The sequence below is a fragment of the Equus caballus genome, chromosome 1 (genome assembly GCF_041296265.1).
Source record: "Equus caballus isolate H_3958 breed thoroughbred chromosome 1, TB-T2T, whole genome shotgun sequence".
Classification (NCBI taxonomy): domain Eukaryota; kingdom Metazoa; phylum Chordata; class Mammalia; order Perissodactyla; family Equidae; genus Equus; species Equus caballus.
This window is the reverse complement of record NC_091684.1, coordinates 178,197,614-178,269,702: the sequence shown is the minus strand read 5'-3', so window position 1 is coordinate 178,269,702 and position 72,089 is coordinate 178,197,614.

Here is a 72,089-nt window from a genome sequence, read left to right as displayed (position 1 = left end):
GTTTGTGCTTCCATTTACTTGAGGTTGGCTTGCGCTTGTATTTTTAGGATTACTCTTAATTTATGTTTGTTTTTGGTTTTTGCAGCAATCTTTTTCAGCCTCGTGTCCTGTGGTAAGAGTTGATTTTGTCAGAATGAGATAATATGATATGGAAACCCACTTGCTAAGTACTGTGATGTTTGGGATAAGTTGAAAGTAAATAAAAACGTCCATAAAATGACGTCAGTCCCTCCATGTTGTAGAATGCTCACTCTTCCTGTAAGATTCCTTTACCAATCTGACATGGTATTTGAACATCTGATGTGCAGATCAAGAAAGGGTACAGAATAAATTTGTGTTTTACCTAAAAGTAGAGCTCAAGTTTTTCCTAACTTGTGGGTAAAAAATAGAATAATCTAGTATTCTCCTCCTACACCCCAGGGAATCATCATAGGAAGTTGGGGGGCTCACATGTCTGCTTTTGAGGTTATTACCCTAGAGAATGCCAGAATGAAGCGTGGAAGGAGAGATGTGGAAAAAAATATAAAATAGAAGCAAGCAAATGTGGTGCAAAGGTCTTATTCTTTTGATGATTCTTATTGAATCGATTGAGTTTTTGTTTTTTAATTTCTACTTGTACAACTCTTATTTTGGTCCACACCTTCTATCTGAAGTGCTACAAGGTAGAATTGTAATTTCAGGTTATTTTAATTTTCTTATTTGTATTTACTTATATTTTCAAAATGTTACACTGTGACATGCATTGTGAGGTATAAACAATGAAAATCTAATTACAGTTGACAAAAATTCAGAAATATAACTTTTGTGACACTATATTAAATTAAAATGTAAAGAACCTAATTAAACACAGAAAAGATATTTTAAAAATGTTTTGTATTTCTTTTCCAAAGATCTAGAAAAATATGTTAATTTTGGACTTATACTTTCATATTTTACATATTGAAAATCTTCAGAGTAGCATGAGAGAATCTGAATCCTGTCTGAAATTTTAAATATGCAATAAGCTTTTGATAATTTTTATTTTATATATACATATTATATTACATATAGCCCTTTATATATGATGTGTCTAACATATGTTAATGTTATATATATAGTTTGTGAATTATATATCCCTTTTCAATTTCATTTTTCTTTATCTTGTTGTTTATTTTTGTCATTTCTTCAATCATAAACATCTTAGCCAGAACCCAGGTAGAGGAAATAAAAAGATACAACTCATCAATTTAATTCTATCTTACCCAGCAGCTACAATAGCAATAATGAAAATTAATATTTATGTTTGACTTTTCGTTTAAATGTTTTCACATTTATCTTTTCATTTAATTCTTCCAAAATTCCGAGGTAGACATTAATATTATTAGCAGTAGCATGTCCCCATTTTATTGATGAAAAAATTAATGGCAAAGTGGCTTGTTCAATGGCATTATGCCATATATTTTAATAGGCAACTGGCTTTTTCCAATTCAACATCATCCTGCTGTGAGGAGTCAATTCATTCATTTACACTCCTGTTTAGTATTCCATCCCATGAATAAGCTACATTGCGTTGCCTAATTGAGGGCAACTTTGGTGTTCACACTTTTTTTCTGTCACAAACATTACTACGGTAAGCATCCTTTATATGTCTCCTTCTGCACACATTTGAGAGACTTTTAAAGTTGGTATCTAAGAAGAGTAATGGCTGGGTCTTAAGGCATGTTTATCATCAACCTTCCAGGGAACTCTAAATTGCTCACCAAAAAGGTGGTACCACTTTACACTCTCACCAGAATTTCCATATTCTAATGTCCTTATTTTCATGGTATTAACAGGCTATTCACTTTTTGCCAAGCTAATGGATACGGAATAGTGTTTGTTGTTTAATTTTTATGTCCTTGATTATTAGTGAAGTTGAGAGTGCTAAAATATTTTACCAACAAGTCATGTTTACTTTCTGCGTTTCCTTATAACTTTTGTCCATTTTTTTCTATTGAGTTACTTATCTTTTTCTTATTGATTCATGAAGGCTTTTACAGATTCTGGATTATGATCTGTTTTTAGATGTAAGAGTTATAATTGGTGTCTGTTTTTTAAATTTCATTTATTTTGTCTTACAAAAGTTTTTAATTTAAAAGTAATATTTATCAATCTTTTCTTCTACAAACCTTAGTTTTTATACTTTGTTTAGAAAATCTCTCCTCTCTCTTTAAATTTTTGCACAGTAATCTTTAAGTCTTAATGTCTCATTTGAAGTACCTTCTACTTTCTTCCTGAGGATGAGATCTCACTTAACACCAAGGATTTAAAAATTTAAAAACAAATGATTGCAAAGAAGTCAATTGGAAAAGGCTACGCACTATGTGATTTCAAAGATATGACATTCTGGAAAAGCCAAAACTATGGAGACAGTAAAAACATCAGTAGTTGCCAGGGGCTTAGGGCAAGGGAGGGACGGATGAATAGATGGAGCACAGAGTATTTTTAGGCAGTGAAACTATTCCCTATGATGCTGTAATGGTGGATGCTTGACACTATACATTTGTCAAAACTCATGGAATGTACGAACACAATGAATCCTAATGTAAACTGTGGACTTTAGTTATTAAAAATGTATCAATATCTGCTCATCAATGACAACAAATGCACTAAAATGATAATACTAATGCAAGCTGTTAACACTAGGGGAAAAGAAATTGGGGTTACAGGGGGTACATGGGAATTCTCTGTACCTAAAACTGCTCTCAAAATATTCTATTAAAAATAAGAATTCTATTAATTTAAAGGATGCATGCTCTGACAGTGAACTTGTTTTCACATATGAAAGAAATTGGAATCCTTAAGGAAGCTTTAGAGGAGAACTTATTTGCAATTCAGAGATAAATTATGTGGTGAGTAAGGTGTCCAGACCAGTATCGGTTTAAGCCTGTTGTCCCAGTGTAATTGCTAATAGTATCCTCTATCACTCTCAAAAAGTGTCCCATTTAGACAACAAATTATATGACCATTCTGCTGGTAGCTCTACAGGTTTGACTGTCAAATATGGGATACACAGATTTCCTTGTGATGAAAACAAGTCAAGGGTGGTTTATAGGTGTTTTCCCAGGTTTCCTCATTCTCAGTATAAAAAGCAGCTTGGTTTTCAGCACTGTAATTACCTCTGGCTCTGGGCTCAGAAATGACAGTTATAATTAATAACTGGGGGAAAAAATCATAGTTTATGCCAGGAGACAAGAGTGGTGTCAGTAGAGGTGTATGTCAGAAAGCAACAGATCTTATTCACTGGGAAAAGGAATTGAAATATTTCTTCTTGATATGAAGCATGGAGATAAGTTTACCATTCTCGATTCTTCTGCTCTGCCGTTTACCTCGCTCTGCTAGCTCCTTTTCAGGAATAAGTGCAACTGGGCTTCAGGACCAACTCTGCTAAGTGGTCTGAGGTAAGCCACTTAATCTTTTTGGGTCTCAGTTTCCTCATCTGGAAAATGAAATGCTTGAGTCAGATAATCTTCTTTTTCTTTTAGTTCTAAAATTGGATGATTAGATGTTCTACAGTTTTTAGATATGCCACTAGAAGATAAGTGGGACATAAGGCTAGAAAAATAAAGGAGGCAAAAAAGTGGAGGGTTCTAGGAAGTTCACACTTGGCATTGGCATGTCCCATGTGAAAGAGTAGCTGGCATTGACCTAACACTCCCACTGAGAATAACTAGAAATCAGATAAAATGCAATAAACAGCTGTTTGAAAGCATTAGTGAGAAGCAGCTGATACTTGAGGTGCTGTGATCACAGAGAGGAGGGAACCAGTATCCCATGCTTTGCTTATCCCTTATTTGATTCCGATTTCTAGCTAGGTGTGCGGTTGAGAATCTAGAGAGCTCTTGCTAAGAGAGAAAGCAGCCTGCAAAGCTTTAGCAACCATGTGGGCTGGAGAGACAAAACCTGGATTTCAGGGCTGTCAAAGCAGCCAGGACTTGAGGGTCCAAGTTCCTGGAGTGAAGAGAAGCGCAAGAAAGTAAGACTGACCCTTAGCGTTTTCCCCTTTTAGGAACATGCTAAGTTCTTAAGCCGCTCGGGGTTAGAATTTAAGAAGCTAAGCAAAAATGTGCTGAAAAACTGTTGTTGGCAGTCTCCATCTCAAGGAGAGAAAAAAATAGGATTCAGCACATGTCGAAGAGGCGGGGCCTAGTACATAGCCCGGGCTGTCAGTCAGGAGCCCGGGAGGGCCCTGCTGCGGGACTGTGAGGGCAGGGGGAGCAAATATAGATGGAAGCTTACTAAAACCAAATCCAGTCTCTACTCAGCTCAGTCCTGGATAAGGTGAAAGCATTCTGTTTTTACTCTAGCTGAGTGGGGAAGACGACAAACAATATCTTACGACTTTACTCATTTTCATGCACAATGTATAATATTCACTTTAAAAGATGGGTGCACACATACACACAAAAAAACAGGTCCAGGTCAGTAATGAAGAATGGACTTTTCCATCTGTAGCACTAGCATAATTGGTTAGACATGAAAAAAGAAAGAAATGGACTTCAGACTTATGCAAAAATGAATTTCAAGTGGATTAAAGACCTAAATATAAAGTGACAAAACTATTAAATTTTAAAAAGAAAACAGAAGAGAATAATTTTAATATCTTAGGCAAAGAAGGAGTTCTAAAGCAAGACATAAAAATGTCAGAACCCGAAGGGGGAAAAAAAGGATTAATTTGACTCGAATAAAACCAGGGACTTGTGTTTATCCAAAGATACCTTAAAGAAAGTGCTGGTAAAATTTGAAAACAATCAGAACTCTCAGGCATCGTTGGTGGCAAGGTAAGTCAGTATAGCCATGTTGGAAAGCAGTTTGCATATCAGGGAAAGAAACCCAGCTACTACACTTTCTTGATACGCCCTGGAGAAAATGATACATGTGAGCCCCGGATGTAGTATAAGAATGTTTGTAGCAGCACAGTTTGTAAAAGTAAAAGCAAACAAACAAATGCTGGAAATAACCCAAATATCACTCAGGAATAGAATGAATGAATTCTTTATGGCCGCATTCCACTGAATGCTAGCAACTTGTGTTAAGGAGAAAACTGCACCTCTTGCAAGAACATAGATAAACCTCAGGCACACAGGATTGAGGGGAACAAAGCAAGTCATGGCAGGATACACAGGATGTGATTCTATTTGTATGGAATGCAAAGCTTGAGATGATTTCTCAGAAATTATTGAGATAGAAAAAAATAGTGGCAGAAGCAATGCAGAAGTATGAGTTGGATCTTCAAAATATCAAAACCAAACCCAAAACTAGATAATACTGTCTAATTTAATCAAGAAACAAAGAAGAAACACAAATATATGCACAAATAGAAAATGCATGTTTTATATTGCTTCTCTAATGAATCACCACAAAGGAGTTTGGAACAACACAAATTTATTATCTCACAATTCCGTAGGTCAGAAGTTCAGGTAGGCTCAGCTGGTCATCTGGTTCCTCTGCTCCAGGACACCCAGGATGAAGTCAAGGCGTCAACAACCTGGGTTGTCAATCAGAGGCCCTGGGGAAGCACCTGCTTCCCAGCTCATTTCAGTATTGGCAGAATTCAGCTGCTTGCGGTTCAAGGGCTAAGGTTACTGTTTCCTTGCTGGCTGTCAGTGGGGAGCCTCTCCCAACTCCTTACGGTTTCTTGCATTCCTTGTCAACATGCCCCTCCAACTTCAAACCAGCAACAGTGTCTCAATGCTTCCAATCTCTCTCACATTCCTCCTGCCACGCTTTCTGACTCCAATCGGAGAAAGTTCTCTGCTTTTAAGGATTCACATGCTTTCATTGTGTCCATCAGGATAATCCAGGAAAATTCTCCTTCTCAAGGTCTGTAGCCTTAACCACATCTGCAAAGTCCCTTTTGTCGTGTCATGTAACATATTCACAAATTCTGTAGATTAGGGCATGGGCATCTTTGGGGGTAGGGAGCATCAAAACAGAGCACTAATCTGCCCACTATAAAATTGAGGAAGAGACAACAACTACTGATGCAGAAAAACATCAATTATGAAGCACAAGTCTATGCAAATAACTGTGAAAACCTACTGAAATGGATGATTTTCTAAGAACATATAATTTACTAAGTTTTACATGAGAAGAGGCAGAAAAAAAATTTATCCATGGAAAGGAACTAAGAATATCCAATTTCTCACAAAAGTACCAGTCCAAGTGGTTCCAGAGTTGATTTTTTTAAACTTTCAAAACATAGATTGTTTCAGCGTTATCTACATGATTCCAGAAAGTGGAGGAAAGGGTGTGCCAGGTATTATTTGTTGGAATCCAGCCTCTTATCTGACCATCTGTGTTCTCCTTTGTGTTTCAAGGGTCTGGAAGCAGGGCTTTTGCTAGCGGGGTTCTGGTTAGTTCTGCCAGTTGGAGGCGCCAATGCAAGATTAGGAAGGGAAAGAAACGGAGTGGCCAAGTTCTCCTTCTGGCAGTGGTGATGGGTCCAGGGCTGGAGTGAACAGGCTCCTGAGCGGTGGTGATGGACAGTCCAGAGGCAACAGTGGCCACAGCAAATGCATGGCTATTTCTCCTGCAGTGGCTGTAGCTGCTTCCTATAGGTCCTGATTTGGGTGAAAGAAAGTTCTCTTTTGCTCTTCCAGTCCTTCCAAACATTTTGAGATCTAATTTCCTATCTTAACTCCCTCTATGCTTGAAATGCCCTGAGAGATTTCTGTGGTTGGAACCTGAGAGATACAGAAAGTAATCTTTTGAGTTATTTTTATAAAGCCTGCTCAAACTGGTCACATAATTTGACAAACACAGCATAACAAGAAAATGACTAACTGGTTTTATTAATGAATGTGAATGAAAAACTTCTAAATAAAATATTAAAATAGAAACAGAATTTAAAGAATAAATTTATAAATTATAAATCATGAGTAACTGGGGCTCATCTCAAAATCATTTTTCGTATGAATATGTCAAAGAAGGACAAGGGAATAAAAAAACAAGTGTAAGTTTTCTAAAGAAGGAGACAGATTTGTTTCTTGTGGTAATGTACTTACATAGCCCCAAAGCCTCATCTGAAAAGCTATTAGAAACAATATGAATATTTAATAAACTGACTGGTTACAAAATTAATTTATAAAATAATTAGCTTTTATTTCAAAAACAACTAATATTAAAGAACATATCATAGTTACAAAAGCAAGGAGAAAAAACAGAAAAAAGCTTTTGAAAATGTGCAAACCTGCAGAAGAAAACTTTAGAACGCCGATGAGGGGCATAAAAAAACCTGAAGATATGAAAAAATGTATCTTCTTGTTTGTTTAGAAAGCTCAACGTTGCAAAGATATTAATTCTTTGTAAATTAATCTGCTAAAACCATATGTTCTCATCAAAATATCAAAGTGTTAAATTTATTTTTCATTTTTTGAATCTGACAAAATGATTCTAAAATATAAATTTGAGTGAGTACTGAGAGAGAAAAGAAAAGTAATGTGGGCGGTCTAACTGTATCCGAAAATAAAATGTACCATGAATGTTACAGTAATTAAAACAGTATGGCACTGATGCGGGAACAGACCAGCTGACAATAAAGCAGAGCAGGAAGTCCAAAATAGACTCGAGGCCCTGTGAGAATTTGGTATATGATGCAGTTGACATTTCAAATCTTCACAAATATGTATTTCTTAATAAACAGTAATAGGATAATTAGCTAGTTGTATAACACAAGTTTAAATAAACCTAGATTCCACCCTCTCTCATTATATCAAAATAAATTCTGCATTAGTAAAAAATGTACAAGTGAAAATTGTAAATATTAGAAGTGTACATGAGTGAATTAGGTTTTGTTCTTTGAGTAGAGAAAGCTTTTCTAAGAATAGACCCAGAAACCATACAGGAAAACAACTGATGTATTTTGAACATAAGTATTAAAAATTTTCTGTTAGGTAGGATAGACGGATGGATGGATGGATAGATAGAGTCAAAAGTCAAATTTTGTTTCACTGAGCAAAAAAAGGCTTGCAAAATGTATGTCAAGCAAAAGAATTGAATCCCTAAATATACAGACCAGCACATCAAAATCAAGGTGAAAAGATTAACAAACAACCCAATAGAAAAATGGTCAAAAGATATAAACAAATAATCAAAGAGAAAGAAATACAAATGCCTAAAAACCTTTGAAATATAATCCTAACATTCTTCAAAATTAATGAAACACAGTTTAAAATAATGAAACAGTCTCTCATTAATCACGAGGAAAAATTAAACTAGTCTATCCTTCCATTGTTGGCAAAATAGAATACAATAATTGATACACTTTGTGTAAGTATGAAATGGTTCAATCTTTTTGGAAGTAAGTAGGCAATTCCTACACAAGTTTTAAATTCTTATATCCCATGAAGAAAGACTGTGCCTGGGGATTTCCCCTGCAGACTTCATTGATATAATTAACACGCATTTATTGAACACTTAGCCCGTGCCATTCTCTGTGTTAAACACCAGGATACACCAGTGATCAAGAAAGTCTTTGCCTGTAAGATACCAGCAATCTAAAAAGTGGCAATGCTTAATGACTGAAGAAAAAAAACCTGGATGGTGGGAGAATCTTTGTGTGTTGGTAATCCGCATAACATGATACCATGAAATTATTAAAGAGAATGAGATAAATGTAGATGTACTTTGTGGGAAAAGTTCACGAACTATCATGAAGCAGGAAAACAAGTCACAGAAAGTATGCATAGTAGGGTTCCCCCCCAAACTTATAAAGATGCACACACACATTCACGCTCAGATACCTATAAAATAACAAAACATCTGGAAGAATACACACCTCAATCAAGAGGTCACCTGTGGGAAGTCGCATGGGAAAGGAGCGGGATGTCAGACTATTTCTCTTAATTTCATAAAATTCCAATGGTTTCTTTTTTCCCATAACCATATATTAATTTTTTGATAATTAAAAAATCCATCACAAGTCTTTTTAGAATGAGTTCTCTCAAAGGGTCTTCTGTATTTATTTCTGCAGCATGTTGAGATCTGTTGGTGAGCTCTGACTTCTCAGCTCCCCCTGTGGGAATGGATTCCAGCCTAATTACACAATGCAGCCAGCAGGGACGGTACAGGCAACTTCATTGGGAGCACCCAGCGCACTCCTTAATTGTCTGGCTGTCCATCTCAGCTGGAAGTGACTTCATTCTTGAAGTTGAGCACTTTCTGGCATCGTTGACTAAGCCTCCTCTCACCTTTGTGGAGTCCTCACTTGAGAAGTCATCTTTGCTGTCGTTTACTATTTGAAGGTGCCAATGGGAGGGCTGTCGTTTATTTTGTAATCCAAAAGTAATCATAAGGTGATTATTTTAATATTCTCTCCTTTATATTCAGTGCCTGGGCCACAGTGGAAAAACTCTGTGGGCTTGACACTTCATTTTGCAAATAAACCTTTTCTGGCTTCATTGATGGTCCCAAGGCAGCAGGGCCGCGGGCATCTCAGAATAAAACATCTTTCTTACACAGAAGAGGTTCACAATTCTGTAAAGGTTTTGCCATGGCATTTAAGTAGCCTGATATTCTATGATGCAGTCATACCTGCAAATATGATGGATTATATTTTAGGCACAATGATTGTTTCAGGGGGAAAAAACCTCCACAGATGAATTGATACCCGGCTCCATGCTGGGTCTTATGCATTAATCATGAAGTATCATGCTTATGCAAATGCGTAGAAGCCCAATTAGGCAGAGAGCACAGAGCCCTGGGAATAATGTTATGGGCGATTGGGCCTTTGAAATACACTCCTTGGCCAAATTTTCAAAAGCAAAGCAGATTTGAGATGCCTTTTTACTCTTGAAAACAGGTGTACAATTGTCTTCTTAGTGCTTATTTCATGCCTTCAACCTTAAAATAAAGCTTTCTCCCAGTTGGCATGATTTTCTCTCATTGCTCAACGGGAGCTGGGGAAATTCTGAATCACTGACAAGAAAAGAAAATGTTCATTCAAAATCTAGACGTGCTGAGAATATTGAGGATACATCAATATTGGGGGTTTTTTTGCCACACATTTTGAATGTTTCATATATTCAGTTTTCCTCTGGCAAACTCTGCCATCTCTTATATTTTGTGCGATTAATCAAAATATTCTGCTTTCTATTTTGCAAATCCTCTGCACACAAGGCAAATATTGTGAAGAGAAAACACAAAATTCTGGAAGACAAGCTCTCACTTTTATGTATTACTTCCCATTTTCAAACTTTATTTTGTTAACTTGAAACTGCTGATGTCTTACCCCTGGCTCTTATTCTCATAAGATATGTGTTGGAACTGTTCCAAAATTTAGAGAGGATGCAGTGGTGGGTGAGAATGAGGATGAATAACAAGAAAGATTAGAGAAGTGTGCTATCCCCTATTTAAACTACTCTAAGGTGGTCACTTTGAATGTGATTATGTCTACACTGCTAATTACTCAGCTTAGGCAGATAAATTGGCAAATCAAGTGTTGCTACCCAAGGAAAGTTCATAGGTTAGGAAAAAAACCCAAAAGATTTCTTGCAGTCTTATATATTGTAATTCTTACCTCTATCTAGTTTAGCAAAAGCTTCGGGCACATATTGAAACATTTTCTTATTCAACTGGAAACCAGCTATGTTCTTAAAACCTCATTTCCTTCATCAAAAATATCTAGGAAACTGCTTATTGATAGGTCATTTACTGTATAATGCTTCCAACAGAGCACTCACTGATGGCTAGGGCTGGGGTGGAGGATTGGTGGGGAATGGACAGAGGAGGGGAAGAATGGATGGAGAAGGGGTGGAAAGCAGAGAGAAGACTAGAGGGTCAAGAGAAAGAGAGAGAAAGGGAGACTTTATGGTGTTTGGCAGTCAAAGTTAATGTCTGGAAAACTCTCCTTAGGAAGGAGAAAAGACTTCTTGACTTTTAAAAATGGTGTTAATCCACTGCTCTGTTTTTCCAAATGCCCCTGGCTATGTGAGTAGCACTTCCAATTAGATCTGGTTGAAAAGTTGGTACAGAAATCTGAAGCCCTCCAAATGTGATTTATTACGTTAGGCTATTCAACAAAAGATTGGTTTCTCTTAGCCCAAACCATATTATGGCCTTGGTAAGTTAGTCCAGTCGATCTTTTTTTGATGTAGCTTCTTCATTCTGGCCACGAATCATCCTTTTTTTCTTCTCTCTCTGTCTCTGTCTCTCTCTCTCTTTCTCTGACTATCTCTCCCTTTCTCTTTCTCACATGCACACATTCACAACTTTAATAGTTAGAAAAAAATTTTTAAGTAGCAAGTGTTCCTCACTCTATGAAGACCATAGGAAAAAATTTCTCTGTGTAATCATTTCAATGGAGAAATTCATTTCTAAATACATTTTTTAAAAGCCAGAACCATCAAGTGGGCTTTGTAGGACAAGCACCATATTTCCTACAACTTTCGAGTAGTTATGAAAAGAGAGCTGCACCCACTTACCCAAAGCAGAACCCACTATACAATGCGGTCCTCCCCTGATCTTCAAACTTGCAAAGTATTCCCCTCCCCCAAACCAGAAACCCACAAAGAGAATGATCAAAGGATGAGAGCAAGGTCATGGTCCATCTTCCCAGGAAAACATCTGATTTCCATTGTGCATAGGTTTATTTAGGTGTTTTCTGTTTCCATAGCAAAGAATGAAACAGCAACTAGAGAAATAAGGTGATAGAAAATGATGATGTCAAGTCGAAATTTGTCGAGCAGAAGTTAACAAAACTTGATGATACTCCAGAGTTTTCTTCTCTACAAGCGAGGTTATGAAAAGGACTTTTGTGTCAACGTTTTGCTTCTTCGCTTGCTTTTTGTTTTTGATTTTTGTGTTTACTCTGCAAGACAAGTATCTCTTCCAAATGTGGTTGGGAACAAAGTGACGGAGTGATGCTTGGAGCTGAGAGACAAGTAAAATCATAGCCTTAAGGATTTATACGAAGATCTGGTGAAATGGGACCATTTCAGACAGGAGAGCCTTTGGCAGGAGAAGGTGGTGACCAGTCCCTACAGAGATGCAGAGAAAGAAGAAAAGACAGACTTAAATTTCCTAGGGCACTCCACCACCCCTCACTAGCCACCTCTTACATCAAATACATCCTCTAACTCTGTGGGGGGTTCTCAGGAAAAATATCTTGGCATGACTCTGCCAGTTAGTTGCCAGCAAATTTGCTCCATCCCTAACAGAACCTTGTCCTCTCTCAGGTAGCTGTGGTAAGCTGTTCTGCATTTACTGTCTACACTACTGTTCCTCACTCTATTTAGCCTTTACTTCTAATTAGAACAAATAGCAGCAGTTCTCAAAGTGTGGTCTGGGGACTCTTGGGAGAAACCCAAGCCCCTTTCAGGAGGTCCTGGAGGTCAAAACTATGTTTTTGTAATGTTATTTGTCTTTTCTACTCTTATTCTCTCACAAGTATGCAGTAGAGCTTTCCAAAGCAGCATGAAGTGTGATATCAGAACAGATTGAAGGCAGAAACAGATATGAGATTCCAGCTATCTTTCATTAATAGATATTAAAAAAATTTGCAGGGGCCGGCCAGGTGGCAAGTCTGTGCCCTCCACTTCAGCAGCCTGGGGTTCACCACTCCTCAAGCCACACTGTGGCAGCATCCCACATAAATAGAGGAAGATTGGCACAGACGTCAGCTCAGGGCCAGTCTTCCTCACCAAAAAAAAAAAATAATAATAATTGCAAAATGTTACAACAATGCTTATTCTTGCTAATTTTTTTTTTTTTTTGAGGAAGATTAGCCCTGAGCTAACTGCTGCCAATCCTCTTCTTTTCACTGAGGAAGACTGGCCCAGAGCTAACATCTGTGCCCATCTTCTTCTACATAACGTGGGATGCCTACCACAGCATGGCATACCAAGTGGTGCCATGTTGGCACCTGGGATCCGAAGCGGCGAACCCCGGGCTGCTGAAGCGAAACGTGCACACTTAACCACTGCACCACCAGGCTGGCCCCTCTAATTTTTTTATTTTGGAAAATATAATGATGTTTCATTAAAATACGTTGTTCATGTTAACATATGATGAGTTTATTGTTATTTTAAATTATTAATAAATAAATGTTCTTAAATTTTCTGGGTTTTAATTTCTAATATGATAAGTACTGGTAGATATAACCAACATAAAAAAAAGGCCTTTGGGATCCTGCAAAGTTTAAGAATGTTAAAAGATCCTGGGACCAAAACATTTGAGAATTCTTGGGCTACAAAGTGAGCAGAGCAGAGCTGAAGTAGGAAGTAACGTCTTGATCTTTGGTGCCAGAAAGTTCTTACAGATTAAGTACAGGTGGGCCTTGCTTTACAATGTGTTAACATTAGAATTCACAAGGAAGATAAAGTATGTGGTGAAATTCCAATTATAAAAAGATATTGAAGAGATTCTTTCAAGTGCACTGCACTTTAAGAATATTTAAATCGGAACTAGTTTTCAAAACCATAAGTGCATTTTCAACTTCTAAGGACACACATAGCGCAGCCTGTGAATACCCTGGCCTTAAGTGTAGGTGGATTTGTTGTAACACTCTTTAGATATGGAAAAATAAAAGTAATTTAATTGGATTTTAAAGGCAACGAAGCTAAGAAATATATATTTGGCCTTTTTTACAAAAAACTCAAAATCTAGAATAAGAGATAGGGAAAGTAAAAATGTGACCGGCTCCAGAAGAAAGAGATTAATATCCTTTTCAGAACCAATTGATTTTAGCATGAGTTTTTTTAAGGTAGAAATAAGAAGAGCAAAGAATCATCCTAGGAGAAAATAGATTATCCTGCCAGATTTGCGGCACAGTGTGGCTATTTGAGGTATTATTAAAAGAAATTAGAGCAAGGAAATTTGATTAAAGTTGGTTTGGGGGGAATCAAGGGAATTAAGGATTGCAAAGTAGAAGCCCAGAGTTGAGTCTGGGGACCTGCAAAGAGAGCCGTTCAACTTGGAATTAACGAATGGGTTTAGAGTCCAGCAAGGAAAGGCTGAACTTAAACTACACAAGAGCCAAGGACGCAACTTGTCCTAGGAGAAAGGTAAAAGAAATGGCTAATGAGCAAGTTCACAAGTTGCACCTAGTTAGTCACAAGAGCATGTGCTGGCAGTGTGTGCAGGGGGTAAGGGGGGGTTGTGTGCGCATATGTGTGTGTGGTGTTGGTGCCCAGATGTTCAGATCCTGCAGCACGTGACCCTGATGACAGGGAGCTTGCAATATTGATGGACCCTGTAGGCGGCCCCTCCTGAGGAGGAAGTGCGGGGGACCACAGGCATGCGGTTTTTTAATAAGTCTCTCCTTCGCAGGAGAAATGCCTACACACTTCTCTGATCTCCGGAGTGCATTTCCTGCCCACAGAGTGGCGACAGTCTTCTCTAAGAGTCCTGTTGTTGACAGCTACTTAAAGTGCCACGTTTTCAGCAAGGGCTCCTATTCTGACATTTTATTTTCAGCCCTTTGGATGAATTGACATTTGACTGGCTCTCAAGTTTAGCACGAGGAGATGACTTTTGCTTCTCTGCAGTTATAAGACTTGCTGAACTCATTTTTATCAATTTTTTCTGAATATCATCATCTTCAGCCGAAGAAAGGACAAGGAAGATCTTTCTTTAAATGAGAGCTCTTTATAAAGTCGACATTAGCTGAATACAAAAGGTTAGAATGGAAAATTTGGGCCACCTTCGTCGTAGATGTGGCCATAGCCTCTACTTAAAATTTTCATTTAATTTGTTTCATTTAATATATGTCACCTCTATGTGTGGCTAAATTGGAGCTACTAAAATCAAAGCCACCTAATGGTATGGAAACTATTTAAATGGTTAAACCACATGATGGAAAAGAAAAAGCACCAGTCTTTCTGCTCAAACACTGCAGGGTTCCAAGAAATTACGAGAAATGATTTTCTACAATATAGTATCTAATCTGTCTATAATTCCTAGGTTATCCAAGGATCTTAGTCACTTACAGCTCATACATACAAATGCATACACAAAAACTCACATTCTGCTAAATGTGGTTTAAGAAATATAGGAAAAAAATTTATGTGGAAAATATACATTAAAATAGAATTTAAACTGAGAAGCTTGGCCTGATAGAACACTTAAGTTAGGAAGCAAGCTGCCAAAATGTACAACCAGAATTAAAGAGGAGGGGAGGATGAGAGAAGTAAGCTTCCGTGGGAAAACAAGGTAAGATTGAAAAAGCTTAAGAGAAAAAAAACCACACACACACAGGACATAGGGCCTGTTCTTACTAGTCGTATAAAAATGTTTGAAGGAAATTTCAGGTTTCTTTGGATATTCCAGAGCCACAAGAAGCTCATTTCTGGTAAGGAGAGCTAACAACACCCTAGACACCTACAGTTAGTGGTCAGATACACCTTGCAGAAGATTTCCTCACAAGAAGAAAGTCAATCTGGTGATTGGCCTCTGGCAAAAGATACTTAAAATCATCTTAGTTTTCTTTCCAACTTTAGAGCCATGAACATAAGGGACCCAGGGTAGCTTTCTTTGCTTGGGATTCCATATCTACTTCCTTTTACTTAAGCAGCTGCGCTAGGTTCAAAGTTTGCTCCAGATTCTTGGGCATGTTCTGAGATTAGGGTCAGAACTATGTTAGAAATGAATAACACCCCAGAAAACTTTTCTGAATGAGAAATAATCTTAAGAATATTTTTAAAATGTTTAGCCAAGAGAGAAGACCCTAGGAAAGTGATAAAATAAATGATAACATTATTCAATTAAAGTGTAAAACTCATATTCTAACAAAACGAAAGGCCTTCTTTCACAGCTTAGGTGGTGATCGTTATTGTCTGGACACTAGCTTTCTGTAGGGTCCCAGATAGGAACCAACTCCAGATCTTCTAAATCAGAAGATCTTAAAATGTTTTGTGACATGGACTGCTTGGACCATGTGGTGAAGCCTCTGGACTCCTTAGAATAATGTTTTTACAAAGGCAATCAATTATATTGAATAGGAAGTCCTAGCTTCAGAATATATTCATATTATATCCATATATAGGGATATAATATACATATCCAGCATCTATATCCATATTGTACCCGTTTTATATTTATATTCTAAAGCTGGGGCCAACAGAATCTCCTGATGAACTAGATTTGACCTGGGAGAGGGAAAGTTAAAAAACGACTCCAAGCTTTTTGGGCAGAGCAAATGAGAGGCTAGAATGTCCATGAACATATCTTTACTGGACACTTAGAGAGATGCAGGGGAAGCAACAGTGGCCTATTGCCTTTGATAATTTTTCCTCATCATTAAGCATTCACTAAGCATGTGATGGTCATTGGGTTTTCTTTCTTTCTCTAGATGGAATTTATGATGATCCCTGATGAGAAAGGAAACTAATGAAAAATGGCCATTTAAAAGCTCATCCTGCAATGCAATGTGATCTACTTGTTCTACTACGCTTTCCTTTATTGGCCATTAATTGAGTTATTAAATATTTTTCATGCTGTAATGATATCAGTTCCTTACATGGCTGCCACTCATGGTCAGACATTCCCTGTGAGGGACTGCTCATGGCCAGCACAGGTGTAATGCTTGATAAAGTGTAAAGAATGCAAAGAAGCCACTGAAGAAAGCATCATAAGCACTCACTGTGAGCTCAGCAAATTCAGGCTATCACTGACGTCAATAGTACTCCTTTATTTAGAACACATTGTATTTGGCTTTTATTTCTGAGTATATCTGATTATTGTTTTATGTGTTATTCTTGGGAGTAGTTAATTAAATGTCCAAGGTCAACTCTCATCAAGGAACTGAGAAGTGTCGCTGGACAGCCCTCCCCATACATAGCCAGCTAGCACAGAAGACCAGTTAATGAATGGCCCTGCTCAGTTCACAGTGATAGGACACTGGGTCCAGCATGTGGCTGGGGCTTCGATTCCTGAGTCTAATTGTCTTAGCTGCTGGAAGAAAAGGAGATGGGGAGCTCACTGTGTGTGCCTTGAAATGTTCCTTGCTTTACCTTTGAAACTGCTCGTTTTATGGTCCAAACTGTTTTAGAAAACTCTGTGCTCTGTAACTATTTAGAGCTGTCAATAAGGAAAGAAAGGAATAGGGAGATCAGAGATGAAGTTTAAACTATGAGGAGAATGATGCCAATTTACACTGTGCTGGGATTTTTTTGAATGTTTTCACTTTCCTTCAGTTTGGCGACTTGGGTTTCAGATTTTGAAGTAGATAAATTCTTAGAGCATCTCCCTGTTTTTCTGACAATAAACGGAAATCTTTCCTAGACTAACATGTGTGCCAGAGAAGGTAAAGTCATAAAAACTATGTGTGTTCAGCAAGGGGTATTGTGGACTTGGAAGTGGGAGAGAAGAGGAAATTGTTGGGATGGAGAAAAGGGGTGAGGAGATAGAAGACAAGAACTAAAGGGGCAAAGAATTTGGTTCCTTCTCCTTTATCTGTACAGTTCTAAACGCATTGAAACCCAAATTAAGAAAACCACAGAGAAAATGAGTTCTTGCTTTACCAAGTACAATGTGTAATTCACTCTTACAGTTAAGGATATATAACACCTACAGCCAGTGCTAGGCAAAAGTAGAACGTAATTGAAGTTCTTTTAAAAATCTTTCCATTCCTCTCTCATTGGTCTTTAGCCTCCCTTTGGGTGCAATCATAATGCATAGACTGACACTCAGCTTGAGCATCCTGGAAATTTCCATGTGCATGTGCTAAATCTTCTCCAACCCTCCCTTAAAATATACTTGTCCAGTGTCCCAGACTTTGAGTCCAAAATATGACTAGTTAATTACATATTGCTTAAAAATCTCTAAAACATGTGGTTATCTTTTAACTAGATAATTCTCTAAATAATAGATAATTTCTAGCTAATAGCTAAGCTCTTAAGTCATTCTAGATAGTATTTTAATTTTAACAAGATACTCTTATGTCTTACTCAAAAGAAATAACATGGCCATTTTAGATATTGTAAGAGAATGGGAAGAAAGATGTGTTTTGATATGATGATCTTTTCAGTTCCCTTTAAATCTGAACTTTAGGTGACTACCTGTTCGGGCCCATGATACCATATAGGCAAACAGTGCAAAGACCATTGTCCATAGTCATATAGACGTAGGCTATAATGTAATCTTCTAGATTTTCCATCATCAAAATGATAAAATGATTGGTAAATACCCTTGATGAAGAAAGTAAAAAGAATTTGAAATTATTTATGCTGGGAGGAATTTAGTTAACATTTTTAGGAACTGTATGTGAAATGATAGATTCCTTAATTATTCTATTTCATAGAATTAAAAGAAACAGGCTCTAATTGTAGTAGAAGAAACTTATTTAAGACCCAAGGAAATTTGCTACCTTCTGGAGCCTCAAATTTAAAGGCTCAGCAACTTTTACCTCTGTGGATCCTCATGACCAGATTGGATAACTCTCTTGATTGGGTGGTGTGCTTATCAACCAGATGGCATATTTCAATTTCCATTGAGTGGGATCTGGAACTTGCAGAGTTTCCCAGCATTGTCCTCTTCTAACACAAGCCAGAGGCAGCAAAAATGGTGGTTCTTTCTTTGTTGTGAGCTCTCTCAAGGAATATCAAGAATTGACTGAAATCTCTGCCTAATGGCAAGGAGAAATTCTCAAGCTGCTCTTTTGCAAATATTTCAAATTATTTGTCTAAGAGTAAATTAGACCTGACATGTTAATTGGTTTAGGGAGCCATGCATGATGTTTGCTCATTTGTGACTAATTTCTAATATGTTAGTATTTTTGAAAAAGAATAGATCAAATTGAAGAAAACTGGGTCTGGAGCTCAATCATCCTGCAACTTCTGTTATCAGAGAGACTACAGACACGAATGTGAGTCTGAGTAGTACATAGTGGCTCATTCCAGGTCTGGCTGATGACTCATATGACCTCAAACACATAATTTCACTTCACCTTTCCTGGGGTTTTTCCTCCAGTAAAATAGATCTAATAATACCCCATCACAGCCTCCCAGGGAAATTGTCAGAGTTAATGAGATCATAAAAATAGTGGGAAATAGTTGTTGAAAAGACCTCAGGGCCTTGTATTCATACTCCCTCTTGCTGTGTGGAAACATCTGACCCATTCAAATCCATTCCTTCAATGACTGTGGAACTAAACTTAATCTCTGAGGATGGAGAAGCCGCACCCTCCTCCCACTCAGGTCCTCCTCTGCTATCCTGACTCAATGATTGCATCATTTATCACAGCACTGAACCTAAATTTCCTTCTTAGTTACAGATAGACACCATCGTTCTGTGCCTTTTTCAGTAAACATGGCGAAGAGCAGCATGCTTGCAAAACCCACAGAATCATTGGGAAAGAGTACATCTTGCCATCATGCGCGTTTTGTTTTTTTTCTTCCCTTCGCCTTCTTTTCCTTAGGATTGGTTTCTGGTAAATGATAGAATGGAGCTGGACACATCAATGGCAGAGTCTCATAAGGAACACAATTCCTTCTTCATTTGAGTCACTATCAGTGATAAACAGAGACATTTGGTAGCTTTATAAGCTTTTTGCGGCCAGTTGTATATTTGTAAAAAATATTTTTAACATAGAGCTACAAATAGACTAGAAATTGCCATGTAGTTAAGCAAGCTCTTGGCATTTAGGAACTACTTTGAGAGGTTTACCAACTCAGGTCATGATATATATATATAAAATGATATATAGTGATTTTTATCTGTGAAAGATCAAAGGTAAATAGTGTGTTATCCTTATCAATAGTTCCATTCTGTGGTCCAGTGAGGGAGCTATGGAGAAAGTGTTTTCTTTAAATTTCTAAATTATGGCTGGAGAAACTGAGGCATAGACCAGAACCACAAAAAAATGGGCTATGGAACATGTAGAATGAGAGACATTAGGTGCTTGTGCTGGTTGGAGGGATACATTGTATACTCACTTTTAGGAAGAGAAGTGAGAGATATTTCAAAATTCATCTTTAGTTGAATTGAATTGTTCTTGGTCATTGGTGTTCTATTTCGCATAATCTAATGAATTCTTGCTGCTTGGCTCTGCACCCTGGGGTGATTTTAGATAAGTAAATATGGAAAGCGTTTTCATTTGCACCCTGATGTTGACTCATTGAGTGATCTTGTAGCCTAGCTTCCATCTTTTCAGGCAGGATTAGTTCACTCTCTTTCTTTACAAATGCCACACACACACACTCTGATTATTGTATACCTATCTTACCAAATTCTAATTGTATTTCTGCCAAAAATGTTATGTTTCCTGAAAGACTGAATGAATATATTTTTAGAAAGCTGCCATTTAAAATTACACAGATAAGTAACTATAGAAATATAGTTTATTATTTCCTCCTATTTAGCATTTTAGAAACTATAGCTTTGAAAATTCTAATAGCCATTTGATTTTAGTGTCCACTTTTACAAAATTCTGCTTCCCCTTCAAAATAGCATTTTTAGAAAACAACTATCAAAGCTCGCCATATCTAAATAGATAACTTTAAATATCCAGATGGGTCACTTGCATGGTGGCATCTGCTTTTCTAACTTTGCACCCTTTCCTTCAAGAAGCTTTCGCTCCTCATACAGCAGGCTGGTATCTCCAGTAGACAGACCTTGTTTTGACTTGTCCTGACATGGTGCTTTGGCCCTTGAACTAGGAAGGGAAATAGAACAGAAAATAAAACAAAAACAAGACTAATGCAATCCTTTTCTTCTTCTTTCCCTACCCAAAAGAATAAATTTCTAAATGGGCTTTATGTCCATAAATTTCTAGGGAAAGAAGAGAAGGAGTAGATTTGTGTTTTTTTTTTTTAAAGGGCAAGATGGGAAAAAATGAGTGATGAGTGAGGGAAGTCTTCTAAGGACCAAGTGTATATAAATGCTACTCTATTGTATTTCAACTCAAGCCATCTTTTTAATATCAAATTATCATATTTCCAGAAAGAAAACAAAGACGTGGAATGATTTCCACTTTCTACAAAGTGTGGAAGGGTGAAGCGAGTTTACAATAGAGGATGGTGGTGGATTATGAAGCATTAAGGTTGAATGGACAATATGGCAGATGCCCAAGAGCATGCAGAAAGCAAGGATAAAAAAGCCCCAAGTCAGCATGAGGGAAATGACCAAAGCCACTTCAAAGTATTCACTAGTTAAAGGTGAGCATCAAAGCAAGTGTGGTATCCAGTGAACAGTAGACAATAGGTCATCCTGTCTCCTGTTCCATCATCAGGGACCAGATTATGCTATCCATGCACTCTTGGGGACCTGTGACACCAGAGTTCTCCTCCACCCTTTTCTAGCATTATTAAGACTCACTGGCCACACACCGTATCATGCTCAATTAGTATCTTGGGAAAAAAGGCAGGGAATGAGGAAGATATCTGTGAAATTGAGATTTTTTTTTTATTGTTCAAGAAAGACAACACTATCTAAGAGGAATACTTTGATTACGGCATCAAAATAATCTTAAACTTCTATTAAATGTATATTTTCTCCTGCTAACCAGAGGGTGTTATCTTGAAGGAAGCTACAGATACAATCAAGGCAATATATTTTCTCTGCATGGCTAACTTAACATATTAAATTTTGTAACAGTGCTATAGGTGGTGGAGATTATTTGAAAAGGAGAAATTCTCCTACTGCAACCGAACTCAATGGATTCATCTCTTGGTGAGTGTGGAGCCAAAAAGCACAACCAAGACAGATATGGGTGAAGAAAAGGTTTATTATTTGCACAAGCAATGGAGAACATCGGAGATAAATCCCAAAGCCATGGCTCCCTGAGCTCAGTGCCTGTGGAGACTTTGTATAAAAGGGGGTGGAAGATTGGGGTTTATTTGCATAACAGCTGTGTTCCTTTAAGGCATTTGCATAGCATGTATACATGTTATTACATACATCACATGATCTAAAACTGCCTGTTTGGACCCTCCCAGAGGAGGAGAATTTAAGGTGTTAATGAGTTAAGGTAACTTTAGGACCCGGTTTTGGAACAATTTGCTGGGGTCTTTCTGCAAATGTGTGGTTTCTCTGCAAAACAGCAACATTTGCAAAATGGGGACAGCAACCTCTGCAAAACAGAATAGTTTCTTTTAGTCTGAAAAACACTTGACAGAATATGTTAGTTGTTAACCAGATCCTCAGTAACCCTTTCTTTGCCTGGTTCCCTGGTCCCACTGTTACTTACCAGGTCTCAATTTACTGATGCACTCATTTTCTTTCCAATCACTCTGGAAAACTATTCTTGCTTTGAGAAGGATGCTATCCTGGGTGGTAGAGATGGTAGGAGCCTGCACACATTCTGTTCTAATAGTGAAAATTTTGAAATTTTTCTACACTATTTCCAATCTGTTTAGTTCTCCATCTTTGCACATGAGGGTTACCTGGAAAGCTTTAAAAACATACCCCTCTACAGCCCTGATCGATTAAATCACAGGGTCCCCAGGCAGTTCTAATATTTAGCCAGGGTTGAGAACCATTGGTCTAGTCCATTAGGAAGGATCCTGTGAGCCACATATGCAGCCCATTTCTAAATCTGGGATAGTTTCAGTACCATTAGCACCACTGAATGGCTGTCAACTTTGGCCTGCACACTTAAGATTGACTTTCAAAAGGGTAAATGGTTTTCAATTCTTTAACATCTACTTAAAGTTTTCCTTGCTGTGCTAATGATTTGGTGCCCATATAAAGCACTGGAGTTTTCTACGTTCTCATGCATGGCTATGAATTCCCACCTCCCACTTGGTAAGGCAATTTCACTTTAGGTAAATGAAGAAAACCTGGGGAAACGTCTGTCTCTGACCCACGGTTCTTCCAATCAGTAGAGATAGCATCTTCTTAGGCCCAACTGATAAAGGAGGACTGATGATTTTAGGGGTTAATCGTAACTGGTAATAGGTATTTATTTCTATACATGGTGAGCCATTTATAAAATGATGAACCCAGTGTTCAGACCATCAGGGAAACAATTAGGATTCTTACCCAGGACTCTCTGATCAGAAGGATTTATCTAGGCTCTGAGGCTACCTTCCACTCAAAGAAACTCGCCTTCAAATCCTTAGGCACTTTGACCTACTAATTTGGATTTAACACTATGTTGCTAGCACTAAGTTCCTTTTTTTTAGAACTGTGAACTTTCTCCTAAAGTGTTAGTTTTGAAATCGAGATTCACCCACTGATGAAACTTAGAAACTTTGGATTTGTTTAACTTTGACATACTCTTAAGAACACTCTGGCCACCCCCTCGTGTATTCAAATAGCTTTGCCTGAAAAGCTGAACCAACAAATCTTTAACAGTTACAAGAGTAATGTGTATGGAGAGGCAGTTACTGGCTAAAAATTGGGTTCAAGATCATTTTCAATAGAGCTGATTCGAACAAAACCAGAGAAGTGTCATAAAAATATAATTTCACACACAAGGAGCACATTCAGAGGCTGATGTTGCAATATTAACGTACACTCTCCCCCTTCCTATTTCTCATCAAAATTCTTAGCCATAGAAACTAAAATGAGGAACCGTTATTGTACTCTAAAGCTTGGATGAGGCTTTGAGGAGACGTGGCTTAGAAAAGACAACAGCTTCATATAGTCAAAATATTAAACCTTGTCTCCTGTCATTGGGCTTCAGAATTATAAATTACTAAGTGTCCAGGAAATCTAGTGAGACATATATGAAAAAACTCTGAAGAAAATTTTTTAGAAACAATCTTAATATCAGAGAAAAATCTTAGAGTTGTATATATTTAGCAAAAAAATAACATGCCAAAAAACCCCCAACCCTATAAACTTTTCCATATATATTGGATTTATTATATTTTCTCCAAAGCAATTTGAAAGGCACCGAATTATGTTCCCTTTCAGCTTCCAAAAAAATAAAAACACCATAAGTAATAAAAGCAGAAAAGTTGACTCTGAAATTCATTTTTGTATAGATTTATAGGAAAACTGCTTTGATGTCTTTTCCATTCCCTTGCCAGTTTAAAAAAAAAAGAAAGAAAGAAAGAAAGAAAAGGGAATGCCTATTAAGTTTAACATAAAAAAATCCACTTTTCAAACCTCATTTATCTTTGATGAGCCCCGGGCAGAGGGCCATAATAACACTATGCACATTGTAAGAATTCTATAACCATTCAGAGTCTCTCCCCTTTCTTTTATAATCAGCTGAGTGTTGTTATTGGTCCTCCCTTTAAGGAAGTTAGCAAGGCTGGGCTGACACTTCAGGCAGCGCAGGTTGCTGCACACAAAAGGGAGCTGAAAGTGGATTTCAACATGTCTCAATAAGGAAATCCTCATTTCACTCTCAACAGGTATGAATTTAGGAAGCTTTCTTTGGTATGTTAGGAGCTAATGTCTTAATTAAGTGGGACTTCTCAGGGGTCCAGGTGATCCTACTGGTGTTACGTAGACCCTGCCAATGCCCCTGGCGATTGATGGGGAAATGGATCCCTTGGCCCTTTCTGAAAGCTCAGTGTATGGAATTGCTCAGACCTCACAGATGTAAGTCCTGGCTGAATCCTGGCTCTGATTGTTTCCTCTAGGCATCGTGAAAGCACAAACAGGGAGGGCTCAAGTTAATATGTTAGAGTGTATTTATGTCTCAAACCAAGCGGAAAACTCAACGTGAGTGGAGCTGGCACATGGAACTTTTATTCTCTCTCTATTTCTCTTTCTAGCCATTGGAATGAGAATATTTTCATGAACTGAAAATTCTGGTAATGGGAGAGCTAATCAAAATATTTCTGGAAGACAGTTTTTTTTATGACAGTTTAAAAAGTGTAAAAAAGCAAAGAAGTAATCCATTTTCTAGGAGCAAAATGTCAGATCTGTTTGGTGAAACTAGGTTTGATTGAGCCTGAATCCTAATTTTATATTTAATCATTGTATTTACTGGAGGAAGTTCAGGTTAAGACAATGTAGGTTATTATTTCTGTTTACCCCCTTAAGGCATTTTAAAAAGAAATTATATGCTTGTAAGTCTGGCTTATAGACTTGCAGATGATGCTGGGGAAAAAACTTGGATAGAGGAGAATTACCATGAATGAGTGCTCTTGGCAAAAGTAGGCAGTCTCTCAGGATGAGCTATTTCCTGGGTTCAAGTCCTGGTCAGTCTTTCTTAGACAGAAGTTTCCAAACTGCCTCCAGTCATTTGTTCGTTCAATATACAAAGCTGCCAGAAGTTGCTTTCTGAATACAAATCTGATACTACCCATGACTGTTTATGCCAGTTCGTATTCAACTATATAATGCCTTCAGTACTTAGTACCCAGACTCATTTTCAATTACTGAGGACAGTGTGACATATTAGGACTAGATTGAACTATTCCAGTGTGTTTTAGGTTGATTGGTTTGTTTGTTTCCGGACTTAGGATTCCATTGGCTTTCCATCCTCTCTTTATATCATTTTTCTCTGGATACATTGTGAGGTGCTTAGCAGCTCTGCTTTGAAAAAAATTCTGCTGAGTTTTTCACACTTTAAATTATGGATGTTAAATAGAGGTCCAGAATAGTGGAATGACTGGACCAAGGCCACCCATTAGTTTCTGTTTATTGCTCATTTTAGTACATTGTGTTTCTTTTCAATTAGTACTATTTGGTTTTCAAGTTAAATTTCTTTAATTTGAAGAACGACCTATCACGTTTAGATCTCTGGTGACAAAGTCACAATGGAAGATCGCTGCAGTCATTCATGCTCATCCGTTGTAAAGGTGCCAGAGTGAGACATTTGGAACACCTAATTTGCTACTTTCATGTACACAGACTTGCCCTCTACTCAGGACTCCCAAGCATGCCTCCTGTCCCACATTTCCTTGTAAAACTGCCCTGGAGGAATCGACTGTGGGGCTTGTCAGGCTTTCTTCCAGTAGACCCAGACTGGATTGCCTAACCTTAGCCTACTCTATTTCTTGCAACGGATAGAAACATCAGCATGTGAGTGGCATTACAAGTTAAGAAGGTTGTGAAAACCCTGACAGTTTCCTAAATTGAAGCCAAGATGATCTAATTATTTTCCTTGACACGTGTGCAGTGACTTACGCTATCAAAATGTGTATTGTAATTCTCTTTGCGTGATTCTTGGGATCACCGATATGGTTGGCACTTGCTTATGAAAGTGGAATGATTTTGGGATTCTTTGCAGGACGCATTTCACCATTCTTGGTCTTTATAGTTAAGACGGGTTTTAAAGATAAGTTTAATCAGTCTAAAACAATCCAGTGTGACACAGACAGTGTAGTTCAGTGAAAAGAACCCTGGATCCAAAATCCGGTGGCTCAAGTGTAGGATCTGCCACTTAATAAACCTGGTTTGAGGGAAGTTGCCTATGTTCCTGATTTTCAGTTTCTCTAATTTTTGAATGGGAATAAGAATCTTTGTGTTTTCTTGGGAGACTTAGTGAAAATAAAGTAATATGTGTGATTATTTTTTTTAATCGGAAAGTAGTTACTGTACAGATGTAAGATTCAAAGTCAGTCTATCTCCCAAACCTAACACTAGAAGATAGACTATCAAAGGTAGACAATCATTTAATGAGACAAGGCCAAGCATGGCTCTAAAAGAGAAGTTTAATTATTTAAATAGGAGCAGAGTAACTGAGGTTAAAATCATCATAGAGTTTTTGTGCAAATAGACTTGGTGGCTTATAATAGCCTGCAAAGTTACAAGGCTGATACAAAAAACATATTTAATATAATTTTATGTTCTATTAATAGTGGTATAGTGCCAAGAAGATAATAGTTCCAGTGGATTCTTTGGTCAGAACACAGCTGATATATTGGATTCAGTTCTTGGCACTACGTTTTTAAGACAGGCATTTTAAAATCGCCGTATGCCCAGAGGAAAACACCCAGATGGTAAAGTTCTGCAAAAATGAAACTTGCATAGAGAATGGCTAAAGAAACTAGAGCATAGATAGCTCAGAAAAGAGAAAATTTGGGGACATAGTATAGTTGTGTTCAAACATTGATGAGCTCTCAAGCAGAAAAGGGTTTAGATCTAATCTGAGGATTTTCTCGAGAGTAAACTATAATAATAGTTTCCTGGGAAATATTAGGGCATTCCAACCATTATCTTTTACCCCCCTCCCCCTCCTTTGACTATTAGCATACAATAGTTTGATTTGCAAGCAGGGTAAGTGTCTCCTTCCTCCTCTACTGTACAAAATTTCTTACCTGGATGAAGATGAAAACATTCCTAGTAATAGTTGACTTCAGCAGTAACATGCTTTCCTTGCTTCAAATTCTTTTTTTAAATTTAATTCATTAATAAATTATATTGAGGTAACATTGTTTCATAGCAGTATACAAATTTCAGGTGTATGTTATTATATTTCGGCTTCTATATAGACCGTAGTGTGTTCACCATCAAAAGTCTAGTTGCCATCCATCATGGTAGACATACCCCTTTACCCGTTTTGCCCTCTCCCCATCTCTTTCCTCTCTGGTAACCACCAATCTGTTCTTCACATCTATGTGTGTGTTTGTTTATCGTCCACATATGAGTGAAATCATACAGTAATTGTCTTCTCCATCTGACTTCTTTTGCTTAGCATAATACCCTCAAAGTCCATCTATGTTGTCACAAATGGCAATTTCATCTTTTTTTGTGGCTGAGTAGTGTTCTGTTGTATGTATATATATATATATATATATATATATATACCACATCTTCTTTATCCATTCATCTATTCATGGACACTTAGGTTGCTTCTAAGTCTTGGCTATTGTGAATAATGCTGTAATGAACATAGTGGTGCATATATCTTTCTGAATTAGTGTTTTTGTTTTCTTTGGATAATGATATTTTATTGGTACAATTGCATACATACAAAAGAATGTTTGAGATTGGTTATCTGGGGATGGTAACAGTAGTGAGAAAGGAGGCTTTTGGTATGTGCAATAATTTTTCTTTCCAGAGGAAGATTAGCTCTGAGCTAACATCTGTTGTCAATCTTCCTCTTTTTTTGCTTGAGGAAGATTAGCCCTGAGCTAACATCTGTGCCAGTCTTCCTCCACTTTATATGTGGATCGCCCCCTCAGCATGGTTGACAAGTGATATAGGTCTGCTTCTGAGATCCAGGCCTGGAAACCTGGACCCCTGAAGAGGAGCACGCAGAACTTAACCACTATGCCATGGGGCTGGCCCCTAATGTTCTTTTTCTTAACCTGGGTGGGGGTTACATGGATGTGATGACTTTGTAATAATTAGTTGATCTATATACTTATGATTTGTGCATTTTCCTGTTTGTACACTGAAATTCAAAAATAAAGGTGATTTTTAGAAGGATAGAAGTAAGATATATTTAAGACATAAAATGCATAAAATATCTTTAAAGATTTCTTAAAACTCTTATAAGCACCAGGAAACCATTACCCAAATAAAGAACTTAAAAATGATCAGTACTGTTGAATTTATCCATCTCTATCTCCTCCTCTTAGAGGTAACTGCTATGTAGATTTGCATTTTTAATTGATTTTCCCTTTCTTTAAAAAAATAGTTTTTGGGGCCAGCCCGGTGGTGCAGTGGTTAAGTGTGCACGTTTCGCTTTGGCGGCCTGGGGTTCACCAGTTCAGATTCTGGGTGTGAACATGTCACTGCCTGGTAAGCCATGCTGTGGTAGGTCTCTCACATATAAAGTAGAGGAAGATGGGCACGGATGTTAGCTCAGGGCCAGTCTTCCTCAGCAAAAAAAACCCAGGAGGGTTGGCAGCTGATGTTAGCTCAAGGCTAATCTTCCTTAAAAAAAATAATTAAAAAAAGACAATAAAAAAATAGTTTTTATCCCAAATGTATGTAACCCTAAACAAAACCTGTTTTCTTTTGCTGGTTTTATAAAAAATGCTTACATACAGTGTGTAGTCTTCTATGATTTGCTTTTTCCATGTTTTTACATGTATTGTCCTTTCTATTGATTTATTGGAATAAACCCAATTGGCTAAAAGTGTTGCAAATACCTTATCTTGGTTTGTGGCTCATTGTTTTACTCTTTGAATGATGTTGTTTGATGAATGGAAGTTTTAAAATTTTAATATGGTTGTATTTATTATCTTCCCTTTTATAGTCAGTGGTTTTTACTTCTTATTTAGGAAGTCATTCCTTATTCTAAGGTCATTCAGCCAGATATTCTGTATTATCTTCAAAGTTTTTAGAGAGTTTCACTTTCACATGTAAGTCAGTCTATCTGGAATTGAAGTAGGAGTCCAATAGATTTCATTTTTTTTTCATATAGGCAATAAATTATGTCAGCACCATTTGTTGAATAGTTCCACATTTACCCACTAATTTGCAATCAACTTCTGTCCCATAACAAACTTATAGGGAACACAGACATGTTTCCATTCTTTCTATGGGATATTTGTCCATCCCTATGCCAATATCACACTAGACTATGTTACTGTAAATCCATAATGTCTTGATAATTTGCAGGACAAAACCTTTCATTTTCTTCTTCTTCTTCAGGATCACCTTGGCTCTAATTGACCCTTTTCTCTTCCATATACATTTTAATATTAATCCATCAAGTTCCTTATAAAGTCCAGCTACACCTATGACTTCAATCATATTAAATCTTCAGTTCAGTGTGGGCAGGTTTGACCTCTTTGCAATATTGAGTCATGTTAACCGTGAGGATCATATGACTCCCATTTACTTAGGACTCTTCAATGTTGTTCATTAGAGTTTTATGACGTTCTCCACACAGGTCTTTTACTCCTTTATGTTTTTAAGAATTATTCCTAGATACCTTATATATTTTGTTGCTATTGCTAACTTTTTGAATTGCATTTTGTACTGTTTGTTTTTGTGGCACAGATATGAAAAAGAGATTTTTATATTGTTATTTTATCTAGTTTCTTTTAAAACTCATTAATTTCAATAATTTATAAGTGAATTCGTGTGGGCTTTCTCTTAAAAAAAAAAATCATACATTTGTGAGTAAGGACCATCTGCTTTTTTCCTTTTCAATCTCTGCGACATTTTTCCCCCTTTCCTTACTGTGTGTCAGGACCTGCAATAAAGCTTCAAATAGCAATGGTTCTAGAGGGCAGCCATATCTTGTTACTTATTTTAATCAAAATACTTAGAGGACCTTCGCATATAAACATGGTTTCATAAGACACCATGGACTCCTTGGAAATCACTCAAAATTGACAATATTTTTTTTTTTTTAGTGAAAAAAGACCCACAATCTCCATCTTCATTAAAACTAGGGGACTGATATAATTCACAGACACAAAAATACATACAAAAGCTTCCAAAAATAGTCAGAAAACAGGAACAAAATCATGCAGAATTAAAGAAAGAGTTTTAAAGGATTAGCAAGAAAAAGAAGTTCTAGAAGCCAGGCAACAGATACCCAAATGATGCATCGCTGCATTATCTGAAAATAAAATAAAAACAATGGAACAGAAAATAAGCTCAAGATATAATTCAAAAAGACTTTCTTGAGATTTAAAAAATAAAACAAAATGTGAATCTACATATTATAAGGGTACACTTTATCCAGGAAAGAAGAAACATCAATGCAGAAAATTCAACATTGGTACCAAATCTAGTGAATTTGTTGGACTTTAAAGATAAAGGAATAATCTTCTGGGTAGTGGTATAAAAAAGACAAGACACTCATAGGGCAAAAAAAAATGAAGCTGGCCATAGATTTCTCTGCAGAAACAGACAGAGAAAAGAGCTACAAAATACTCAAGGGATGAAACCGTGGGCCAAGGAGTTTTTTATTAAACCAAGATGTTCTTCAAATATAAAGACCTCAGATAAATAATTTTAACATGTAAGAAACTAAGGGAATGTTTTTCTGAGTCTTTCTTGAGAAAACTACTGGAAAATTAATTTAAAATCAGAACAGAGCTGGGGAAGTTGTGACAAAATAATTTGTGACATTATTTTGTTGAGCACTGAACATATGTAACTATAAAACCAGGACTCAAACAAATTTGGGGCTTATGGTGACAGAATAGAATGTGAAAGTTCATGCCTGCATATGTAGAAATGAGACAGCTAACTGAATTTGGAAGGAAGAAAGAAACAACATGGAAGGTAAGTTCATTGATTACAAAGGCACTCTGTAAACTAGGAGCCAAAGAATTCTTCAAAGTGGAAAAAGCAGAAACATAATCATAGATGTATTTAAAAGTATAAATGTAAATATTGGTAGAGGCAGTATTAGCAATAAGAATTAGGAAGGAGAGAAGGGGAAATAAAATGGAACGCTATTTTATCAGTGTTCAAAGTAGGAGTAATTACTATCAAAAGAGATAGATTAAGTAGGAGTGTTTTATAAAGTCATAATTATAAAGGTAATGACTAGAACAAAAAGACAGACTTTCATAACTATCAGAAGAAGTATACATGAAAAACAAGGTGAAGAAATGAGACCACTATTTTAAAAGTCTTTAAAAACCTGTAGAAAGAAAAACATAATTTAAAATTACATAATAGAAATAAGATGAGAAATATATTTCATATCAATAAATAAAAGTTAACATATTTTCAGAAAGATTTTCCAATAAAAAATACTTGACATAAGTACATATAAATACACTCGCTATTTCTATATGTGATAAATAACTAAAACAAAGTAGTTCAGAAAGGTTGAAAATAAAAGAATAGCAAATTACACAAGACAAAGGCAAACAAAAAGGAAGCTGGAGTCGTAATCTATTCATCAGGGAATGATTTGGGCCACAAGGCATTAACTGAGACAAAGGACACTCTGTAAAGCTAAAAAGCGCCATTCACAATGAAAATATAGTATTGTTGAATATCTATGAGCCAAACGCCTCACATAAAACAAAAAACTACAAAATAGAGAAATACACATTAAATAGAAGACCCTAACTCACCTCTCAGACCATGATAGTGGTTTAAAAAAAAAGATATAAAAGAATAAAGTAATAATTTTATAGGAAAGTATAATTTACAAAAACCAGTACAGAGGTAAAAAAGTTAGATTAATTTTCATGGAAGAAATAGAGAAAGTTGTTAATTTACTACCTTATATGGCTTTACTTTATACCAAACCTTTGAAGAATAGATTACAAACACTATTTCACTTCCTCCAAAGAATACAATATGTCCGCAATCTCATTTCAAAAGTCAGTTAGATATCATTTTGTTAACTCACATTGCATCTGTGAGAAGTCAAGGTGATTAATGTCCTTGAAGACTGGATTATGACAAAGAGTGGCAGGAGAATTGACATTATCCAAAATATGCAGTGAAGGTATACTGCTAACCCCTCCTGTTAAAAGCAAATGGCTCTGGCGGTTCTTTTTAATTGGGGTAGAGGAACATAGCACAATTAACTTGTGAATTGATTTGCTTCACATCTAGACCGTATCTGAAGACCCCGCCTGTGGAACAGACGCTGTAATTAGAGTCGACAGATAATTAAATTTATCATAATCTACGGTTATTCTCCAAGACCCATCTGCCTCTTGTACAGATGGGAACATTGGGAATTGGTAAGTATCGTCATTGCAACATTTAAAAAATTTTAATATTAACAATAATTTTGGCAATGTCCATGAGAATGTGGTTTGCTTTCGGCTTACTATTTTGGTATGTCTCGCTCCATGGGTCAGGAGTCATGTGGAAATTCTACCTGTCTACTCAATTATATATTCTGGAACTGAGGAAGTAACCATAGACATCTGAGCACATTAGGAGGCAAATGTAGGTCAAAATTTTATGTATCATCTAACTTCATAAATTCCTGCTTTGACTAGCGGTGCTGCAGTGGCATTTTGGAGTCCTAGAGTTTTCTAGATCTATATATTAATTAATGAGTCCATTTGTTTCATTCCCAAGAACACCATAGTTCTTTAACTACCATCAAATTTCTCTGTCAAAACAAGGATCCTTGTCTGACTGACATTCTTTCCCTCTGCCTGTTGCATTAAGTACACTCATCTTTTCTCTGGCTTTTGGCCTCTGCTACTTTACATCCTATGTTTCCCTTAGAAATTAGGGAACTTGGGTCAATGTGTTATCTCTAACCATTATCATCCCTGATCAATAGAGGACAGACACCACAGAGCTTTGCCATGATGTTTTTTCTCCCCTCACTAACGTATTTTTCAATGCCTAAGAAAATGGATGCCTCTGGGTCTTCCTGAGAAACAGTGGGAAATAGCATGGATCGTACGTGGTAAATCCACTCTTAATATTTCTATCTGCCTAAGTTTTTGGATTCCTTCCTCCACATTATGCTAAGGAAGTCCCGCCATCTAAATATTGAATATAGGTCACTATTGAGTCCTGGTTTAGTTAAGTAAGAAAGCCAACTATTAGAGTCATTTCTAGTTGCTCAAGTTAACACATAATTTCAGTGTCTCAGGTAAGTGTACCCAGAGTAAAATATTTGGCTCAATGCAACATTATATTCCATTCTCCTTGGCCTAACACCCTTAGGATTTATTCCTATCCACTTTCTCCAGGTGTATGCTGATATAAATTAGAGAAGTTTTGCAAATATTTTGCTGTTTAACACATCTTTTCCAGGGTCAGATTTTGTACCTGCTTATGTTGGGGAATATGTAATAGATTCCAGTTATGGTTATGGGAGCAATTAACGGTGGTGATCTTAAGGAGAACAGTTATCTTCTTGCAAAGCAACTGCCTTGGGTAAGGTTATTACAGGATCTTCAAGCAGGGGAAGATGAGTCTTTTTGGTCAAGAAGGCAGGCATTTCTTCTACTTGGCCAGAGATGCTCCTATATTGCAGATTTTTCCTCCTCTACCCAAAGGTTTCCATTTTAAGTCTCAATGTCCCTACTCTTTCCCTATCAATGCTTTTACTTTCAAATAACACACTTTACAAGGGTCTGAGTTCAAATATGTTGTAATATAGCATCCCGCACAGCTAGATTTTTAATCTGATTTTCGGCCATATCCGATCTTAACTAAAATAAACAGATAAGGATAACAAATAAATAAATAAACAAATAAGGACAATTTTTGACCATACCTTGTGCTGGGAATTTAAAGCCCTAAGTTTGTGATTTTATTGCTATAAACTCTCCAGAAACAGATGTCTCACCCTATAGTAGTTAAAAGTCGCCATTACTACCATAACAATTCAGTGTAGCATCCAAGTGTTCTCCTAAATTACTGCCTTCTGTAGGCAGTTCATCCCGAATAATGTCAGTTGATAACTTAAGAAATCATGATTCCAAAGCATGCAGTAGTTTACTGGTACCCCGTTTTCCTGTGGGATTTATGACATCCCTGCCTTTAAGCTCACACAGCACAGCAACTCACTCTAAGAATCCAATCTTGGTGAACCTGTTTCTCTGGCCCACTGTTGGTAACAAGTATTGGATAACTTAGGGTCTGGTCAGTAAAAGGGAAATGATGCTTTGCTTTTCAAACAGATGGGATTTAATATAGGTAACTAGTTACAAATGTGTTGAGGAGCTAAGAGAACAAAAAGGGGAAGGTGATGCAATCCAGAGCTCAATGCCAGACACAGCTAATATCCTAAGTCTGCAGTAACAGAGGAGAAAAGTTTGTGTTATAAGAAGTCAGGAACACCCCTTGGCTGAATGGCCTGGAGTGCAGAAAGGACTTGGCACCCAAGGAGGGACTGCCCAGTCAGTGCTGAAACCACAGAGCAAGTGCTGAGAAGCCAGGACTGGAGATGATAAGGGTCTGGACAGACCTGAACAGACAGGTTCTGAGACTGCTGAGAGGGTGTGACACACTGGAACGAGGACTGAGCATGAGACTCAGCCCTGTGCGTGCTGGATGTGCTGAAAGTCGATCTTGAAAGAGGAATAAGAGTCACTTTCCCCACCCTTCACCTTTCAATATCCATCAATATCTCAGAGTGACAGAATCTAACTAGAAGTTAGCCAACAAGAGAGGTTGTCACATGCCAACACAATGAAACAAAGAAGGTGGCAGAGGGGAAGAAGGATATTCACCCAGATGACTGTGTTTCACCTTTCTTAGCTTTCCCAATGGCAGGGAAAATTCTGTCCTCCCAGAATCTGGAGTGTAGGGCATCGACTCTTTGTACTAGTTTTGATTTTTATCAAAGTGCCACCCTGATTTGTCTCTTTTTTTCTGTTTTCACTGGGTTACCTTAGTCTAAGATGCTTCCACCTAATACTTGTCTTGTTTTAATCTTCCAAGTAGAAATATACACCACAAAGTTCCATGAATTTTTATCTTCAAATTCTTACTATTTGTGTGTGTGTGTGTGTGAGGAACATTTGCCCTGAGCTCACACCCATTCCCAGTCCTCCTCTTTTTTCTCTTGAGGAAGATTAGCCCCGAGCCAACATCTGCACCAGTCTTCCTCTACATTGTATGTGGGACGCCTCCTCAGCATGGCTGATGAGTGGAGTAGGGCTGCACTGGGGATCTGAACTGGCCAACTCGGGCCGCCAAAATGGAGCACAGGCAACTTTAACCACTCAGCCATGGGGCTGGCCCTCTAAATTCTTGCAATTTTTTAACGTATACTAGACTCTATGCTAAAGAATTATTGACACATTAATCAGAATATGTAGCTACAAATTTATCCTTTTTTTAATTGTGAAATGGAAATAAAACATGTAGGAATTCATAAAAGAAAATAAAAACTCTGAATAAAACAGAGAGATATGTCATTGTCAATTCCAGAACCACAAAGTTCAGAGGATAGATTTATTACATGAGTGAAACCTATTAGGTCAAGTATTATTTAGCTACATATTGTATGACTGTAATCTCTTATTTACCTCTCACTCCACCAACGATGCGATATATCCTTAGACGTCATTCCCAATGGGCTTTCTTCAGACGTGACATATTCTTACATCTCTGTAGATCATGCTCTTCCAACTGTCCCTTCGTCCCTTCCTCCTAAGCTGAGTAAATGTTCTTCCTTGAGCCAGGCCTCGCTCGGTTGTTCTCATCTTTGTGAAGGACATGTCTAGTCATCTAATACATCTCCAGAGTGCTCAGTTCACACTACCTGTCCATCACTTATCACATGATGTTTTTAACATTTTAGTACAAAAGTGGCAAAATAAGGAAGGCGGATTTTCCGTGGTGTGGTTTACCAAGTGAGCCTAACCAAACAGCAGCTTCAACACTGTTTTTAATCTTTGCTGCTTTCTCTCTCCTCTGTTAAATCATGAGCTCCACTTTGAAGGCAAGAAATAAATGTCATTTGTATTTCTATTTCTAGCATCTAGTTCAATGCTGGGTACCAGTGAGCTTCAATAAATGCCTAAAGTAATTTAATTATATATCAATGGAAAAATGCCAAAGTCACGTATTGTAATGCTTTTGGGTGGTGTGCATATTTCTGATTTTCTGACCTGTTCTGGTCTGACAAGTACCAATTTTCTAACCTCTAAAAACATCTGACAAATATTATTTTGAAAAGTTAATAATATTCCTTCCAGAGATTATTTAACCATTTCTTGCAGACATTTGAAAGGCTGAAGAAGTATATATCATTCCAATTTTTATGAACATGTATTAGTTTTACCTGATTAGTGTCTGTTGGATCCGACCCAATTTTAATCTTACACTCATCATATGGATAATTTATGCAGAAAATATTGCAAAGCTTCCTTTAGAAAACTGGCCTTTCGAAAAGGGGGACATACAAAGTCTCTGTTTTATCACGTTCTTGGTTGGACTAATGTGCCATTCTGGAAGGCAGTTATTGTAACTTATATTTCATTTTTTGAGGAAAAGCTTTGAGATGCCTCTAAGCCTAGGAAGCACAGTCAAGAACTGCATGAGGGTTTTCAGCAGCAGCTACAACCATGCGAGAAAGGGTATCCTTTGTCCAAATGCTGTGGGATCACGAAGCAGGGCATTTTCTCTAAGCCATGCTTACACATGTGGATCTCAGTTGTCATCTGTGGTCTGATCTTAGGGTATGGACCACAGTATAAGCTCCACTTTGGTTAAGACATTTTGTTGTCCTTGATTTCTGAGCATTTCTATTCTTAAGATCAAAGGCCCAAAAGAGAAAAAAAAAAGGCTGGTGAAAGAGATATACGCTCTATACTTAAACAGAGATGGGGGGTTAGAGCGCTAGGATATTTCATCTTCAGAAGCCAGTGTGTTATCATGGTGAACAAATGGACTTTCTGTCTGGGCAAAGGCCGGTTTGCCCTTCCAGCTGACTCTACCCTGCACACTAATGGATACGATATTAATAGAGTCCAGTTGTCTCATTGTTAAGCTCATTTCTTTTCTCTGCATCTTGACACCATATCAATCTGAGGCAAGCTGTGGCAGGCACATTTCCTAAAAGGATACCCATGTTGGGAAGCAGCAGCCGAAGGCTCAGTGCCAGGATTAGCCATTAGCAGTAGGGGGAAAAACATTCTTGTTGTAGTCTTGTTTGCTGGAAGGCTACCCACTGGCATCTGAAATAGTCCTCTCCTGTCAATCAAACAAATTGTTTTGCAGATCGACTAGGTGTTTAGAGGATCTGAGAATTTTCAGATCTTTAGGCGCTTTTTACAGGAGGCGATCTGTGTTCTGTAGCAATATCTGAAATTTTTTTTAAAAGAATTGGTTCTTCCTTCAACAGTGTGGTTAATGTACCCATTGTGCCTAGAGATTACAGGCAATAATGGTTTTCAGACGTCTTATTAAAATTGCCACCCTTTTGGATGGATACAGGAATATCTTTACCTTAGTCTCCCAAGATATCGAGGTAGCCTGAGTTACCAGAACAAAAGATAATGTTAGCGTTAGGAAAAAGGATGACAACTTTCTTCTTTAATCTTGAAGTCACCTTTGCTCCTGAATGCATGCTTCATATTTTCTCTTATCTGCCCTTATTGTCAAAAGAGATGTCAGTATACAGCATAGGCTGAGAGTAGTACTTATGAAAACCTATGGATGTACCTTAATGGATTAAAATTTAAATTATATAAAAAAGAAAAATGGTGAGGCCGGCAGTGAATGGCCACCTTTGTAATGCAAATACTCCTCTCTCTCTAGTGCTGTTTCAACCAGAGGTGTTCAACTTTTATCTCTTTTATTTCTTTACACTTCCACGTAGAGGCTCCTCTTTACGTTTTATTTATTCCCACTTCTGATTAAGATTTCATCTGAAGAAAGGGTTGTGCTACTAAAAATTATTTTTTAAAAACACTGAACTGTACATCCTATAAAAGACAGAATGAGGTATAATATCATTCTCCAAAAATCTTTGCATTAGGGATTACCGTTTGAATTGTTTATCCCAGTGGGAATTATCCTGCAAAAGAGATCAAGTCCTTTGAAGAGTTCATCACCCTTGTGGCATTCCTGTTGAAAGTTCCTCAATTCTGCCAGGCGCATGTCCTCATTTTAATATTTACCAAAACCTCCTGGCCCATAAAGACCCAAATAGTTACTATCTATACACTATAAGGATATTTTTATAGTGTTTATGAGTTGATTTTTTTTTTCTGATTATAGGAGTAAGTCTTGATAATTGCAGAAAATTTGAGATCATGGTTTGATGATTTTGTACTGTGTCAACATACCTAAGGTGGAACTACATTTCCCAGAATTCCCTTCCCTATGTGGTTCAAGTTTCGAGTTGACTACAAGATAAATTTGTGCAGGATTTGGAATATGGATGTAAAATAGTAGTCAGTTTACTCTAAAGTGTGGTGGGCACAGGCCAGATTGAGCACATTGCCTGTTTTTGCAAATAAAGTTGGACAGGGACACAGCTACCCTTGTTTATACATTTTCTACGGCTATTTTCACGCTACAGTGACAGGGTTGCGTGACCACAACAGAAACCATGTGACTTGCAACGCCTAAAGTGTTTTACTTTCTGGCCTATAGATTATATGTCAATTAATACATATTTTATAAAGAAAAAATTTGCTGACTCTTGCTCTCCAGGTTGGTGCAGGGCTCCAAGGGCTATTTCGGTTCATGCTGGCTGGGTACCTCATCAGTGTGGACCCGCTGGATCTCCTCCAACTTCTCCGAGTCTTGAGCCAGGTGTGAGTGCAGGTCTATAGAAATCTGCACCAGCTCTGTCTGCAGGCCATCCGCATCACTGGGGTTACATACGGTGAGAGAGAGACATGGTTTTCTGTTTATCTTTGAGGGTTCCAATTGTCCTCATATGTCCCAATTGTTCTAGATTTTCCATGCCCTGTGTCCAGTTCATTTCCTGATTGCCTTCCTTGTTGACCTTCCTTGTTGACAGTGACTTTAGGCCCACCATGAGATGCCACAACAGCCACCTTCTTCAGACATTTTTTCCAGTTTCCCTTGTAGTCATTGGTTAATGATATTTCTAGGAACATCTAATCATCCCCTTTCTGACCATTATTACCCCCAAGAGTCCTCACTATAATGGAAGGCCCAATCCCTGGAATAAATCCCAATATCATATCATTCACATTTGCTATGCTTTTTTTTTTTTTGAGGAGGAGGATTAGCCCTGAGCTAACATCTGTGCCCATTCTCCTCTATTTTATATGTGGGACCCCTGCCACAGCATGGCTTGATAAGCGGTGCATAGGTCTGTGCCCAGCATCCGAACTGGGGAACCTGGGGTCGCTGAAGCAAAGCATGTGAACTCAACTGCTATGCCACCGGGCGGGCCCCTCTTATGTTTTTCTTGATGAAACTCTGTTGCAGTCATTGGTACTGGGAGTGGGGTGCTGCCATTATAAAAACACGAAATATATGTCTTTGGACTTGGGATTAAGCAGTGGACATTCTCATTTTCTTAAAAATCTGACTTCTTTGATTTGATCTTCTTTTTTTCACCTTCAATCTCTCTCTTTCTGTTGAATCAATCTCATATACTCCATTTCTCTGCTCCTCAAAACAGTAAAATTTCTCCAAAAACTTTCCCGCAAACTATATTTTCTTGCACACCTTTTATCACTCCTCTCACCAATATCGTATGACTTCCATATCAACAGTCCACCCAAACTACCCTTGAAAATCCCACCAATAACCTGCATGTTTCCTAATCCAATGGTGCTTTTCTGTTCTCTATTGTCTGGGATGTCTCTGGCTGAGTTGTCTAACCACCCACCTGCGTTTGATCATGCCTTCTTCTGGAAAATCTTCTCCTTAATTTTCGTATTCTACCTTCTTCTGATTTTCTTCCTGTTTCATCTGTCCTTCCTCTCTGTCCCTTGTTAGCTCCTTGTCCTCTACCTAGTATTTTATTGTTGCAAATTAATCTCCTCTTCTCATTTGACATTATATCTCTAGGTAACATAAATTCTCGTAGATTGAACTGCCACCTTTTGGTGATTACTTGACTTCCTAACATATACCCGCAATCTAGATTGCTTCTTTGAGCACCTCACTCAAGATCCAGCTGTTTATTTAACATCTCCATTTGGATGTCCCATAGACATATCAAATTTAACATATTTTCTTTGGTTGGATTTCATAGAAGTGGGTCTTGAGATGGAGATTTGAGAGCAAGTGACTTATTAGGGAGTGTTCTCAGGAGAAACATGCAAGGGAGTGAGGAAAGCAAGCTACGGAAGGTGAAAAGTTAAGCAAAAGTATGTTTTCAAGTGAAGTCTCATCTCTTCCTGATCCCCCAGGACCTTTGAACTAACTTGAACTGCAGAACACGTCCTGGTCTGACTCCTTTGTGCACCACCCCATGTGATGTGCTGCCCCAGGAGAGTGGGCAAAACTACCAGGCATCCTTGGATATGGATTTTCTCATAACTCATCTGGTAATAAATCCTGATTTGGTAAGCATGGACACAAGTCTATAGTCTATTGACCTCATTTAATTTGAATATTCAACTACTATTTGAATAGTCATGCCATATAATTTTTCTAAAATCAGAAAACTTCCGAATTCTGAAACATGTCAGGTCTCAAGGGTTTGGGATTGTCTTTGTACTGGTATATCTTTGTACCTTTGTACCCAAGAGCCTAAATGCACTTCTTATCCTTCAGGAAAGGTCACAAGTGTGAGCCTTACCAGGAGAACTGCAAGCAACCAGGAAACGGACAAACTAGAATGCTAGAAATGAACCCAGGTTGAGCTATCTCTAAGTGGTTTGAAAAGTATTGTTATTTTCATAAGAAATACGGTTTTTGCTAACATACAACTGGTTTATTATGGCTATTTTAAGTGAATTAATAGACATTTAAAATATTAAATAAAATTAAAATTTACTTAGTCACTCTGGTCACATTTCAAGTGTCCCATGGCCACAAGCGCCCAATGGCTACCATATTGTATAGTGCAAGTATAGCACATAGTAGATGTTCAAAATTTTCTTGCACTGATATTGATTGAGATAACTCCACCTGTGCTATTGATTACATTCTTGTGACACACTGTCTCACGACCGTGTGTACCACCTCAAACTCTTCCTCTGTCTAAAAGTAATTTTTTCCTTCCCCTCAGCTCTCCCACCCCCAATCTGAAAAATAATTCCTATTTTTGAAGCAGCATCAATCAATGAAATATTTTGATTCTCCCTTCCTTGAAAGAATCAATTCTTTCATTCTTTCTCTTTCACTGTACTTCTATGGATTTCCATCACGGGATTATTTTTCACACTTTATTGCATTTCTTTAGGTAGATTAAAGGCTCCTGGGTGGCAGGAGCTGGGTCTTATTTGTCTTTGTATTGTTGCTGTTTGGCATACTTCTGGCACATGAAAGTCACTCAGCAAATGCTGGTTAAAGGGACAAAAATGGGAGGACTCCCTCCTCTTTTTACTTTTCAAGTTCTTACATCATCTATTACTTTTACCTCTCATGTCTTCGACTCTCAACTAACTTCTCATCTTTTGCATACAAGCATGCTAAAGTCTTTTTTATTTAAAAAAATTATATTTATGAAGCTTTCTTGATGTCATAATTGGAGGATACATAATTGGATGTACCAACGTTTAAACATATAGATATTTCATGTGTGACGATAGTTAATAATATAGAAGTCTACAACACTTTATTCATAATTCTAAAACCTAACGTGTTCTAAACATCAAAAGATTTTCTTATAACTCATCTGGTAATAAATGGTAATAAATCCTGATTTGGTAAGCATGGACGCAAGACTATAGTCTATTGATCTCATTTAATTTGAATATTCAAATATATTTGAATATTCATGCCATATTATTTTTCTAAAATCAGAAAATGTCTGAATTCTGAAACATGTCAGGCCTCAAGGGTTTGGGATTGTCTTTGTTCTGGTATATCTTTGTGACTACTTATACATAGCAAATATATAATATGTAGATTTTTTAGAAGTAATATGAAAACAATTTATCAAAGATAGTTTAATTGGTTTCTTCACAAAGTCATTGTATGGCTTGTTGTTGAAGTTTTAAAACTCCAACAAGAATTCTGTTTAGTGCTTAATAAAGTAAATTGTTCTCAAGATTTTGAGAGTGTAAAAATCAGGACATTTGTTGTTTTCTATTCAGACAATGACCAGATGACTATAAGCTTTAGTTTCATTATTTTTAAGAAAGAGAATATGCTTTTTCAGAGCCAAAGGTGGTTACATAGCCAGAAATTACAGAATAGTTCTGGAATTTCTATACTTAACACTGTTTATATTCAAAGTTGCAGGATACTCTGTCGTCTTGATAGACATAGTTCTACCAGGCAGAATAACATCATCGTGAAATGACATGGCAGATACTTGACAATTCATATACACACGGAGGTTCACACTCCAAAAGCAATCATGGAAACTTAAAGCATGATTCATGCTCAAAGATTGCGATTCTCCCTCGAATTTGTGACTGCATTTCCGGTAAATAACTCGGCAGTTCTTCAGAAACCATGGTTCCACTGACCACAGGAAAGCTTGGCAATGGTAGTGGGTGGAGTCTCCAGTGGGCATTGGCCCAATATACGTGAACAATTTGAGTGTGAAGGCACTCACTTCCTGGAACAAATCAGCAATGTTCTTCTATCTTCCCCTGCAGTTTCAAATTCATTGTATTGAATTACTCTATCATATCAGTAAAAAATATAATCTTGTGAATCAGTGGTGAGTCAACACGTTGGAGATTTCAGAGATATCTATTCCCAAAAAGTGCCTATCTGGGAAAGCAGTTCAGTGAATCACTCTATCAAGTTTCAGTGACTATGTCAGTTATTAAGCTGATGTCTTGCAGCATCAAATCCATCCGGCCATATGCAACTTTGGGAGGCTGGGGGCTGGGACTCTGTAAACTGCATTTCTGTGTTGCCACTTGACTTCCTGTTGCACTTGGCTTACAGGAGGCACTAGAGAGAGTCAGGGAGGCTGGAGGACAAAAAAGGGACAGGCTCCTTCCTGTTTATTTTCTATTCCTGATTTTATTTCTTGCTCCTGTCGTTGTTACCCTAGCAATGCTTCCTCACTCTGGGAGCAAAGTTTTTTTTCTTAGTAGCAGCAAGTATTTCAGTTGGCTGTTTTTCCAATACTCCCAAAACCAGCCACAATGAAGCCCTTCAGAGATACCAGCAACAGCTGGCATGTGTCCTCCTTCTCAAAGTCTGGGTTCCAGCTGCATTGCAGATGGATTGCAGGTACCAGTACGAGACAGCCAGAGACCCCTCCTCGGAGATTCTGTGTTCCCATTATCTGATGCTCATCCTCTTCTGAGTGTCTAACTTCTAATAATGCTAACCTCATCCTCTTTCTCCCCAAGACTAGGGGTTGTAGCTGCTTCCTGCTGTTACTATCTCCTTGATATCCTAGCATTCCCTTTTGACTTTAGAGTTTTCCAATGCCTGAGCTAAAAATTCTGTATATTAAATCTCCCAGTTAAAATAACAGGTAAGATTTCTATCTTCTGACTACACCCTGACTGCTGCAGTGACATCGCTATAGGATTGTACTAAAATAAACTTAAACATAGGGCTTTAATCCAGCTTCTCCTAAATACTCCTAACTAGTTAATGTCTCAACCCAAACATACCACCTTGATTACTTTCACCACCAGAGCAAGCAGCTCGCCTCATCTGCAGGTTCAGAGTGCTAACTCTTACGGTAAAGTTCTTCTGGTAAATTTTATCTGTTAACTCCTCTCACCCCTTTTTATCAAGTGTAGAGGCCTGGTGTAGCAGGTAAACTTATTTTTCGCGTATTTAGACTAAACATCTCAAACTTATTCCTGAAAAAACATTACTCCTTATGAACTAATGTATGCTAGTGTAATTAAGAAAACTCGTTTTCCCCCCAAAACCCAGGTGATCTCCATTTGACCTTGCTGGTCACATGCTGGATACTCCTCCTACAGAAAAATGTCCAAAACAAAAGTTTGTATTGTGAAGTTTTTGTTTGCTTGTTGTTTTCTTTTACTATTTCAAAATCGTATTCACCCTGACCTTCTCTTTAAAATAGATACCCGGACGCTTGCTTTAGTATTTCCATTTTTCCTGAGGCAAAGCTCATATTAATGCCAATATCTATTTCTATATATCACCACTACACTTTTTAATCTGTTCTTCGAATCCCTTAGTGAAGATTTAGGCATGTGGAGGATGGCAGAAACAGCATAGAAAACAACTCCAAAGTCTTTGGTTTTGTGGAAATCAGTTTTTGTAAGCTCCGTAGTTTAGCTTCTTTTTTATAAGCTGTTCCTAAATGCCCTGAAATGAGAAGTAAATCAAAACAAATCTCTTGGATTATTCGTACTGCTCTTGCATCGTATATGTAAACACCGTTTTCCAGTTGGTAAGCATAAGTGAGACGGATCCCGCCCAGTTTCCCAGCTTACAGGGCCACTACATGGGAAGAAAACAGAGAAGAGGCTGTTTTGCTTTTGTTTGAGATTCACAACAGCTGTTGTATTCTTCTTGACTGGTTCCAAATTTAATAAGACTCAATAAATCTCTAAGAAAATAGCCCAGAGACAACGCTATTGTTTTTATTTTGGCGTTGAGCTCGTAGTACAAAGTCTCTCTCTTTTCAGCACTCTTTCTGGCTAATTTCAGAGTAGATTATGCCAAATATAAACCCCAAAACATAGCCCAGAAAAGCACAGAGAAAATCACGTCTCTGGCAATAGATGTCAACTAATAGAAAGCTTCCCTTAAAACCTAATTCAGACTACTAGCATCTGCAAATCAGGTCTATGAAATTGCTTGTCCGGCTATCCTCTGAGTCTTAAATGCCCTTTTCAAACCATAGCTTCAAATTCCTGGCTATTGTTAGCTTGTAAGTAATTTGAGGGAAAATATCATCAGAAGCTTATGTAATTTCCCTGGTCTGCACAATGCTCCCCAGCCCACTTCACTGGGATCACTGTCATAGAGATTACATACCCAGTGTAAACAGCCGAAAGGAACACACTACTGATGCGAGTAATATATTTTCAATTTTTAATGAAGTGTTACTTGTCCACAACATTATCTCTTTTAGGTTCCAGGCTGTGTGCCAGTGATAAACTGCATAGCTCAACATCTTATCTATTTTTAAGTGGCCAGTCTTTAGAGGTAAATTCCCTGTTTTCCTCAGTGAATTGATCCAGCGTCTGGCTACCATCAAATGCTTTACACAGTCTACGACAGGTGATTATTTTTTTGGTGAGGAGTGGGAGACTGAAACATATTTCTGCAGAAGTTTAAGTGATACACACAACTGAGGCAAATCTTCCCATGAGGCAGGGGTTCTTGGGATTTCCACCTGGGGTGGGGACTATACATTATAAATGTAAGCAAGTCTGTCTGCTAGATAAGCAAGTAAAAGGAAGAACCATCCTCTATGCTTCAGATTATTTGTAAATAAGTGCAAGTAACTCTATTTCCAGATAGGATGGGATTAATAATCCAAAACCTAGGCCGAATGAAAACAACATCCTCTGTGAAGACGGAAGAGAATCAAGATCAGCATCAAGTGGCTGTTGGATGGAAGAAAATGGCTGAGGAGAAGGAAGGAAAACTCTGAGCCACTGGATCTCTACTTTAGAATCGGAGCCTAAAAAGGAAGTTTCACAGGGATCTACAAAGGTAATGAACAGGTACCAACATCAGCAGATGCCTTTGCTGCAAAGAGACACAAAGGTTGCTGAGTCTGGTTTTGAAATGACTTGTTAAAAGGTGAGTGTGGTATTCCTGGAGCACACATCTGAGATCTGCTGGAGAGCGCAGTGAAATTGACAAAACTCATGGACTGCTAGCCAGTTTGGCTGATTTACACGATGCTGTGAGAACTTCTCTCATTTATTTCTTTGGCAAATCTGAGGTCCTGTTAGAAAGCTAAAGGTTAGAAGGAGGCAGCCTGTGCTTTAATTTCTCTTCTTTAATTTTCAGCCTGTGACTTTGGAAAATAAACAAGAATGTTTAGAAGAGAACAAGACATCAGAATTTGAGGTTTTGCGCCATCATTTGGGGTACCCAAACAATGGAATTAGAAAAAGATCACGTTTGTCTGTTCTGATCAAAATAATTTTAAACCAGAATTTGAGGGGAAGGCATTAATGAAGAAATATAAGTGGGTAAAGCTGTAAAACTTACTATGAGGTTGGCAATGGTTATATCATGAAACAATAATGAAAGAGCAGAGCAGTGTTTCACAGAAGAATAAAAAAAAGAATTCGAGAGCTATACTAATATACAATATGTTACAAAGTGTGCCTTAAATTTCATATACTTAATATTCTCATAAGGCAGGTATCACCAAATCTTGATGGTAGGACAGATGGCCCATAAATATTTAAATAAAATATTTTGCTTAAAAAGTACTTCCAGTAAATGGGAAAAGAGAATACGTAAAAAAGAAAAAAAAGGTGCAAATTTTCCTAGAACAAATTAGAAGATAGATGCCTGCTAAAGATATTTGAATAAAAATAAAACTGGAGAAAATCGTGATGTTGAAAAAAATGTATAAATTTTGGGAGTAACATGTGTGATTCTGTTCTAATATAAAAGTCTCAGCTGTATTAGCAGTGGAAAGACGTCAACACTCAGACATTGGCTGAAGCCGCATTCGGCTACAAACACAATATCTGATAAATTATTGCCTTGCTTACTTGATAATTTGTTCTTTCTTCAAGAGGCTGAGGAAACAACCAGTGGAATTGATATCCTAGATCAGTGGGGTCCCCTTGGGCATGGCTTGAGGGAGAGGATTTGTCTTTGCAAAATCCACTTTCCCCTTCACATTTGCAAACCACTGCCTTAGGTTTGCTTCTAACCAAGACGAAGCTATAGACTATTAAAGGATTGCTAATGGATTGTTAAAGGATGTGGGGTTATCATACCAGATATTAACATATCAGATTAGGTTAAATATTTCTAGATGAAATGGTTAAATAATCCTAAATTAAATAGTTCTAGATATTCGGAAAATAGATTTCGAAAAATTTAGCAAAGGGTGGATACTCACAATCATTGAGCAATTGCTCTGCTCCTGGCACTGAGCGAGGCACTTACATAACTAAACAAAAATTATTTAATATTTTCTTAAAAGTCATTATTACATGACAATGTGTTATTATCACCAAATTACAAGGGGAGGAAATGAAAATTCAGAGATTAAATCACTTGCTCCAGCTCCTAACAGGCAGCCAGCGCGGAGCTGTGATCTGAACTCATCAGTCCAGGCTTTACGAATGTGACTGTGACCTGAAAAACTCGCAAATCTAAAGACCCTCTTAAAATGCCCCTACCCTAGGTACCTAAAGAAATCCTTGAAATGGCACAGGAAATCTGCATGAGTTCAGATTGAAAAGACACACATGCAAAAGATGGAAGGTGGGCATTCCACAGGGTGGCATAGTCCCATGAGAATCAACGTTAGGAAGGCTGAATCCATTATCAACCATGTTCTAAGCATGAGAGAGAGGCAGAGAGAGCAATGCACTACTGCTTAGGAGAGATAGCATAATATTATCAGATTACAAGGAGGCAAAAACTCTCCTCACCCAACTTTTATATTCTTCACCACATTTCTAAGCATAACAATAGTAATGTAGTGCGCAAAGATCCAAGAACTGTAAAAAGTTTGCATTCCAATACCCGCTCCCACTGTTAAATCTTTAATAGCATTTGTAATCTCTTCTGTCATCTGAGGTGTTTCCAATCTTAATTTACCTCTCCAAGTCTCCATTGTGCTCCGTCAGACACGGTCTCTAATTAACGACCTAGGGAAAGTCACTGTGCACCCACAAAGAGATCCACAATTGGCTTAATTAGGACCAAAAAAAGCACTATTAAAATTGAAGTTTCATCCTGTGCCTCTGTGCGTGTATAAGCCTTTTATATATGGAAAATGCTTGCATTTAGTCATTTTACACACACTGGATGTAAATTATGAGTTTTATCATTCTCAGTGTGAGGTCAGTGGAAATGTTCAGTGTATTAGTTGTACTAATTACCTTGGCAGTTCCTTTTTTCCGTCAAAGTCTTCTTAGCATGCAGCTGCCATAGAAATTGTTGAGGAGTAATAGCTAAAGTCCTAGTTACTAGGACTAAGATAATAGCCGAGATCAGAGAGAGGGTCTCTTTCTGGTATAGCTCCTTCTACTTCTTTTTTTTTTTTTTATTAAATCATTTTCTATTTCAAGTGTCTGGAATTAGAAAACAATGGAAGAGCTATAAAATTGCCCTCCAGCTTGGGCTTAGATCTGCTCCTCAACAGTGATCGCGCCAGAGCTCAATCCATCTCTGAGCAAAGCATGAGAACTTTTATGTTTCCGGTTAACACTGTGGGCTCCCAAGAGTCTTTCCCTGGATCAATTACAGAGCTGAAACCCTCAGCTGGCAATCTGTACCCTTTCCAATGGAGCTTTTCTCTTCCTGGCATCTCTGTGTGTTGGCAGTGGTGTTCTGGACGCGGTCTGTACTGACTCATGAGAGCTGATTGTTAAATTTTCAGGAATTTTGTGTGCTGGTTGATGTCATGTAGGAGCTTGAAATGGGCCATGGTCGGAGTATTTACACCACAAAATCAGCAAATCAACAGATCAGGGTCCTCCCACCCCAAGAGCCAGTTGTTAAACATTTACCAGCACACCACTGATAGGCAATAATTCCTTACTATTGCCCTCAGGGCTAATTGGAAGGGTCATTCAACAACCCAAAGAACAAATTTTCTTGTTCCTCCTTTCTGAAAACAGCAAGTAGCGGCACTAATACAGCTGAAAATCTCTTAGGAAAAACCTCCCATTCCCCAACCCGACTCCCAAACTCCTTCCCTCCCCAGCCCTCATTTTCCAATCTTTTGCCTTTTCAAGTTTGTGTCAGGTCGGAAATGCTCCCAGGTTGGTTCTTTTTGTGGTGTTTTTACTAAACGAACATTGTGCTTTTTATTTGATTTCTACCATGTGCAAATGTGAACTTTATAATACGGCCGTCATGTTAGGGCTGCTGGGAAGTTTTTAAAGACTAATGGCCACAATTCAATTCTAGATGGAGACCCAAACTCAGGTTAGGTAGACTTCCTTTTCATTCCCAATTCTGCTGAGTCATTGCAAGAAGGCAAATACATTAAGGGAAGTCTTGCTGTCAGAAAGCTTGAGTCTGAGTGCTGGACATACCATGCTGGTTAGGAAGGGGAGGGCTGGGGAGCACTTACTCCTGGTGTTTCTCTCCTGGGAGAGGGCCCCACTAGAGCAAATCTCCGGATTTTTCTTTATCCCCTGCATACTACTCTCTGGGAGAGGTGCAGTGGTTTACTTTATTCATGAGTGTCAAAGTACCACTTCTTCCTTCCTGTGTGGGATCCGGTTGCCAAGGAAAGAGTCAATCTGGTCCCTCACCACCCCCATGCTGTACATTTCACATGGTAAGAACTCCAGCCAATCTGGTTGTCTGAGACAGACAGGAACGTCTGTAATTATTTTAGGGTTCTGTATTAGGAAACCCTTGGTTCTTATACACCCATATCATGTTCTTCCATTTAATCTTAATAATAAAGGTAACATTCTGGTCTCTGTTTTCAGACTCTTTGTCTCCATTAAAGGTTCAGAATTCGGAAGAGTGTGATCTTTTGGGTCCCTTCCAACGCCAAAACTAATGTAATTTTGGAGAAGTCACTTAAATTCTGTTTCTGTATTAGTACAAAAGAGGAGAGTTACCAATGTCATAGGGTTCCTTTAGTCACCAAATATCTGTTGAGTACCAATTATGTTTACTGTGTGCTCAGTGTTTGTCAGGCACTACCCAAGGTACTAGGAATATTATGTCCCCGACACTGTGAGGGCAGCTGCAGAGACTCACAAAACTTCCTACCTGCAGAGAGTCCATAACCTAGAAAAGAGCTATAATATAGTACTCTAAGCGCCATAATAGAAGCACAGAGAAGAGAGAACCTAACTCTGCCTGGGTGGAATTCAAAGAGAGAAAAGACATATTTTTTCTTAAATCACCTCCTCCCAACAAATCTTTTACCAAACTCATTTTTCTTTTAGTTCCTATTCACAGTTTCTGGGAAATATGTTAATGAAATAGAAATGGGGGAAACAAAGAAGATGAGGAACCTATGTATTATCATTGTTCCTTGAAAAACCAAGACTTGGTCATACTAACATTTGCCAAACTGTATTAATTTGCTAGGGCTGCCATAACAAAGTACCACAGAGTGGCTGAGACAACAGAAATTTATTTTTCACAATTTTGGAATCTAGAAGTTCAAGATCAAAGTATCGGCAGGGTTGGTTTCTTCTGAAGTCTCTCTCCTCAGCTTGTGGAGGTCATCTTCCCCCTGTGTCTTCACATGGTCTTCCCTCTGTGTCCTAACCTCCTTATCTTCTCGTAAGGACACCAGTCATACTGGATTAGGGCCTCCTCTGCTGACCTCATTTACTGGATTTCTTCTTCAGAAACCCAAACTCCAAATGCAGTCACATTCTGAGTTACTGGGGGTAAGGCCTTCAACATATGGATTTCAGGGGGACACAGTTCAGTCCATGACAGCCACCTTGCATGAAACTTCTCCAGCAGTAGTGAGGAACATAGCCACGATCTTGAGAAGCAGCATCCTGAACACCCCATTCAAGAGGTCAACAATTTGCCAAATTGCCCTTAGCAAGCGCATCCTTTTCCTCACTTATAAATCCCATCCTTTCTATGTGAACTGCTAGTAATGCTGGCTTATTTCAGATGGTTTTTATGTATGGAACTAAGCAATTACAAAATGGTTAAAAACTAATGACTTATTAAAATTCTCCTCTATTCATTTTTATTAGACGGAAGAATTTTACCTAAGAGACCATGGCATAATGTATGTTTCTAAATCTCTCTCTTGTTTACTTTTTCTCTCTTTCTTATTCCTTGCAATACTAAGAGTTGCCTCAGGGGGCAAAATAAAGGAATAGAAGATCAATCAAGAGCTGAATTCATGCAGCTGCTCTCATCCAGCTGAGGTCTCTGTTTATGTATTTTTCAGGAAATTATAGAAACTGTTAAAAGAGAGTGTTGCAAAGATGGAAAGCTCTTAGCAGATGATTTGCCTTGGGTAAGAGACCTTGTTGGAAACATGTCTTGCATCTGAAATTATCTAAACTTGAGCATAGCATTTACTGCATGTTAGAATTCCATTGAGTAGAAATCTACCATATCCTTTGCCGTGTCTGTGATACACCTACAGATAGGGTTGGAATTTTACCATCAGCCTGTGCAATATGTATGGAATCTGGATCAAAATGTCTTTTTATGCTGAGGCCTTGGGCTTCCTTGTCATCCTGACTCTGTTTTATCACATTCTACTTTGCTGTTTTATTCTTAAATGTATTTTATCATCGTTTGCCTCCCTCTCTGCATTTTATTTTCCTATTTCATATCTCAATAGATTTCCTTTTGAAGTTCTGGAGAGTTTTTAAGAAAACAGTTCAGGCAGAAACCCTAATTTAAATGAAAATATCCAAATTAAATACACTCAACTTCATGGGTAAATGTACCCACAGCAGCAATTCACTTGGAGACCCATGTAGTATTTCATACTTTACCAGGTGAAAAATCTCTAATAGAGAATGTCTTCACTCTAATAAAAATTTAATGATGAGGATTTTGTTTTTCCTTTCATCTCGATATTGCTAAAGTGTTGAGTACTTGAACTTGAGGAACAATCAATCATTGTATGTCTGTTAGTCTTCTGAGACACACAGGTTTTCAAGAACCTAAATGTTAGTGCCACATTAATTGATTTGCAAAGAAAAGGAGAGAAAAGCCTTACTGAGTGGCAACAGCTTTACTCTGCCTGTACAACATAAGTACATTGGCAACTATTGAATTAATAAAAGTACTTGCAATGCAAATTTATTTTTCTCATTCCCATTCAACATTTTTTCTCACCATGTTCTCTGAAGCAGAGGATCAGTGGGAAACTGGTGAAGAATACGAGGGATCAAAATGAACTATATACTCACCACTCCTTTTCTCTAGGAAAACATCATCTTTTAAACCATATCAATAATACTAACGATAAAAATAATAGTAATAATTACATTAACATCTCGTATTTGTTGTGAATTTATTGCCTGCCATGCGGTATTACCCCTTTTAAATTTGAAAATGAGAATGTACTACTATTATCCTAATTTAACAAAATCAAACTAAAATGTTAGAAAAACCTGAGATCACACAAATACTAAATGGCAAAACGAAATCTTCTGTTTTCCTCTGAGCTATCTCGCCATTTTTAACCATTCTGATATATTAACCAATGGACACAACTAACTTGAATTATCATTCATCTGAAAAAGAAATTTTTGATTGATTATAAAAACAATTTACTGTCTCAAAAACTCCACTTCTCTGAAACTTTTCCCAATAAATATTTAAGGAAGGAGATTTTTATGTCATTTTATAAAAATGTAAATTGACTTCGAAAAAATTAATGTATTTCTCAAATGCAGGTAATAAGGGAAATGGGAATTAAGTATTCTGGAAGAAGAGAGAAATTGTGTTAGAATATTAAAATTTTAATAATGTTCTGCTCCTTGCCACAGATGTAATACTTGTGTTTGAATCTTGGACTAAGCCTTGGGAGTTTTATTTTGAATTGGCAAAAAGATTTTCTTTCAGCTTCGGCTTTCTTGTTTTCCAGACTTCAGCTGTTTGTGTATCTGATTTTGTTGTTATTCTTTTATTCTCTTATGCCTTTTCCTGCTTCCTCTTTCATTTTCTTAGCTCTCTTCCCAGAAGATATCCTTTCAGAATACAGGCATATTTCTAAGGAAACAGCTTAGGCAGTGGGCTCCCCAGAGCTCAGGTCTCGAGAAATGAAATGGCTCAACATAAATAAAACAAGTAATCACTTTCAGACTTGGTCAAAAATCCTGAAAGAGATACTGGTTCTTTGGCCTGCTATTTCCTAACTTCTTCCCACCAATTAACACTTCATTTGTGTGAAAGTGTCAGAAGCATTTTGGAATGTGAGGATAATTAAGGTTTTAAGACAACTGAGTGTTAATGTTTGCTGTTTGGTTTGGATGGCCCAACTCCAAGAAATTTTCCTTAAAATACTTTAGGTCCTGATATATAGTATTCTCCCACGTTATCAAGATATTCTATGAAAGAAAGCTGGGCCAGCACATTGGTCCTATGCAGAAGTGAGTCTAGATGCCAAGATTAATTATTGGAGATCTCCCAGAGGGGAAAAAGTCCAAACAAAATAGGACTCAGGACTTTAGCATCATTCAGATGCTTTCAGATAACTATATAACTAAAATGTACTTGCTGATGGATCGTTTGTTGTATATTTCAGACTTGCAAAAAATTTGAAAAGTAAACCTATCAGCCTATATATACTGATGTAAGCACAAAGAGATCCTTCCAATTGTAAAGAGTTTTCTCAAAGTAGCAGTTTGAGTACTGAAGGGTATGGTGACTGAGCAAAGTTAGAGCCTTCCACTTTGGACCCCCGAACTTCATGGTTTCATATGATTCCTTGAGTTACCATGGCAACCACTGCCACCAGATGAGAAGTCCTCAAAGGCATAATCTTTCTCTCATGCTTCCCGGCAAATTTTCCCTCACCCAATCCAAAATGGCCTCTTACACACAGGCAAGCGCTTTCGTTGGTGCCGCTTGACTTTATTACAGGCATGAGAAAAGTTCTAGAATCTGATGATGTATAGGCAAGAATTAACACAAAAATATCTTCAGTTTTTGAAGTGATTACAGTTGTTGATTACCAAGGACAGTCTCTCTGAGGGTCTTCTGACTTTGCAATCCAGGGCCAACTTTGCTTCTCTCTGCCGTGGTTTGTTCCACGTTTTGAAACAGAACGTAATCTCTCTGTGTGTCTGATTTAATCCTTGGATAACTGATTAAAGCGTCAATCCTGGCCAGGCAGTAGTCAATGGCTATCTGCAAGTATAACATTTCTGTTGCATTATTGGCTTCTTTTCCAATCTCCTTTGGTGGCTTCTCCAGACCTAAAACATCATAGGACACCAAAGCTCTGCTTTCTTTTTCCACATCATGACTGGAAATTTCTGCTTGCTTGTCCTTCATATCTTGTTCAGAATCCTGTGGTATTTGTGACATCTTAGAACATGGAAGGACCAGGTTTTCACTACATCAGACTCCTCTTCTTCATGGACTGTTGTAGTGTCTCAACTCTGCCTACATCTGCTAGATTTAAATATTTAGTGGAAAATATCTTATTTTGTTGAAAATCTCTCGGTAGCTATAACCAAAGCTTCTTGAATTTAAGGAGGTAAATGTTATCTCCCAAAAGGTAAAATACATTTGTATTTGTATCTGTGTATATACACACAAATATAAAGAAGAATAAGCATATGTAATAAATATATACTTATTTTTATTTCATTTTAAGTCTGAACAAGTTCCAGGGTAAGACTTTAGGTCTTCTGGGGAGTGAATATGAGCTGGTTGATCTTCTTAGCTTAACTTCTATGTTTTCGGGACCCATACTTATCTGGATGCCTGTACTGAGACTGTTTCTCTACAATAGTAAATATTCCAAGGAGATATCAATCCATATATATGGTTATGATGTAGCTGCTTGTTGGTGGAAAATACTTATCCAAGAACTTGGTGCTAAGTCTTTGCTCATTATAAAAGAGTATCATGATGACCACCTCTCTCCCTTTGCCCCCATTGCTGCCCAGAATCTCTTTCTTTCCTGAGCTAACTCTCCACTTATCTCTATTTTTGGATTGTGCCATGGCACAAAGCAGTTTTGAATTTGCTACATACTTATTCAACCTAAATAAGTGGTCTGGAATTTTGCATAAGGCATTTAAAATCTTATGAAAGATTTAGGCTTATTTTTCTCTCATAGCCAAAGATACATTATGAGACTAACAAATCAGCCTAGTTTGAGGGAATTCTCATTACTGGATTGTCAGAGTATTGGCTAAAATGCTTCAAGCATTGACTCATGACTAAATGTTTTCAGAAAAATATTGTGTGATTTTTAAAATATTTGATCAAGCATGTGAAATGTAATGCATTGGCACAGCAGAGAATGTACTGGAATTTTTTAAATTGTTATTTGGGATCATTTTGGAAGGATACCTCATTATGTAAAAAGTCTTGTGATTCAAAATAAAATGACAATGATAGAATGAGCATAATTTGAGATATGGTAATCACTGAGAGTCATTGCCTTTTGCAAAATGTTAAGTAGGAACATGTCAAGTGGGGTTGGAGAGAGGAAGATAGTTCGACTGTGAGAAAGAAACTAGATATAGACAAGCTAAAAAGTACTATAACTTAAAAGAATTGGAATAGATATTTCATAAAATAGTCTGCAAATTCATTCATTAAGGAAGTATAAAACAACTGAATTCACCTTCTCCTTTTAAATATTTTGAATTGCTCAAACAAAATGAAGCCTCCAGTAGTTTTGATGATATGGGACTCCTTTCCTTAAGTGGAGGATTTATCCATTGTCTAAACAAGTCGTTTTTGAATATTTTATTGAGCATCTGTTATGTTAATGGAAGCTCTCCAAGTGCTGAGGGTTTTACAAAGTAGAAACATAGACAGAACGGTAGAACTTAGAAGAATCTTGGAGATTGCACTTAAATATAACCTTTTTAACAAATGAGGAAATAAAACTAATGTAATGCCTGGCCATTGTTCTGAAAGAGTTTATAATCTACGTGGGTAAACATAGACTTGTTCTTACGAAAAATTATGTAAAAATGTTAAGCCAGAATACTACAGTGGTAAAAATAGGGACTTTGGAACAGAACTCTTCTGCTTACTAGCTGTGTAACCTTGGGCAATCTACTTAACCCCCTGAAGACTTCAGTTTCATCAATTTAAAGAGCATATCTTATAGAGTTTTTTTGGAGGATTAGACATGATTATGTTTCTAAAATGTTTAGACCCATCCTGCATATGATAAGTGCTCAATGAAAAGTAACAGTTATCATTAATATTGAGTTCATACTGCCTTGGAAGAGCCATACAGCATCATGGGTATCGGTTGCCATAGGAAATTGAAATCTAGGATGGCAGTGTCCAAGATGACTCAGTTTTTTCCCTTGTTTTGTCTTCTCCTTTCCCTTTCCCTTCCCACTTCCTTCCCAAATAAAGTTACACCATAAAATAACTAAAAAATACACTTTTCTTCTGTCTTATATCCCACTAGTGTCCTCTGCACTGCCGCCACACACACATATCCACTAAATGTTTATTACCTTAGAGGCACAAGCTCTCAGGATATGGTGACAATTTCTCCATAGACGATGATGGGTTGGCCTCTTTGGCTGAATCTATTAGAACAATAGCATGATAATTCAAATCTTCAGTAATAATCAGCCAGCTAATAGTAGCTGTCACTTGCCTGTTAGAAAAGCTATGGCTTCTTCCACTTTAGTGTTTTTGCAAAACATGCTTTTGAAATAAGTAGTTATACAATAATTTCCCAAACAAGTTTCATTTCCTGAGGACAATTAACGGCTCCTGCTCTATAGAGATGGAAGTAAGATCATGCCTCAGAAAGTCTACCCCTGCTGCAACGTCCCGAGGTACCTCGTGCTACTTTCTGATTTCTATGTAGAAATTCTTTTAATGCCATTCTTTTGCATTTCATTTTCCTATCTACATGACCTATCCCTTGCTACCCTTTTAGCCGGAGGTTTCAATTGACTTGCTGTATTATTTTTCAACCTTTTAACATATTTATTGTTCCATAAACCTAGATGTTGATTTCCTTTCATACTTGATTTAATTTATTTTGTGAGTTTGTGTTCAATTTATGGATTTTGAGGTAAATCTCTCTCATTGGTTCTTTACACTATAGACTGCGTAAAATCTGATTTATGAAAGTTCACTTTGTTTTTGATGTAAAAGCAAATATCACATTTGATTTGGCCTCAGTCACTTGGGGTTATTAAGGAGGGGGAATATTTTTGGTATGAGTGAAATTAGCCCTTTTGATTTTGAGCTGAGCAAAGAAGAGGGAAATTGACATTTGCCTGGGTTTGATATTTGAGCTCTGATCTTTGATTATTTTTAAATGTTTATGTAAATCTGAGGCCTGTCTAAGCAATCTACTATTAGCAAGATTTTAGCAAATCAGCAACCATAGCAGAGACAGATGTTTTAAAAACTAAAGCTACTTCCATACTTTTCAAAAGATTTCTTTTTCACTTAAGAACATCAGAGTAGTACTGATCAAACAATTTCACTTTAAATTCTAGATTTTCATGAATGAACTAAGCACGTCCCTAGGGCCTATTCTTGTACCAGTCCAGGGTACCCATCTTTCATCTGCTAGGGCTTTCCAAATTCAATTTCGTGAGATATACATGGGTATTGCTTAACATCAGACATAATGTGTATTTAAAGGAACTGCTCAGAACATTCCAATTAGTCTTTAAGAGATACGTAGATATTTTTTATTGTAATTATTGCAGGGCTCATAATTGAGTATATTATTCACCTGGATCTTCTCAGTATTCTGCAAAATTTATTTTATCAGTTTCAAACCATTTGTTAACAATTCTTGTGTTTTCAAGATAGGTTTTCTCCTCTCAATATTTTACCTAGTTTATTTATTTATTTAATTTCTTCGTTTTTTTTTAGGAAGATTAGCCCTGAGCTAACATCTGCTGCCAATCCTCCTCTTTTTGCTGAGGAAGACTGTCCCTGAGCTAATATCCGTGCCCGTCTTCCTCCACTTTATATGTGGGATGCCTACCACAGCATGGCGTGCCAAGTGGTGCCATGTCTGCACTTGGGATTTGGAACGGCGAACCCCAGGCCACCAAAGCAAAATGTGTGAACGTAACCACTGCGCCACTGGCCTGGCCCCCTACCTAGTTTATTTATTGAGGTCTTATTGATGCAGAGACTTTCTGCTTTCTTTCCAGACAATTTTTAAAAGCGTGACATATTATCTTAAAAATAAGTAAAGATACCTGTTTGGAGCTATGGAGAAGTAACTGGTATTAAACAAATCCTTCTACCTAAACAACTAAAAAAGGTGAGTAAAATACAAAGAAAAAAGTCACCCAATATAAAATAATTTGAATAATGCTATGATTATTAAAGAAATTGAGATCATAGGTTTAAAACTCCACGAAAAGATATCTCAGATATACCCAGATGGTTTAACTGCAGAATTCTACCAAATATTTGAAGAGTTAATACGAATTATACACGATTACTTCCAGACAGTAGAAGAGGAGGGAACACTTTTCATTCATTTTATGAGACTACTATTAGCCTAATACCAAAACAGGACAAAGACAGTACAAAAAAGAAAAGTACAGATAAATATCCCTCATGAACATAGACTCAAACATACTCAACAAAATTTTAGCAGACCAAATTCAGCAACATATAAAAATAATAATAAACCACAACCAAGTGCAAAGCTAGTTCAATATTAAAAAAAATCAGTCAACATAATCCACAACATCAACAGGCTAAAGAAGAGTCAAATGTTCATATCAATTAATACAGAAAAATATTTGGTAAAATTCAACACTTTATTTAAAAATGACAAAAACAGTAAAAATAAAAAATCCAATTAGAAAATGGGAACACTAAGAACATCCACATTATCAAAAAAGATACTAGAAACTAGATCTCTCACACATTGCTGGTGGGAATGTAAAATGGTACAGCTACTCTGGAAAATAGCTTGGTAGTTTTTGAAAAATGAAACATTCTCTTCCCATGTATCCCATAAACTACACTCCTGGTCATTTATCCCTGAGAAATGAAAATATGTCCACTCAAAAATCTGTACTTGATAGTAACTTTATTTGTAACTTCCTCCAGCTGGAAACAATCTTAAATGTCCTTCAGTGGGTGAATGGTTAAACTGTGGTACATCCATACCATAGAATACTACTCAGCACTAAAGAGGAACAAAATATTGAAACATGCTACAAATGGGATAGATATCAAGGGCATTATGCTGAAGGTAAAAAGCCAATATTAAAAGTTCACGTACTGCAAGGTAGTGGCAGTCAAACTGCAGAGGAATGAGGGAAGTGTGGTATGTTAAGAAGTGAAGGAGCTTGTTCTCTTTCTTTAAGAATTTGAATAATAAAAGGAAGAATACCAATTTGAATGGTTTCTGGAATTTGCCATCTTTCATTCTATTTACACCATTGTTATAACTAATAAGATAATCAATATGTTGTGTAAACTGATACAATTATTTTTAAGATGTGCCATTTTTCTCTCTTAAGTAAACCTGGAGTATATGACTGGGCTAATGTCTTTCACATTTAAGATGTTTCTGTGATTCACAAACCCTATGCTGTAGTGAAGAAGCTAGTCTGTATCTTTGTTGAAATATTCTGTTTTATTTAGAAGATTCAGGAAAAAGGGCAGAAATGTCATTTAACATCCCAGGCTCAAAAAGAAAGAAGACGGGGGGAAAACGATTTTTCAAAAGTCTAAGAGAAAGTTCTCCCATTATTCTCTATCAAAACATTCATCTATTTTCTCATAATGCCAATCATAGCTGCAATTTTAATTTTATATCTGTTTGCTTACCCATTCTTTGCCTGCTGGCCCACCCAAATGGAGATTCCATGAACTTTCAACTAACATAACTGGTGCCTATGCTCTCACATTACACCTCAGGAGGGGAGAAAAAATAATTTTTCCTCTACTTTTCTAGTTCTTGGTTGAGATCTCCCTGTAATAAAAAGACAGATTAACAGGAAAAAAACAAACAGAAGTTTAATAATATGTATACCTCCTGTATACATGAGTGAGACTCAGGAAAACTGAGTAACTCCCCAAAATGGACCAACCCAGCACCTTAAATACTATCTCCAACTGGGGGAGGGACAGTTATGGGACGCTACTGAGCAAAGCACAGTCAACAAGGGTAAGGTGGTTATGCAGATTTAGCTCATTGCCTTCTCTTTCAATAGAGTTTCTAGAGATTTAGTCATCCTTCTCTTCCTGGTACAGAGAGGGAGACATCCTTACAAATGGAGATTTCCCTTATAACTGTAAAATTCCCTTACAAAGGTAACTTTTATTTTGTTTTCAGAGCTTTTCCTGTGTTTGCTGTTTCTTAAAAAATACCCAGCTTAAAATAATCCTTATGCCAAAAAGGCATATTTTGAAGTGGCAAATTCCGCTCTGCTTCACCTGGCATGTATCAGACTCTTAGTAAATATCTGTGCAAGCAAGAATGAATGAGTAAAGGATTTGGCACCAAAGTTTTAAAAATCTGCTAGCTTAAGTGAAGAAAACTCGCCAAAATTTATAAACAAGGAGGCCATTCATTTAACTAATACTTACCGATTACCCGTATGTGCCAGGCATTGTTCTAATTGCTTATGATACCTCATTGAGAAAAAACAAATACCAACACAAACATGTGTGTCCTCATGGAGCTTACATTCTAGTGAAGGAAAATAAAAAGATCAAATGGATGAAAGGAAGGACTTTGAAATGTATCATCACTCATAAACTTTGCCTGGATTGAAAGGTGAGTGAAACCAAGAGTTTGATCTCTGATGAAAAGAAATCTGACATCTCTGACATCGTCATCTTTCTCTTTTCTTTTTCTTATCTGGAAGGATAGCTGATTAAGAGGAAGCTATAGCCAAGCCTCTCTTTTCCAAATTTTTGTTTTTGACAATAAGCTGGTGTAAATTTTGGACACTTGGAAACCTTTGGAATGGGGTTGTGGAAAGAAGTTTAGGAGCTAAAGTAATGGAACTACTCCGTATTCATTCAAAGTAATGTTAGCTGTGGAGAGCTGAACTATGAAGTGACATTGTACATAATACAAGGGAAAGGGGCACAAATCCAGCTAGGTGCTGTTTGGAAGCTACCGATTTTTAGAAAGAATTATTTTCTTCCTAAGCATTTTATACATTAAATACAATATCCTAAATTAGCCTTTCCTCTTAATATAGTAGGTGTGGGGAATCAGAATTTACTACCCCAAAATGTGTCTCTTTGGCTTGATTATACTCAAAAACAAAGACTCTGAAAGAAGCTTTGACCTTCCCTAACTACCTAAAGGAATTAAAGATAGAAGGTCTGTTCCGGGAAGGAGCTAATACCGTAAGTATAGTGTAACGTAAAATGGGTGCAATAGACAGGGAGGAACCTGACAAGGGCCTTTTAATCAAAGTCCTCGTCCTCTCTCATTTTCTTTACAAGGTTTAGTCAACATTTGTTTACCAAACATTTGCTTTTCCTCCTTGTAAACTGCCTTCCTCTCCTTTGAAGTCCCAAACCACTACCCCCAACATCCTCCTTTGTCCTTAGCTGATGATGATATTTAAGGTAGTGACTTCTGCCATTTTGGTGAGTTACTCAGGTTTCCCAGGTTTCTCCCATGTATATGTGTTACTAAATTTGTTTGATTTTCTACTGTTATTCTGTCTCATGTCAGTTTAATTCTTCGACTAGCTATAAGAACCTAGGTAGAGGAATAGTTCTTCCTCCACTACAATTGGTAAACTATTTATAATTTTATTTTAATAACATGACATGTAGTAGGGGGGAAAAAGCTCCACTAAGAGTATTCTGTTCTAAGACTTGATGTCTCACTAACAATGGCCATTAATAGCACTATCATCCTGAGAGAGGCAAGAACCATTATGCAGCATGTGGCAAAAGCATAGTTCACAAGTAGTATCAATTGTTGACCACTTATCAGATTTACAGAGAACATTTGAAACCACTCTGATCTCAGTGATAATATCAAGAATCTTCAACTTCAAAAAATTTCCTCCACACACTTTGTTCAGAGGGGGAAACTGAGTCACAGAATGCTTAAAGGAAATGTACAGGAAAACAGTAGCACAGCTGGGGAAACATAAAAAAAACAAATGCAAATCTCTACACATAAACACTTTGCTATTACAAAAACTCCTGTACTGTATTTCTACAATTAACACGCAGATTATCAAAAAATGCATGAAGTCCTTCCCATAACCAGGGTCATATAGGGGTGTCAACCATCAAGATATTCTTGAGGGCGACATCAGGGGAAATGACATTATGCTGAACTCCATTTGTCAGGGAAACGCATCAGGGTCATTTTTAACATAAGTGGGTACAAGGAATAGAGTCACTGCCTCTGTTTCCCGGACATTCCCTGCTCTGGAATCTGTGGCAAATTGCTAAAACAATCCCAGCAGGTATCCTTCTGGAGCAACAGCATCTTCATTTAGGCCTGTGTGTGTAGATACGTGTGTGTGTATCTGTGTACCTTCACCAAAGCTAATGAAAATTTCTTTTTGTCATATTGCCTCTCCCTTGTAGACAAAAAACAGTTCTCCTAGCTTAACTCCCTCTTGATAGATCAAACTCTTAACGCTTAATGTCTGAATTGTCACATCCAAAAGAGGCCTTATAAATCCAAACTCTGTTGTTTATATTTTTACACTGAAATTTCTCAATTGACACTCCATTGTATTTATGGTGTCTAAATTGCTCCACCAGATGAAATTTTACTCACTGGTTATTGATGCTAGTTTCATAAGGTCACTTGAAAAAGTTTATTTCCCAGACCCTTTGAAAAGGAGGGTTTCCTAGGAAATGGCAAATGCACATTGGCGCGCGGCTCTCTGGCTCTGCAGAGCACAGCGCTGTTCGCCTCCAAGCTTGCCGTTCAGAAGTCAACATTGTTAGAGAGAAAAGATAGGACGCTGCTTCAACCTTGAATGGGAGGGAAGGAAGAAATAGCATTTTCTCAATATAAGCCCCTGTGATAACACCAAAATGTGAAACTTTATGAATGCTGTTTGAGAGATTCTATTTTTTGATAACTCAAAAATTGCGTTTTTGGCAGGGTGGTTTCGGAAAGGAACACCGGGGCTTTGATTGGGTCCTCTGTTTTTATCTGCAACTTTAATCTATATACGGGGAAGGTTTCCTTTGACATTTGTAGCAGCATTTCTGAGATTGATGCTGCTGCCTATTATTATACAGGAGAACATTTGATACTAAAGGTTCCCGCAGCTCCCATCAGCTTTCTATAGCAGGTCTGCTCTCCTGACATTTAACGTCCCTTAAGCCTGATACGGTCTGATAACTTCAACATGCAGCTGCTTTGGGGAGAAATAAAGAACTGCCGTATCTTTGATTCTTCGTGGGGACAGTCACTACCTACATCACCAGTCACCCATCACTCTTCCCCCTTAATATGTGTGAATTAAAGTCTTGGAAAGGTTCACGCATTGTTTCCGTGTGTGTGTGTACACACGCCGAGATTAAAGCAGATTAGAGAAAATGTAGTCGTTTTATGAACACAGCCAAAGGACCCAGCATCTGTCACTCTGTTGAGATGGCTAGATTATCATTCTGAAGCTGACCTTGGAGAGAGCCTGGTTGAAAGGAAAAATTTCCTGGGCCTCAAATATCAATTTTTCACAATCACTGTTTTGTGTGTATGCCTAGGAAGAAGCATCTTTGCTGTAAATGCTGCAGCCAACAAAAGTTAGAATTACCTTTCTAAGTATAATTCAGAATCCAGATTGGATCCTGGTTGGAATAAACTAGTCTATCCACTAGTGGATGAATTGCCAATGGAATAACGTGTATCTATAATAAGAATGAAAATTTTGTCTATATCCTGATCTGAAAGATGCCCAGGATATGTTATCAAATGTAAAAAACAAAGTGCAAAAAATTGTCTGTAGTAAGCTATTTTTTTGTGTGTAAGAAAAGGTGAAATATTCATGTTCGCTTGCATTTGCGTAGGAAAACACTGGAAAGATATTCCAGAAACTATCTAAAGTACTAACCAGTAGAGATCAAGCTGGGGGAACAAGTGGATAGGGACAGGAGTATGAATAAGAGCTCTTGATTTATGCCTTTTTGTACAATTTTAATTTTTAACGATGTAAATGTGATATTCACAGGTAGTATGTTCATAAGTAATATTTAAAATTTTTTAATTTAATTTTTAAAAATATTAGGGCTTTCATTTTCATTTGGCTTTTGTTTAATATCTAAGGGTAATAAGTGGGCTCCAGGAGACCTAGATTTTGCATTTGGTTTAAGCCATTGATCTCCAAATTGTACCACTGAGTTCCTGGAATGATTCTAACTAAATTTTAGAATTTGCACTTCCTCATTTGTGTACCTGTTTTCTTTAGCCCATCATAAGCTCATAAAGGGCAGGCATCATATCGCTGGTTACAGTGCTAAGCACAGACATACACCACTGAGTAACATTTCCAGAGGTATGTGCGGTACGTCTGAAATTTGAGAAAGAATGATGACCCACTTTCTCAGCAGTAAAGACTGATTATTTTTTAAGCTCATGGTATTCTATAGCCAAGATAATAGTTTATAAGAATGCTGTTTTTCAGTCCATTGCTCATGAAGAAAATTAACCTTTCTCATTTTAGTTATCTTGAGAACTCAATTTCAATACAAATGAAAGAATAGAATATGAACTTTCTGAAGCTATCTTCTTAGCATAATCCAAAAAAAAAGGCATTGTTACACTGTAGTCAACATGCAATGAATGCAAAATACGGGAAATTTAAAAGTCTAAGCTTGGCAGAAGCATGTCATGATACCTTTGTTAAACTGGGAATGGAAAATGAAGTTAACTCTTTCATATCTCCCCAAACAAACGAATGTACCTAAGCATTACTGTACCGTGATACAATTTAAATAACAAAATATTCTGGAACACACTCAAAGAATTAGCAAGGTCTCAGCTATTACCCGGGAATAACACATATTCAGAGAAAACGTAGACAAAAGATATTGTAAGTGCTAGAGAGACGATAGAGTCAGGAATGAGTCCAGAAAGAAGACCGATTTTACCAGAAGAAAAATTCAGATGCTTTCTCATGAAATCTGAGTAATCCACGTCAGGGTCGGACAACGTAACCTGAAAGGCTTAGAACTTTTGAAAACCTGTCTGGATCCATGAGGGCCTTGGGAAAGAAGAAGAAAAGAAGATCAACAGATCAGCAGTTCATTGTCAGGTGCACAGGTGATATATAATCTGAAATATTTAGGCATAAGTCTTGATTTTTCTGTGTGAAATTTTTAGGAAAAGGGCAAAGCTTAGTAATAATTTGCTTTTTATTCTGAGTGTTAGTGGCGAATTGTTGACAGGTTGTTAATATATCAGCTTTAACACTGAGAAGGAGGGAAAGAAAGAGAGAATAATAATCATGAGATGAGAATCTAGTGAAGGAAGAGGGGAACAGTTCCTCTCTGCTCTCATCCCTAATCTTGAGGTCCGATGATTTCAGTTCTAAACAATATGTTTCTGTGGAACAGCGATTTCACAGCCCTTGTTCTGCAGGGAAAAACACTGCTTGGAGCAGTATTTTCTGTTCTCTCCTCCTGTTCTGAAGGTGGAGGTCCCATCTCTCCAGCTCAGTCCTGGTATACCTGGCCTCCTCTCTATGGTCTGGACTACCGCACATTTCGAAGGGAAGACAGAAGACGCAGGATGAGGATTATAATCCTTGGGGTTCCTTGTGTCACCTCCTCAGGACATGTCCTTGTTCTACCTTGTCAATTTGCGGATGAACAATTGGTTGCCAGTTAACAGGCAGAAGCTCTGACCTAATTCTCCTTGCCTGCTACACCTCTGATTTTCAGGGAATCCTCATGAAGAAACACTTTGGGGAAAACACGAAAGTTTTCGAGTTCCACAACTATGTAAATAATTTAGCAACCTCTCAAATGAATTTGCATTAATATAGTCAGGGTTCCCAGAGTGTCTATATTAGATTTTACTTTCTACTGACTCCAAATCTCCCCATTTATTACCACATGGGGATTGTCTTATAAACTTAGAAAACACAACAATTTTCTAAAATCTTCTGCTTTGGTCTACCAAAAACTGCTTTTGTTGGCCAATGTATTTCTTTAGCTGGGTTAAAAAGGTGGAAATTTCTGCAAGGTGCATACTTTTGTTGTTCTGATGGGCCCTCAGGGATTGCCCAAGAGAACAGTAGTGCCTGCAGGGGCTTATGCCATGACCTGCACATTTTTAGTGCTTTTCAAGAGATTCAACAGATGGGGTAATTGTTGTCCCTGAAAACTCTGCACAGTGGCCTGGCATCCCAGGGATTCGCCCAAGTCACTTTGTGAGAGTTGTCTGACTCTGCCCCTCGCTGTGGGGTTTCACAGGTATAATAGGATTTTACTTTTAAGGGAGCAGGCAGGCTGCCGGGCAGAGAATGTACTTACAGAGAGGCTGTACTACCCTTCCCATCCCTCGCCGGCACTGGGAATCTTTGATTTAGAGCACTACAGCAGCTGCAGTTCATTACTGTATGTTTCAGAGTCAAGCTCTGACTCTATCAGTGGGTTACCCCCTAAAGTGCTATACTCATTGTGATAACAGCCGAGGATATTACAGACAGGAGGAGCATGCACTGCCTTTGGAGCACCACTACTCTCAGCCTTAAGTGGGCTTCCAAATAAGAGGCAGAGTGCTACCCTACAAGCCAGCTGTCCCCTCTCACAGTGACCCTGTGAAGTATGGCTGCCCCACCCAGTTCAGGCTTCTAGGGGTCCAGGGGAGGGGCAAGGGCTTGTAACCATGGCTGCTTCATCCAGAAGTGACTATGGGCCCCCAAGAGCCATAGCAGGGGAGCCAGGGCTGCGGAGTGTGTGAAGATTTGGCACATCAGTAATCTCTCTGGAGGGAGTGCTATTTGTCTCCCAAGTCTTGGTCTAGCCACCCCTTTGCTCAACTCACAACACGGTGGGTTTTACAAGAAAGAACATCATGATAAACAGATTTTACTAGGCCTCTGGACCCAGAAACATTCATTTGAACCGCTCAGATAAGGAGGAACAGAGACACAAAATCCAAGGATAAAGGAATTATAAGAGAGACAATATGGTCCGATGGCTTAGCAGTAAAATAGCAGTCAATGACCATTGGTCTCTGGTCGTGCCTTTGCTGTTGATTGTTCTGTGACTTTGTACAAAGCCTCTTTGTGCTTTAGTGTCCTAGATTGGGATATTATACTTGCCGATTGATGAGACTCCTGGACTATACCTTTCAGGGGGGCACTGTCACAGAAGGAATCGAGAGCCCTGCTCCTTCCACCCACCCCACTCCGTGCCTGTGTAGTATCAGCTCTGCTTCTGTAAATAGCCACGTCTTTCAAACTTAAGTATTTACATGCTAGACATTCTTCTTAATGTTGCTTCCTTCCTTCATATACACGTGAATGCAGTAATACTATATATTTGTTAGGCTGCAGAGTAAAATAGAAATCTTTAAACAATCAATATTATATCTGTCAATTATTACAAATAATAAATATTAATATGACAATTTATATAACCATCTTTTATTCTCTGATATACGCCAGGTACTCTGCTAGATGTTTCACATTATAGCTATCCTCACAACAGCTTTTCAGGATAGCAGTTGTTATTCCCATTTTACATGTTGTGAAACCAAGATTCGGAAGTTATGCAATTTACACAATTTGTAAAGAACGTACCCCTTCACCATCATACAAAGCACTGCTTTTTGTCCCTTCTTTTTGCTCTAATTTCACACTAGCATCCATATTTATGAGGACTTTGGTATCTGGATTATGATATTATTTCTAAGTCTAAAAGTTTGCCAAACCCTACATAGACTTTCATCCGTCCGATGACTTCATTCATGCAACGCACTCCTCTGGACACGTCCTTAATTTTATGATGATCTTTCACTGTCACACTTCTGAAGGATACTCCCCCACCGTCTACTTACTCCCTTCTCTCCAACAGCCCTCTCACTACTTGTTCTCTCTGTGCCTTCCCTTTAACCTTAACTTCACCCCTAATCCCAGACTGACTCAGTTTCTCTTGAAAATGCAGCTCTCTCCTTGATCCAGTGGGCCTGTCACTTTGGACACTCTCAAAATTTCCCTTTATTCTCCTGACCTTTTGTTTTCCTGTCACACTTACCCTAAAAAAACTTCAGTTTTGTATTTTCACCCTTCCTCTCTATACCTCTATCTAATCAGCAAAATCTTTCTGAAAAAAAAATCGTCTACTGACAAATTTCACTCTAAATTCATGCCCACAATCCTCAAACAGTCACTCAACATTGCCTGGAATTCCAAATATGTTTCCTGAGCAGGTTTACTGTCCTACTCTCAGAAACAACTATTTCATATCTTTTCTCCCCAAGGCTCCCATAGTCTATTCCTTCTCCTTCTCACCTGGTGACTTCACATTATATTTAATTGAGAAATTAGAAACCATCAGATGCAAATGCCTCCATTTCTCTGGGACCAAACTTAACTTTCACTTGTAACTACCTTCTCCTTCCCTCCAGTTTCAGGGACGTTTGCCGCATCCACTCTGTTGAAGACTGATTCCTCCGCTTGTGCTCTGAGTCTATCCTGCCCTCTCTGACTGCTGCCTTATCAACTTTCCTTACCTATAGATTATTCTTAAAAGGTATGAAAAGATGATCTAACGTATTTCATCTTATGACTTCCCTTGAGACCCTCTGAGTACCCTTTGAGCTACTTCTCATTCCTTTACTGTCCTCATGGCCAGATTTTAGTGGGAAAATGAGATCAACATAAGAAATCTTGCAAAATCATCTGTTCTCACTGATACCGGTCCCCTTCTTTTACTCCTTCTGTACCCATTCTCCACTCCTTCTTCCCTATCTCCTCACTTATCTCCAATTTCCTCATCACCACACTTCCTCTTAGCTTATCAGGTCATTCTCCACAGAGTAACTGGAGAATTGTGTTTTTATTAATCACAGTGAGTCATATTATTCCCTTGTTAAAATTATTCAATGACGTTCACTTTACTTAGAAGACAGTATTGTTACATACTTAATAGGAAGTTATTAGAGAAGGAGAGGAGAGAATGACTGAAGAGAGAAGCAAAACAGACACATTTCCTTTCCCTTATAGGACCGACAGTGTATTGGGAGACACATTAGTATTCAACAGAGATTCAAGGTAATTGCCATTTTTAATAGTGAGATAAGAGTACAGATTGCTATGGAACATATGATAGCAATTTCTTCACTGTAGAAATAACATTTATGCTGGGATCTTAAGGCAGAATTTGAGTCGTGAAGTGTTAAACCAGGTAGATGGAACAGTATGTGCAAATGGTCTGAGGCAGGCAGAGTTATGGGGCTTTTGAGCCACAGGAGTATGGCCTGTGTGACTGGAACTTTAGGACTTGGAAGGAGAGTTGTTTGAGGTAGGGCTGGAGAGGGGTACAGAACCTAGATTCTGCAGAACCTTGTACAGCACTTAAAAGATCTTGAACCCCATCCCAAGAACAATTGGATGTTGTTGAAAGGTTTTAGATGTTTGACATTAGTTTTGTTTTTTAACAAGATCTTTCTGGGTACTATATAATGAATATATGCAGATGAAGAGCAGATGTAGGTAAATTACTTAATTATCATAAATTTCCAGGAAACAGGTAGTTGTGGTTTGGATTAGGGGGCATTTAGTAGAAATAACAGGGAGTGGACAGGTTCAAGATATTTTGGAAGTTAGATTGACAGGACTTGGTAATTGATTATATTTGGGGGGTAATGGCAAGAGACATGGCATGGACATATCAAAAATAGATCTCAACTTTCTGTCATGAATAAATGGATCCATAAGGAAGCCAATTCCTAAGAATGAGAACGCAGGAGGAGGAGCTGGTTTGGGAAAGAAGATAATGAATTAGAATTTGAACATTGAAATTGAGATTTTTGTGAGAATTTCAGGTAAAATTTGAGCTATGAGATTAAAAACCAGAAAATGTCCTTGATTCAGCTCCTTCTCTAAACTCCATGCAACGCATCATGTATTTATAATTTAAAAAAAATCCTAAATCCAATAACTTCCCACCACCTCTACTGCTTTGACCTTAATCTGAGCTATCATAGTCTGTCTTCTAAGCTATGATTTCCTAATTGTCTCTCTGTTGCTCTCTTATAGTCTATTCTCCATAAAGGAGCTGGAAAAATCTTTTTAAATACAAGTTGCACCCTACCACACCCACGCTATACTCTGACCTTGAAATACTATATCTTCAGTTTTGCCAAATGACCCTAAAGGAGCCAGCCCCTGTCCTCCTCCTCAAACTTTTATCCTACCCTTTTCTCCAAGTCATTCAATGTAGCCACGCTGACCATCCTGTCTTTTGGACAAGATCACCCCAACTTCACATCTGTACTCTTTATGTTCATTCTACTTAGAATTCTTTTCTCCTTCTCATTGTGTGGCTTTTGATCTGAATGACACCTGAACATTTTGTATAAAATAGGCGACTCTTCCAGGACTGTACATTTATTGTTGGATGATGTCACTGATATTCAGAGCAAGAATTATTTCTTGTCATATGTGTATGACATATTAGAGGAAGATGTGCTCAGTGACTTTTTCCTCTGTTTACACAAGAGAATATATTTTTTATGTCATTAAAGACATAATGGCCTTTAAAGACATATTTTATGTCTTTGACGTAGAAAAGGTACACCTGCAGGATGGAAGGGTGGTATTGTATGAATAAAAGTCTTTCATTCTTTATTCACTTATTCAAAGAAAAAAGCTGCTGGTTAATTGTGACTACAATCATTTCAAAGCATTGTGTGAAGAAATGCCTATCAAGTAAAAGATTCTACTTTACCACGCCGAAGATTTCTGACTCTTAGGGTAAATGGTAGTCATTCAAGACTTTACCATGATTGAAATTAGCATGACCCTCATAATATCAGTGTTATATGATTCTATTAGATTTCCCATGGGCTGTGTTTCAACAACATCACCAGTGCCTTGAACAGCCTGAATCTGTCACTTTTGGGCACACTTTTTAATGTAGAAAATAAAGGTCTCAACAAAGCAGAGCAGCATCAATAAAAAATAAAAAGAGATACAGTAAACATTTGGGGCTAGAATTCATGGAATTTGTTGGCTGATTAGAAGTGGTGATTTGAGAGACACAGAGGAGTCTAAATTAAATTCAGAGTTTCCAGTTTATGAAAGTTGTCATAAAGGAGAACCAGTTTGGACAGAGATAATGTGCTTATTTTAGACAGATTGAATGAGTTACTTCCATGAAATCCACATGGAAATGTCTAGCAAGTAGCAGGAAATATGGATCTGGAACTCAAAAAAGAATGGATGATAATGTAATCACGGTTAATGCCAGGGAAATGTAGATGATCCCTTCAGAAGAACATGTGAAGTGAAAAGAAGGCAATTATGAGAAAGAATGGAATCTGGTAAACAACAACATAAAAAGAGTAAACAGAGGAGGAGAACATCAAGAAGGATTCTGAGATACAGAAAGAGGAAAAACAAGGTAATCAATAACACGTAATATTCAAAGAGGGAATGTACAAGAGCGTCCAAGCCGCAAAGACGTCAACTTGAGTAAAGAGTGAAAAGAGGTCAATGATTTTGTCGGTTAGACTTTGTTAACCATAATACAAATAGCTTAATGTGAATGACAACTGTAACTCTTTGATGAATGAGGAAACCATTACCAGAAGCTTCCTAACAGACTTCTCTTAGTGTCTCTTTGGCCAGAATTGTGCCACATGCCCAGTATTAAGCCTATCCTTGGCAAGAAGAATTTGAATGACCACAGCATATACCAGCAATGATTTACTCACTGAGGTTGCAGAACGTGTACCCCTTCTCAAGCATAAGACTTCCCAAGACCTGAAAGAATATGAGTTCTATAAGCATGGAAAAGGTGGAGACTGGTGATTGGGTAAGTAACAATGGAGTTTACCATGAGAAAGAAGCAAAGAATGTGTGTGTGTGTACGTGAAAGAGAGAGACAGAGACAAAGAGACAGAGGGAGGTAGAGAGAAAGATGAT